Source organism: Ursus arctos, unplaced genomic scaffold (genome assembly GCF_023065955.2).
Source record: "Ursus arctos isolate Adak ecotype North America unplaced genomic scaffold, UrsArc2.0 scaffold_16, whole genome shotgun sequence".
NCBI classification, from domain to species: Eukaryota; Metazoa; Chordata; class Mammalia; order Carnivora; family Ursidae; genus Ursus; species Ursus arctos.
Genome location: NW_026622830.1, coordinates 63,622,643 through 63,691,397, shown reverse-complemented (window position 1 = coordinate 63,691,397; position 68,755 = coordinate 63,622,643).

Below are 68,755 nucleotides of genomic sequence, written 5' to 3'. Positions count from 1 at the left end.
GAACATGGCTGGGCACTGTGGTTTCTTGCAGAGAAGTGGAGGGCATTTGCATTACCTTGCCACAACCACTTGGGATAGGGTCTGCACCTCAGGAAAACTGTCTCCGTGGGAAGCCGGCTTTTTGCAAAGGGGTCTCAGGGCCGTGGGCCTCGGCTGTCCCTCCGGCTCCCCAAAGCACAGGGACGAGGTGAGGGGCTTAGACCATGCCTGGGCAATGTTGTTTCTTACACCTGGCTGTGTGGCATTTTGTTGAGCTGGCTACCCCCACTTGGGATAGGAGTTCCACAGCAAGCACCTACTGTTCGTCGGAAGCCGTTTTTGACCCAGGGGTCTCCGGGCTGTGTTCGTTGGGGTTGAACTCCTGCTAGCAAAACCGCCGGGTTGAGGGAAGGGCTCAGACTGTGCCTGGGCCCTGTGGTCTCTTCCAGGTCAGTGTATGGCATTTCCTTCCCCTTGCCACAGGCACCTGGGAGCATGTCTGCACGTGGAGAAAGACTTTCCCGTGGGAAGCCGGGTTTTGTCAAACGGGTCCCAGTGCTCTGCTCCTCTCTTTTCACTCCTGCTGCCAGAAGCCCAGGGAGGATGGGAGGGCTTAGAACATGGCTGGGCACTGTGGTTTCTTCCAGAGAAGTGGAGGGCATTTGCTTTACCTTGCCACAACCACTTTGGATAGGGTCTGCACCTCAGGAAAACTGTCTCCGTGGGAAGCCGGCTTTTTGCAAAGGGGTCTCAGGGCCGTGGGCCTCGGCTGTCCCTCCGGCTCCCCAAAGCACAGGGACGAGGTGAGGGGCTTAGACCATGCCTGGGCAATGCTGTTTCTTACATCTGGGTGTGTGGCATTTTGTTGAGCTGGCTACCCCCTCTTGGGATTGGTGTTCCACAGCAAGCGCCTATTGTTCGTCGGAAGCCGTTTTTGCCTCAGGGCTATCCGGGCTGTGTTCGTTGGGGTTGAACTCCTGCTAGCAAAACCGCCGGGTTGAGGGAAGGGTTCAGACTGTGCCTGGGCCCTGTGGTCTCTTCCAGGTCAGTGTATGGCATTTCCTTCCCCTTGCCACAGGCACCTGGGAGCATGTCTGCACGTGGAGAAAGACTTTCCCGTGGGAAGCCGGGTTTTGTCAAACGGGTCCCAGTGCTCTGCTCCTCTCTTTTCACTCCTGCTTTCAGAAGCCCAGGGAGGATGGGAGGGCTTAGAACATGGCTGGGCACTGTGGTTTCTTCCAGAGAAGTGGAGGGCATTTGCTTTACCTTGCCACAACCACTTGAGATAGGGTCTTCACCTCAGGAAAACTGTCTCCGTGGGAAGCCGGCTTTTTGCAAAGGGGTCTCAGGGCCGTGGGCCTCGGGTGTCCCTCCGGCTCACCAAAGCACAGGGACGAGGTGAGGGGCTTAGACCATGCCTGGGCAATGTTGTTTCTTACACCTGGGTGTGTGGCATTTTGTTGAGCTGGCTACCCCCACTTGGGATAGGAGTTCCACAGCAAGCACCTATTGTTCGTCGGAAACCGTTTTTGCCCCTGGGGTCTCCGGGCTGTGTTCGTTGGGGTTGAACTCCTGCTAGCAAAACCGCCGGGTTGAGGGAAGGGTTCAGACTGTGCCTGGGCCCTGTGGTCTCTTCCAGGTCAGTGTATGGCATTTCCTTCCCCTTGCCCCAGGCACCTGGCAGCATGTCTGCACGTGGAGAAAGACTTTCCCGTGGGAAGCCGGTTTTTGTCAAACGGGTCCCAGTGCTCTGCTCCTCTCTTTTCACTCCTGCTGCCAGAAGCCCAGGGAGGATGGGAGGGCTTAGAACATGGCTGGGCACTGTGGTTTCTTCCAGAGAAGTGGAGGGCATTTGCTTTACCTTGCCACAACCACTTGGGATAGGGTCTGCACCTCAGGAAAACTGTTTCCGTGGGAAGCCGGCTTTTTGCAAAGGGGTCTCAGGGCCGTGGGCCTCGGGTGTCCCTCCGGCTCCCCAAAGCACAGGGACGAGGTGAGGGGCTTAGACCATGCCTGGGCAATGTTGTTTCTTACACCTGGGTGTGTGGCATTTTGTTGAGCTGCCTACCCCCTCTTGGGATTGGTGTTCCACAGCAAGCGCCTATTATTCGTCGGAAGCCGTTTTTGCCTCAGGGGTCTCCGGGCTGTGTTCGTTGGGGTTGAACTCCTGCTAGCAAAACCGCCGGGTTGAGGGAAGGGTTCAGACTGTGCCTGGGCCCTGTGGTCTCTTCCAGGTCAGTGTATGGCATTTCCTTCCCCTTGCCACAGGCACCTGGGAGCATGTCTGCACGTGGAGAAAGACTTTCCCGTGGGAAGCCGGGTTTTGTCAAACGGGTCCCAGTGCTCTGCTCCTCTCTTTTCACTCCTGCTGCCAGAAGCCCAGGGAGGATGGGAGGGCTTAGAACATGGCTGGGCACTGTGGTTTCTTGCAGAGAAGTGGAGGGCATTTGCATTACCTTGCCACAACCACTTGGGATAGGGTCTGCACCTCAGGAAAACTGTCTCCGTGGGAAGCCGGCTTTTTGCAAAGGGGTCTCAGGGCCGTGGGCCTCGGCTGTCCCTCCGGCTCCCCAAAGCACAGGGACGAGGTGAGGGGCTTAGACCATGCCTGGGCAATGTTGTTTCTTACACCTGGCTGTGTGGCATTTTGTTGAGCTGGCTACCCCCACTTGGGATAGGAGTTCCACAGCAAGCACCTATTGTTCGTCGGAAGCCGTTTTTGACCCAGGGGTCTCCGGGCTGTGTTCGTTGGGGTTGAACTCCTGCTAGCAAAACCGCCGGGTTGAGGGAAGGGCTCAGACTGTGCCTGGGCCCTGTGGTCTCTTCCAGGTCAGTGTATGGCATTTCCTTCCCCTTGCCACAGGCACCTGGGAGCATGTCTGCACGTGGAGAAAGACTTTCCCGTGGGAAGCCGGGTTTTGTCAAACGGGTCCCAGTGCTCTGCTCCTCTCTTTTCACTCCTGCTGCCAGAAGCCCAGGGAGGATGGGAGGGCTTAGAACATGGCTGGGCACTGTTGTTTCTTCCAGAGAAGTGGAGGGCATTTGCTTTACCTTGCCACAACCACTTGGGATAGGGTCTGCACCTCAGGAAAACTGTCTCCGTGGGAAGCCGGCTTTTTGCAAAGGGGTCTCAGGGCCGTGGGCCTCGGGTGTCCCTCCGGCTCCCCAAATCACAGGGACGAGGTGAGGGGCTGAGACCATGCCTGGGCAATGTTGTTTCTTACTCCTTTTTGTGTGGCATTTTGTTGAGCTGGCTACCCCCTCTTGGGATTGGTTTTCCACAGCAAGCGCCTATTGTTCGTCGGAAGTCGTTTTTGCCTCAGGGGTCTCCGGGCTGTGTTCGTTGGGGTTGAACTCCTGTTAGGAAAACCGCCGGGTTGAGGGAAGGGTTCAGACTGTGCCTGGGCCCTGTGGTCTCTTCCAGGTCAGTGTATGGCATTTCCTTCCCCTTGCCACAGGCACATGGGAGCATGTCTGCACGTGGAGAAAGACTTTCCCGTGGGAAGCCGGGTTTTGTCAAACGGGTCCCAGTGCTCTGCTCCTCTCTTTTCACTCCTGCTGTCAGAAGCCCAGGGAGGATGGGAGGGCTTAGAACATGGCTGGGCACTGTGGTTTCTTCCAGAGAAGTGGAGGGCATTTGCTTTACCTTGCCACAACCACTTGGGATAGGGTCTGCACCTCAGGAAAACTGTTTCCGTGGGAAGCCGGCTTTTTGCAAAGGGGTCTCAGGGCCGAGGGCCTCGGGTGTCCCTCCGGCTCCCCAAAGCACAGGGACGAGGTGAGGGGCTTAGACCATGCCTGGGCAATGTTGTTTCTTACACCTGGGTGTGTGGCATTATATTGAGCTGGCTACCCCCTCTTGGGATTGGTGTACCACAGCAAGCGCCTATTGTTCGTCGGAAGAAGTTTTTGCCTCAGGGGTCTCCGGGCTGTGTTCGTTGGGGTTGAACTCCTGCTAGCAAAACCGCCGGGTTGAGGGAAGGGTTCAGACTGTGCCTGGGCCCTGTGGTCTCTTCCAGGTCAGTGTATGGCATTTCCTTCCCCTTGCCACAGGCACCTGGGAGCATGTCTGCACGTGGAGAAAGACTTTCCCGTGGGAAGCCGGGTTTTGTCAAACGGGTCCCAGTGCTCTGCTCCTCTCTTTTCACTCCTGCTGTCAGAAGCCCAGGGAGGATGGGAGGGCTTAGAACATGGCTGGGCACTGTGGTTTCTTCCAGAGAAGTGGAGGGCATTTGCTTTACCTTGCCACAACCAGTTGGGATAGGGTCTGCACCTCAGGAAAACTGTCTCCGTGGGAAGCCGGCTTTTTGCAAAGGGGTCTCAGGGCCGTGGGCCTCGGCTGTCCCTCCGGCTCCCCAAAGCACAGGGACGAGGTGAGGGGCTTAGACCATGCCTGCGCAATGTTGTTTCTTACACCTGCGTGTGTGGCATTTTGTTGAGCTGGCTAACCCCACTTGGGATAGGAGTTCCACAGCAAGCACCTATTGTTCGTCGGAAGCCGTTTTTGCCCCAGGGGTCTCCGGGCTGTGTTCGTTGGGGTTGAACTCCTGCTAGCAAAACCGCCGGGTTGAGGGAAGGGTTCAGACTGTGCCTGGGCCCTGTGGTCTCTTCCAGGTCAGTGTATGGCATTTCCTTCCCCTTGCCCCAGGCACCTGGGAGCATGTCTGCACGTGGAGAAAGACTTTCCCGTGGGAAGCCGGGTTTTGTCAAACGGGTCCCAGTGCTCTGCTCCTCTCTTTTCAGTCCTGCTGCCAGAAGCCCAGGGAGGATGGGAGGGCTTAGAACATGGCTGGGCACTGTGGTTTCTTGCAGAGAAGTGGAGGGCATTTGCATTACCTTGCCACAACCACTTGGGATAGGGTCTGCACCTCAGGAAAACTGTCTCCGTGGGAAGCCGGCTTTTTGCAAAGGGGTCTCAGGGCCGTGGGCCTCGGCTGTCCCTCCGGCTCCCCAAAGCACAGGGACGAGGTGAGGGGCTTAGACCATGCCTGGGCAATGTTGTTTCTTACACCTGGCTGTGTGGCATTTTGTTGAGCTGGCTACCCCCACTTGGGATAGGAGTTCCACAGCAAGCACCTATTGTTCGTCGGAAGCCGTTTTTGACCCAGGGGTCTCCGGGCTGTGTTCGTTGGGGTTGAACTCCTGCTAGCAAAACCGCCGGGTTGAGGGAAGGGCTCAGACTGTGCCTGGGCCCTGTGGTCTCTTCCAGGTCAGTGTATGGCATTTCCTTCCCCTTGCCACAGGCACCTGGGAGCATGTCTGCACGTGGAGAAAGACTTTCCCGTGGGAAGCCGTTTTTTGTCAAACGGGTCCTAGTGCTCTGCTCCTCTCTTTTCACTCCTGCTGCCAGAAGCCCAGGGAGGATGGGAGGGCTTAGAACATGGCTGGGCACTGTGGTTTCTTGCAGAGAAGTGGAGGGCATTTGCATTACCTTGCCACAACCACTTGGGATAGGGTCTGCACCTCAGGAAAACTGTCTCCGTGGGAAGCCGGCTTTTTGCAAAGGGGTCTCAGGGCCGTGGGCCTCGGCTGTCCCTCCGGCTCCCCAAAGCACAGGGACGAGGTGAGGGGCTTAGACCATGCCTGGGCAATGTTGTTTCTTACACCTGGCTGTGTGGCATTTTGTTGAGCTGGCTACCCCCACTTGGGATAGGAGTTCCACAGCAAGCACCTATTGTTCGTCGGAAGCCGTTTTTGACCCAGGGGTCTCCGGGCTGTGTTCGTTGGGGTTGAACTCCTGCTAGCAAAACCGCCGGGTTGAGGGAAGGGTTCAGACGGTGCCTGGGCCCTGTGGTCTCTTCCAGGTCAGTGTATGGCATTTCCTTCCCCTTGCCCCAGGCACCTGGGAGCATGTCTGCACGTGGAGAAAGACTTTCCCGTGGGAAGCCGGGTTTTCTCAAACGGGTCCCAGTGCTCTGCTCCTCTCTTTTCATTCCTGCTGCCAGAAGCCCAGGGAGGATGGGAGGACTTAGAACACGGCTGGGCACTGTGGTTTCTTCCAGAGAAGTGGAGGGCATTTGCTTTACCTGGCCACAACCACTTGGGATAGGGTGTGCACCTCAGGAAAACTGTCTCCGTGGGAAGCCGGCTTTTTGCAAAGAGGTCTCAGGGCCGTGGGCCTCGGGTGTCCCTCCGGCTCCCCAAAGCACAGGGACGAGGTGAGGGGCTGAGACCATGCCTGGGCAATGTTGTTTCTTACTCCTTTTTGTGTGGCATTTTGTTGAGCTGGCTACCCCCTCTTGGGATTGGTTTTCCACAGCAAGCGCCTATTGTTCGTCGGAAGCCGTTTTTGCCTCAGGGGTCTCCGGGCTGTGTTCGTTGGGGTTGAACTCCTGCTAGCAAAACCGCCGGGTTGAGGGAAGGGTTCAGACTGTGCCTGGGCCCTGTGGTCTCTTCCAGGTCAGTGTATGGCATTTCCTTCCCCTTGCCACAGGCACCTGGGAGCATGTCTGCACGTGGAGAAAGACTTTCCCGTGGGAAGCCGGGTTTTGTCAAACGGGTCCCAGTGCTCTGCTCCTCTCTTTTCACTCCTGCTGTCAGAAGCCCAGGGAGGATGGGAGGGCTTAGAACATGGCTGGGCACTGTGGTTTCTTCCAGAGAAGTGGAGGGCATTTGCTTTACCTTGCCACAACCAGTTGGGATAGGGTCTGCACCTCAGGAAAACTGTCTCCGTGGGAAGCCGGCTTTTTGCAAAGGGGTCTCAGGGCCGTGGGCCTCGGCTGTCCCTCCGGCTCCCCAAAGCACAGGGACGAGGTGAGGGGCTTAGACCATGCCTGCGCAATGTTGTTTCTTACACCTGGGTGTGTGGCATTTTGTTGAGCTGGCTAACGCCACTTGGGATAGGAGTTCCACAGCAAGCACCTATTGTTCGTCGGAAGCCGTTTTTGCCCCAGGGGTCTCCGGGCTGTGTTCGTTGGGGTTGAACTCCTGCTAGCAAAACCGCCGGGTTGAGGGAAGGGTTCAGACTGTGCCTGGGCCCTGTGGTCTCTTCCAGGTCAGTGTATGGCATTTCCTTCCCCTTGCCCCAGGCACCTGGGAGCATGTCTGCACGTGGAGAAAGACTTTCCCGTGGGAAGCCGGGTTTTGTCAAACGGGTCCCAGTGCTCTGCTCCTCTCTTTTCACTCCTGCTGCCAGAAGCCCAGGGAGGATGGGAGGGCTTAGAACATGGCTGGGCACTGTGGTTTCTTCCAGAGAAGTGGAGGGCATTTGCTTTACCTTGCCACAACCACTTGGGATAGGGTCTGCACCTCAGGAAAACTGTCTCCGTGGGAAGCCGGCTTTTTGCAAAGGGGTCTCAGGGCCGTGGGCCTCGGGTGTCCCTCCGGCTCCCCAAAGCACAGGGACGAGGTGAGGGGCTTAGACCATGCCTGGGCAATGTTGTTTCTTACACCTGGGTGTGTGGCATTTTGTTGAGCTGGCTACCCCCTCTTGGGATTGGTTTTCCACAGCAAGCGCCTATTGTTCGTCGGAAGCCGTTTTTGCCTCAGGGGTCTCCGGGCTGTGTTCGTTGGGGTTGAACTCCTGCTAGCAAAACCGCCGGGTTGAGGGAAGGGTTCAGACTGTGCCTGGGCCCTGTGGTCTCTTCCAGGTCAGTGTATGGCATTTCCTTCCCCTTGCCACAGGCACCTGGGAGCATGTCTGCACGTGGAGAAAGACTTTCCCGTGGGAAGCCGGGTTTTGTCAAACGGGTCCCAGTGCTCTACTCCTCTCTTTTCACTCCTGCTGTCAGAAGCCCAGGGAGGATGGGAGGGCTTAGAACATGGCTGGGCACTGTGGTTTCTTCCAGAGAAGTGGAGGGCATTTGCTTTACCTTGCCACAACCACTTGGGAGAGGGTCTGCACCTCAGGAAAACTGTCTCCGTGGGAAGCCGGCTTTTTGCAAAGGGGTCTCAGGGCCGTGGGCCTCGGCTGTCCCTCCGGCTCCCCAAAGCACAGGGACGAGGTGAGGGGCTTAGACCATGCCTGGGCAATGTTGTTTCTTACACCTGGGTGTGTGGCATTTTGTTGAGCTGGCTACCCCCACTTGGGATAGGAGTTCCACAGCAAGCACCTATTGTTCGTCGGAAGCCGTTTTTGCCCCAGGGGTCTCCGGGCTGTGTTCGTTGGGGTTGAACTCCTGCTAGCAAAACCGCCGGGTTGAGGGAAGGGTTCAGACTGTGCCTGGGCCCTGTGGTCTCTTCCAGGTCAGTGTATGGCATTTCCTTCCCCTTGCCCCAGGCACCTGGGAGCATGTCTGCACGTGGAGAAAGACTTTCCCGTGGGAAGCCGGTTTTTGTCAAACGGGTCCCAGTGCTCTGCTCCTCTCTTTTCACTCCTGCTGCCAGAAGCCCAGGGAGGATGGGAGGGCTTAGAACATGGCTGGGCACTGTGGTTTCTTCCAGAGAAGTGGAGGGCATTTGCTTTACCTTGCCACAACCACTTGGGATAGGGTCTGCACCTCAGGAAAACTGTTTCCGTGGGAAGCCGGCTTTTTGCAAAGGGGTCTCAGGGCCGTGGGCCTCGGGTGTCCCTCCGGCTCCCCAAAGCACAGGGACGAGGTGAGGGGCTTAGACCATGCCTGGGCAATGTTGTTTCTTACACCTGGGTGTGTGGCATTTTGTTGAGCTGGCTACCCCCTCTTGGGATTGGTGTTCCACAGCAAGCGCCTATTATTCGTCGGAAGCCGTTTTTGCCTCAGGGGTCTCCGGGCTGTGTTCGTTGGAGTTGAACTCCTGCTAGCAAAACCGCCGGGTTGAGGGAAGGGTTCAGACTGTGCCTGGGCCCTGTGGTCTCTTCCAGGTCAGTGTATGGCATTTCCTTCACCTTGCCCCAGGCACCTGGGAGCATGTCTGCACGTGGAGAAAGACTTTCCCGTGGGAAGCCGGTTTTTGTCAAACAGGTCCCAGTGCTCTGCTCCTCTCTTTTCACTCCTGCTGCCACAAGCCCAGGGAGGATGGGAGGGCTTAGAACATGGCTGGGCACTGTGGTTTCTTCCAGAGAAGTGGAGGGCATTTGCTTTACCTTGCCACAACCACTTGGGATAGGGTCTGCACCTCAGGAAAAATGTTTCCGTGGGAAGCCGGCTTTTTGCAAAGGGGTCTCAGGGCCGTGGGCCTCGGCTGTCCCTCCGGCTCCCCAAAGCACAGGGACGAGGTGAGGGGCTTAGACCATGCCTGCGCAATGTTGTTTCTTACACCTGGGTGTGTGGCATTTTGTTGAGCTGGCTAACCCCACTTGGGATAGGAGTTCCACAGCAAGCACCTATTGTTCGTCGGAAGCCGTTTTTGCCCCAGGGGTCTCCGGGCTGTGTTCGTTGGGGTTGAACTCCTGCTAGCAAAACCGCCTGGTTGAGGGAAGGGTTCAGACTGTGCCTGGGCCCTGTGGTCTCTTCCAGGTCAGTGTATGGCATTTCCTTCCCCTTGCCACAGGCACCTGGGAGCATGTCTGCACGTGGAGAAAGACTTTCCCGTGGGAAGCCGGTTTTTGTCAAACGGGTCCCAGTGCTCTGCTCCTCTCTTTTCACTCCTGCTGCCAGAAGCCCAGGGAGGATGGGAGGGCTTAGAACATGGCTGGGCACTGTGGTTTCTTGCAGAGAAGTGGAGGGCATTTGCATTACCTTGCCACAACCACTTGGGATAGGGTCTGCACCTCAGGAAAACTGTCTCCGTGGGAAGCCGGCTTTTTGCAAAGGGGTCTCAGGGCCGTGGGCCTCGGCTGTCCCTCCGGCTCCCCAAAGCACAGGGACGAGGTGAGGGGCTTAGACCATGCCTGGGCAATGTTGTTTCTTACACCTGGCTGTGTGGCATTTTGTTGAGCTGGCTACCCCCACTTGGGATAGGAGTTCCACAGCAAGCACCTATTGTTCGTCGGAAGCCGTTTTTGACCCAGGGGTCTCCGGGCTGTGTTCGTTGGGGTTGAACTCCTGCTAGCAAAACCGCCGGGTTGAGGGAAGGGTTCAGACAGTGCCTGGGCCCTGTGGTCTCTTCCAGGTCAGTGTATGGCATTTCCTTCCCCTTGCCCCAGGCACCTGGGAGCATGTCTGCACGTGGAGAAAGACTTTCCCGTGGGAAGCCGGGTTTTCTCAAACGGGTCCCAGTGCTCTGCTCCTCTCTTTTCATTCCTGCTGCCAGAAGCCCAGGGAGGATGGGAGGACTTAGAACACGGCTGGGCACTGTGGTTTCTTCCAGAGAAGTGGAGGGCATTTGCTTTACCTGGCCACAACCACTTGGGATAGGGTGTGCACCTCAGGAAAACTGTCTCCGTGGGAAGCCGGCTTTTTGCAAAGGGGTCTCAGGGCCGTGGGCCTCGGGTGTCCCTCCGGCTCCCCAAAGCACAGGGACGAGGTGAGGGGCTGAGACCATGCCTGGGCAATGTTGTTTCTTACTCCTTTTTGTGTGGCATTTTGTTGAGCTGGCTACCCCCTCTTGGGATTGGTTTTCCACAGCAAGCGCCTATTGTTCGTCGGAAGCCGTTTTTGCCTCAGGGGTCTCCGGGCTGTGTTCGTTGGGGTTGAACTCCTGTTAGGAAAACCGCCGGGTTGAGGGAAGGGTTCAGACTGTGCCTGGGCCCTGTGGTCTCTTCCAGGTCAGTGTATGGCATTTCCTTCCCCTTGCCACAGGCACATGGGAGCATGTCTGCACGTGGAGAAAGACTTTCCCGTGGGAAGCCGGGTTTTGTCAAACGGGTCCCAGTGCTCTGCTCCTCTCTTTTCACTCCTGCTGTCAGAAGCCCAGGGAGGATGGGAGGGCTTAGAACATGGCTGGGCACTGTGGTTTCTTCCAGAGAAGTGGAGGGCATTTGCTTTACCTTGCCACAACCACTTGGGATAGGGTCTGCACCTCAGGAAAACTGTCTCCGTGGGAAGCCGGCTTTTTGCAAAGGGGTCTCAGGGCCGTGGGCCTCGGCTGTCCCTCCGGCTCCCCAAAGCACAGGGACGAGGTGAGGGGCTTAGACCATGCCTGCGCAATGTTGTTTCTTACACCTGGGTGTGTGGCATTTTGTTGAGCTGGCTAACGCCACTTGGGATAGGAGTTCCACAGCAAGCACCTATTGTTCGTCGGAAGCCGTTTTTGCCCCAGGGGTCTCCGGGCTGTGTTCGTTGGGGTTGAACTCCTGCTAGCAAAACCGCCGGGTTGAGGGAAGGGTTCAAACTGTGCCTGGGCCCTGTGGTCTCTTCCAGGTCAGTGTATGGCATTTCCTTCCCCTTGCCCCAGGCACCTGGGAGCATGTCTGCACGTGGAGAAAGACTTTCCCGTGGGAAGCCGGGTTTTCTCAAACGGGTCCCAGTGCTCTGCTCCTCTCTTTTCACTCCTGCTGCCAGAAGCCCAGGGAGGATGGGAGGGCTTAGAACATGGCTGGGCACTGTGGTTTCTTCCAGAGAAGTGGAGGGCATTTGCTTTACCTTGCCACAACCAGTTGGGATAGGGTCTGCACCTCAGGAAAACTGTCTCCGTGGGAAGCCGGCTTTTTGCAAAGGGGTCTCAGGGCCGTGGGCCTCGGCTGTCCCTCCGGCTCCCCAAAGCACAGGGACGAGGTGAGGGGCTTAGACCATGCCTGGGCAATGTTGTTTCTTACACCTGGGTGTGTGGCATTTTGTTGAGCTGGCTACCCCCTCTTGGGATTGGTTTTCCACAGCAAGCGCCTATTGTTCGTCGGAAGCCGTTTTTGCCTCAGGGGTCTCCGGGCTGTGTTCGTTGGGGTTGAACTCCTGCTAGCAAAACCGCCGGGTTGAGGGAAGGGTTCAGACTGTGCCTGGGCCCTGTGGTCTCTTCCAGGTCAGTGTATGGCATTTCCTTCCCCTTGCCACAGGCACCTGGGAGCATGTCTGCACGTGGAGAAAGACTTTCCCGTGGGAAGCCGGGTTTTGTCAAACGGGTCCCAGTGCTCTACTCCTCTCTTTTCACTCCTGCTGTCAGAAGCCCAGGGAGGATGGGAGGGCTTAGAACATGGCTGGGCACTGTGGTTTCTTCCAGAGAAGTGGAGGGCATTTGCTTTACCTTGCCACAACCACTTGGGAGAGGGTCTGCACCTCAGGAAAACTGTCTCCGTGGGAAGCCGGCTTTTTGCAAAGGGGTCTCAGGGCCGTGGGCCTCGGCTGTCCCTCCGGCTCCCCAAAGCACAGGGACGAGGTGAGGGGCTTAGACCATGCCTGGGCAATGTTGTTTCTTACACCTGGGTGTGTGGCATTTTGTTGAGCTGGCTACCCCCACTTGGGATAGGAGTTCCACAGCAAGCACCTATTGTTCGTCGGAAGCCGTTTTTGCCCCAGGGGTCTCCGGGCTGTGTTCGTTGGGGTTGAACTCCTGCTAGCAAAACCGCCGGGTTGAGGGAAGGGTTCAGACTGTGCCTGGGCCCTGTGGTCTCTTCCAGGTCAGTGTATGGCATTTCCTTCCCCTTGCCCCAGGCACCTGGGAGCATGTCTGCACGTGGAGAAAGACTTTCCCGTGGGAAGCCGGTTTTTGTCAAACGGGTCCCAGTGCTCTGCTCCTCTCTTTTCACTCCTGCTGCCAGAAACCCAGGGAGGATGGGAGGGCTTAGAACATGGCTGGGCACTGTGGTTTCTTCCAGAGAAGTGGAGGGCATTTGCTTTACCTTGCCACAACCACTTGGGATAGGGTCTGCACCTCAGGAAAACTGTCTCCGTGGGAAGCCGGCTTTTTGCAAAGGGGTCTCAGGGCCGTGGGCCTCGGCTGTCCCTCCGGCTCCCCAAAGCACAGGGACGAGGTGAGGGGCTTAGACCATGCCTGGGCAATGTTGTTTCTTACACCTGGGTGTGTGGCATTTTGTTGAGCTGGCTACCCCCTCTTGGGATTGGTTTTCCACAGCAAGCGCCTATTGTTCGTCGGAAGCCGTTTTTGCCTCAGGGGTCTCCGGGCTGTGTTCGTTGGGGTTGAACTCCTGCTAGCAAAACCGCCGGGTTGAGGGAAGGGTTCAGACTGTGCCTGGGCCCTGTGGTCTCTTCCAGGTCAGTGTATGGCATTTCCTTCCCCTTGCCACAGGCACCTGGGAGCATGTCTGCACGTGGAGAAAGACTTTCCCGTGGGAAGCCGGGTTTTGTCAAACGGGTCCCAGTGCTCTACTCCTCTCTTTTCACTCCTGCTGTCAGAAGCCCAGGGAGGATGGGAGGGCTTAGAACATGGCTGGGCACTGTGGTTTCTTCCAGAGAAGTGGAGGGCATTTGCTTTACCTTGCCACAACCACTTGGGAGAGGGTCTGCACCTCAGGAAAACTGTCTCCGTGGGAAGCCGGCTTTTTGCAAAGGGGTCTCAGGGCCGTGGGCCTCGGCTGTCCCTCCGGCTCCCCAAAGCACAGGGACGAGGTGAGGGGCTTAGACCATGCCTGCGCAATGTTGTTTCTTACACCTGGGTGTGTGGCATTTTGTTGAGCTGGCTACCCCCACTTGGGATAGGAGTTCCACAGCAAGCACCTATTGTTCGTCGGAAGCCGTTTTTGCCCCAGGGGTCTCCGGGCTGTGTTCGTTGGGGTTGAACTCCTGCTAGCAAAACCGCCGGGTTGAGGGAAGGGTTCAGACTGTGCCTGGGCCCTGTGGTCTCTTCCAGGTCAGTGTATGGCATTTCCTTCCCCTTGCCCCAGGCACCTGGGAGCATGTCTGCACGTGGAGAAAGACTTTCCCGTGGGAAGCCGGTTTTTGTCAAACGGGTCCCAGTGCTCTGCTCCTCTCTTTTCACTCCTGCTGCCAGAAACCCAGGGAGGATGGGAGGGCTTAGAACATGGCTGGGCACTGTGGTTTCTTCCAGAGAAGTGGAGGGCATTTGCTTTACCTTGCCACAACCAGTTGGGATAGGGTCTGCACCTCAGGAAAACTGTCTCCGTGGGAAGCCGGCTTTTTGCAAAGGGGTCTCAGGGCCGTGGGCCTCGGCTGTCCCTCCGGCTCCCCAAAGCACAGGGACGAGGTGAGGGGCTTAGACCATGCCTGCGCAATGTTGTTTCTTACACCTGGGTGTGTGGCATTTTGTTGAGCTGGCTAACCCCACTTGGGATAGGAGTTCCACAGCAAGCACCTATTGTTCGTCGGAAGCCGTTTTTGCCCCAGGGGTCTCCGGGCTGTGTTCGTTGGGGTTGAACTCCTGCTAGCAAAACCGCCGGGTTGAGGGAAGGGTTCAGACTGTGCCTGGGCCCTGTGGTCTCTTCCAGGTCAGTGTATGGCATTTCCTTCCCCTTGCCCCAGGCACCTGGGAGCATGTCTGCACGTGGAGAAAGACTTTCCCGTGGGAAGCCGGGTTTTGTCAAACGGGTCCCAGTGCTCTGCTCCTCTCTTTTCACTCCTGCTGCCAGAAGCCCAGGGAGGATGGGAGGGCTTAGAACATGGCTGGGCACTGTGGTTTCTTGCAGAGAAGTGGAGGGCATTTGCATTACCTTGCCACAACCACTTGGGATAGGGTCTGCACCTCAGGAAAACTGTCTCCGTGGGAAGCCGGCTTTTTGCAAAGGGGTCTCAGGGCCGTGGGCCTCGGCTGTCCCTCCGGCTCCCCAAAGCACAGGGACGAGGTGAGGGGCTTAGACCATGCCTGGGCAATGTTGTTTCTTACACCTGGCTGTGTGGCATTTTGTTGAGCTGGCTACCCCCACTTGGGATAGGAGTTCCACAGCAAGCACCTATTGTTCGTCGGAAGCCGTTTTTGACCCAGGGGTCTCCGGGCTGTGTTCGTTGGGGTTGAACTCCTGCTAGCAAAACCGCCGGGTTGAGGGAAGGGCTCAGACTGTGCCTGGGCCCTGTGGTCTCTTCCAGGTCAGTGTATGGCATTTCCTTCCCCTTGCCACAGGCACCTGGGAGCATGTCTGCACGTGGAGAAAGACTTTCCCGTGGGAAGCCGGGTTTTGTCAAACGGGTCCCAGTGCTCTGCTCCTCTCTTTTCACTCCTGCTGCCAGAAGCCCAGGGAGGATGGGAGGGCTTAGAACATGGCTGGGCACTGTGGTTTCTTCCAGAGAAGTGGAGGGCATTTGCTTTACCTTGCCACAACCACTTGGGATAGGGTCTGCACCTCAGGAAAACTGTCTCCGTGGGAAGCCGGCTTTTTGCAAAGGGGTCTCAGGGCCGTGGGCCTCGGCTGTCCCTCCGGCTCCCCAAAGCACAGGGACGAGGTGAGGGGCTTAGACCATGCCTGGGCAATGCTGTTTCTTACATCTGGGTGTGTGGCATTTTGTTGAGCTGGCTACCCCCTCTTGGGATTGGTGTTCCACAGCAAGCGCCTATTGTTCGTCGGAAGCCGTTTTTGCCTCAGGGCTATCCGGGCTGTGTTCGTTGGGGTTGAACTCCTGCTAGCAAAACCGCCGGGTTGAGGGAAGGGTTCAGACTGTGCCTGGGCCCTGTGGTCTCTTCCAGGTCAGTGTATGGCATTTCCTTCCCCTTGCCACAGGCACCTGGGAGCATGTCTGCACGTGGAGAAAGACTTTCCCGTGGGAAGCCGGGTTTTGTCAAACGGGTCCCAGTGCTCTGCTCCTCTCTTTTCACTCCTGCTTTCAGAAGCCCAGGGAGGATGGGAGGGCTTAGAACATGGCTGGGCACTGTGGTTTCTTCCAGAGAAGTGGAGGGCATTTGCTTTACCTTGCCACAACCACTTGAGATAGGGTCTTCACCTCAGGAAAACTGTCTCCGTGGGAAGCCGGCTTTTTGCAAAGGGGTCTCAGGGCCGTGGGCCTCGGGTGTCCCTCCGGCTCACCAAAGCACAGGGACGAGGTGAGGGGCTTAGACCATGCCTGGGCAATGTTGTTTCTTACACCTGGGTGTGTGGCATTTTGTTGAGCTGGCTACCCCCACTTGGGATAGGAGTTCCACAGCAAGCACCTATTGTTCGTCGGAAACCGTTTTTGCCCCTGGGGTCTCCGGGCTGTGTTCGTTGGGGTTGAACTCCTGCTAGCAAAACCGCCGGGTTGAGGGAAGGGTTCAGACTGTGCCTGGGCCCTGTGGTCTCTTCCAGGTCAGTGTATGGCATTTCCTTCCCCTTGCCCCAGGCACCTGGCAGCATGTCTGCATGTGGAGAAAGACTTTCCCGTGGGAAGCCGGGTTTTGTCAAACGGGTCCCAGTGCTCTGCTCCTCTCTTTTCACTCCTGCTGCCAGAAGCCCAGGGAGGATGGGAGGGCTTAGAACATGGCTGGGCACTGTGGTTTCTTGCAGAGAAGTGGAGGGCATTTGCATTACCTTGCCACAACCACTTGGGATAGGGTCTGCACCTCAGGAAAACTGTCTCCGTGGGAAGCCGGCTTTTTGCAAAGGGGTCTCAGGGCCGTGGGCCTCGGCTGTCCCTCCGGCTCCCCAAAGCACAGGGACGAGGTGAGGGGCTTAGACCATGCCTGGGCAATGTTGTTTCTTACACCTGGCTGTGTGGCATTTTGTTGAGCTGGCTACCCCCACTTGGGATAGGAGTTCCACAGCAAGCACCTATTGTTCGTCGGAAGCCGTTTTTGACCCAGGGGTCTCCGGGCTGTGTTCGTTGGGGTTGAACTCCTGCTAGCAAAACCGCCGGGTTGAGGGAAGGGCTCAGACTGTGCCTGGGCCCTGTGGTCTCTTCCAGGTCAGTGTATGGCATTTCCTTCCCCTTGCCACAGGCACCTGGGAGCATGTCTGCACGTGGAGAAAGACTTTCCCGTGGGAAGCCGGGTTTTGTCAAACGGGTCCCAGTGCTCTGCTCCTCTCTTTTCACTCCTGCTGCCAGAAGCCCAGGGAGGATGGGAGGGCTTAGAACATGGCTGGGCACTGTGGTTTCTTCCAGAGAAGTGGAGGGCATTTGCTTTACCTTGCCACAACCACTTGGGATAGGGTCTGCACCTCAGGAAAACTGTCTCCGTGGGAAGCCGGCTTTTTGCAAAGGGGTCTCAGGGCCGTGGGCCTCGGCTGTCCCTCCGGCTCCCCAAAGCACAGGGACGAGGTGAGGGGCTTAGACCATGCCTGGGCAATGCTGTTTCTTACATCTGGGTGTGTGGCATTTTGTTGAGCTGGCTACCCCCTCTTGGGATTGGTGTTCCACAGCAAGCGCCTATTGTTCGTCGGAAGCCGTTTTTGCCTCAGGGCTATCCGGGCTGTGTTCGTTGGGGTTGAACTCCTGCTAGCAAAACCGCCGGGTTGAGGGAAGGGTTCAGACTGTGCCTGGGCCCTGTGGTCTCTTCCAGGTCAGTGTATGGCATTTCCTTCCCCTTGCCACAGGCACCTGGGAGCATGTCTGCACGTGGAGAAAGACTTTCCCGTGGGAAGCCGGGTTTTGTCAAACGGGTCCCAGTGCTCTGCTCCTCTCTTTTCACTCCTGCTTTCAGAAGCCCAGGGAGGATGGGAGGGCTTAGAACATGGCTGGGCACTGTGGTTTCTTCCAGAGAAGTGGAGGGCATTTGCTTTACCTTGCCACAACCACTTGAGATAGGGTCTTCACCTCAGGAAAACTGTCTCCGTGGGAAGCCGGCTTTTTGCAAAGGGGTCTCAGGGCCGTGGGCCTCGGGTGTCCCTCCGGCTCACCAAAGCACAGGGACGAGGTGAGGGGCTTAGACCATGCCTGGGCAATGTTGTTTCTTACACCTGGGTGTGTGGCATTTTGTTGAGCTGGCTACCCCCACTTGGGATAGGAGTTCCACAGCAAGCACCTATTGTTCGTCGGAAACCGTTTTTGCCCCTGGGGTCTCCGGGCTGTGTTCGTTGGGGTTGAACTCCTGCTAGCAAAACCGCCGGGTTGAGGGAAGGGTTCAGACTGTGCCTGGGCCCTGTGGTCTCTTCCAGGTCAGTGTATGGCATTTCCTTCCCCTTGCCCCAGGCACCTGGCAGCATGTCTGCATGTGGAGAAAGACTTTCCCGTGGGAAGCCGGGTTTTGTCAAACGGGTCCCAGTGCTCTGCTCCTCTCTTTTCACTCCTGCTGCCAGAAGCCCAGGGAGGATGGGAGGGCTTAGAACATGGCTGGGCACTGTGGTTTCTTCCAGAGAAGTGGAGGGCATTTGCTTTACCTTGCCACAACCACTTGGGATAGGGTCTGCACCTCAGGAAAACTGTTTCCGTGGGAAGCCGGCTTTTTGCAAAGGGGTCTCAGGGCCGTGGGCCTCGGGTGTCCCTCCGGCTCCCCAAAGCACAGGGACGAGGTGAGGGGCTTAGACCATGCCTGGGCAATGTTGTTTCTTACACCTGGGTGTGTGGCATTTTGTTGAGCTGCCTACACCCTCTTGGGATTGGTGTTCCACAGCAAGCGCCTATTATTCGTCGGAAGCCGTTTTTGCCTCAGGGGTCTCCGGGCTGTGTTCGTTGGGGTTGAACTCCTGCTAGCAAAACCGCCGGGTTGAGGGAAGGGTTCAGACTGTGCCTGGGCCCTGTGGTCTCTTCCAGGTCAGTGTATGGCATTTCCTTCCCCTTGCCACAGGCACCTGGGAGCATGTCTGCACGTGGAGAAAGACTTTCCCGTGGGAAGCCGGGTTTTGTCAAACGGGTCCCAGTGCTCTACTCCTCTCTTTTCACTCCTGCTGTCAGAAGCCCAGGGAGGATGGGAGGGCTTAGAACATGGCTGGGCACTGTGGTTTCTTGCAGAGAAGTGGAGGGCATTTGCATTACCTTGCCACAACCACTTGGGATAGGGTCTGCACCTCAGGAAAACTGTCTCCGTGGGAAGCCGGCTTTTTGCAAAGGGGTCTCAGGGCCGTGGGCCTCGGCTGTCCCTCCGGCTCCCCAAAGCACAGGGACGAGGTGAGGGGCTTAGACCATGCCTGGGCAATGTTGTTTCTTACACCTGGCTGTGTGGCATTTTGTTGAGCTGGCTACCCCCACTTGGGATAGGAGTTCCACAGCAAGCACCTATTGTTCGTCGGAAGCCGTTTTTGCCCCAGGGGTCTCCGGGCTGTGTTCGTTGGGGTTGAACTCCTGCTAGCAAAACCGCCGGGTTGAGGGAAGGGTTCAGACTGTGCCTGGGCCCTGTGGTCTCTTCCAGGTCAGTGTATGGCATTTCCTTCCCCTTGCCCCAGGCACCTGGGAGCATGTCTGCACGTGGAGAAAGACTTTCCCGTGGGAAGCCGGGTTTTGTCAAACGGGTCCCAGTGCTCTGCTCCTCTCTTTTCACTCCTGCTGCCAGAAGCCCAGGGAGGATGGGAGGGCTTAGAACATGGCTGGGCACTGTGGTTTCTTGCAGAGAAGTGGAGGGCATTTGCATTACCTTGCCACAACCACTTGGGATAGGGTCTGCACCTCAGGAAAACTGTCTCCGTGGGAAGCCGGCTTTTTGCAAAGGGGTCTCAGGGCCGTGGGCCTCGGCTGTCCCTCCGGCTCCCCAAAGCACAGGGACGAGGTGAGGGGCTTAGACCATGCCTGGGCAATGTTGTTTCTTACACCTGGCTGTGTGGCATTTTGTTGAGCTGGCTACCCCCACTTGGGATAGGAGTTCCACAGCAAGCACCTATTGTTCGTCGGAAGCCGTTTTTGACCCAGGGGTCTCCGGGCTGTGTTCGTTGGGGTTGAACTCCTGCTAGCAAAACCGCCGGGTTGAGGGAAGGGCTCAGACTGTGCCTGGGCCCTGTGGTCTCTTCCAGGTCAGTGTATGGCATTTCCTTCCCCTTGCCACAGGCACCTGGGAGCATGTCTGCACGTGGAGAAAGACTTTCCCGTGGGAAGCCGGGTTTTGTCAAACGGGTCCCAGTGCTCTGCTCCTCTCTTTTCACTCCTGCTGCCAGAAGCCCAGGGAGGATGGGAGGGCTTAGAACATGGCTGGGCACTGTGGTTTCTTCCAGAGAAGTGGAGGGCATTTGCTTTACCTTGCCACAACCACTTGGGATAGGGTCTGCACCTCAGGAAAACTGTCTCCGTGGGAAGCCGGCTTTTTGCAAAGGGGTCTCAGGGCCGTGGGCCTCGGCTGTCCCTCCGGCTCCCCAAAGCACAGGGACGAGGTGAGGGGCTTAGACCATGCCTGGGCAATGTTGTTTCTTACACCTGGGTGTGTGGCATTTTGTTGAGCTGGCTACCCCCTCTTGGGATTGGTTTTCCACAGCAAGCGCCTATTGTTCGTCGGAAGCCGTTTTTGCCTCAGGGGTCTCCGGGCTGTGTTCGTTGGGGTTGAACTCCTGCTAGCAAAACCGCCGGGTTGAGGGAAGGGTTCAGACTGTGCCTGGGCCCTGTGGTCTCTTCCAGGTCAGTGTATGGCATTTCCTTCCCCTTGCCACAGGCACCTGGGAGCATGTCTGCACGTGGAGAAAGACTTTCCCGTGGGAAGCCGGGTTTTGTCAAACGGGTCCCAGTGCTCTACTCCTCTCTTTTCACTCCTGCTGTCAGAAGCCCAGGGAGGATGGGAGGGCTTAGAACATGGCTGGGCACTGTGGTTTCTTCCAGAGAAGTGGAGGGCATTTGCTTTACCTTGCCACAACCACTTGGGAGAGGGTCTGCACCTCAGGAAAACTGTCTCCGTGGGAAGCCGGCTTTTTGCATAGGGGTCTCAGGGCCGTGGGCCTCGGCTGTCCCTCCGGCTCCCCAAAGCACAGGGACGAGGTGAGGGGCTTAGACCATGCCTGGGCAATGTTGTTTCTTACACCTGGGTGTGTGGCATTTTGTTGAGCTGGCTACCCCCACTTGGGATAGGAGTTCCACAGCAAGCACCTATTGTTCGTCGGAAGCCGTTTTTGCCCCAGGGGTCTCCGGGCTGTGTTCGTTGGGGTTGAACTCCTGCTAGCAAAACCGCCGGGTTGAGGGAAGGGTTCAGACTGTGCCTGGGCCCTGTGGTCTCTTCCAGGTCAGTGTATGGCATTTCCTTCCCCTTGCCACAGGCACCTGGGAGCATGTCTGCACGTGGAGAAAGACTTTCCCGTGGGAAGCCGGGTTTTGTCAAACGGGTCCCAGTGCTCTGCTCCTCTCTTTTCACTCCTGCTGCCAGAAGCCCAGGGAGGATGGGAGGGCTTAGAACATGGCTGGGCACTGTGGTTTCTTCCAGAGAAGTGGAGGGCATTTGCTTTACCTTGCCACAACCACTTGGGATAGGGTCTGCACCTCAGGAAAACTGTCTCCGTGGGAAGCCGGCTTTTTGCAAAGGGGTCTCAGGGCCGTGGGCCTCGGCTGTCCCTCCGGCTCCCCAAAGCACAGGGACGAGGTGAGGGGCTTAGACCATGCCTGGGCAATGTTGTTTCTTACACCTGGGTGTGTGGCATTTTGTTGAGCTGGCTACCCCCTCTTGGGATTGGTTTTCCACAGCAAGCGCCTATTGTTCGTCGGAAGCCGTTTTTGCCTCAGGGGTCTCCGGGCTGTGTTCGTTGGGGTTGAACTCCTGCTAGCAAAACCGCCGGGTTGAGGGAAGGGTTCAGACTGTGCCTGGGCCCTGTGGTCTCTTCCAGGTCAGTGTATGGCATTTCCTTCCCCTTGCCACAGGCACCTGGGAGCATGTCTGCACGTGGAGAAAGACTTTCCCGTGGGAAGCCGGGTTTTGTCAAACGGGTCCCAGTGCTCTACTCCTCTCTTTTCACTCCTGCTGTCAGAAGCCCAGGGAGGATGGGAGGGCTTAGAACATGGCTGGGCACTGTGGTTTCTTCCAGAGAAGTGGAGGGCATTTGCTTTACCTTGCCACAACCACTTGGGAGAGGGTCTGCACCTCAGGAAAACTGTCTCCGTGGGAAGCCGGCTTTTTGCATAGGGGTCTCAGGGCCGTGGGCCTCGGCTGTCCCTCCGGCTCCCCAAAGCACAGGGACGAGGTGAGGGGCTTAGACCATGCCTGGGCAATGTTGTTTCTTACACCTGGGTGTGTGGCATTTTGTTGAGCTGGCTACCCCCACTTGGGATAGGAGTTCCACAGCAAGCACCTATTGTTCGTCGGAAGCCGTTTTTGCCCCAGGGGTCTCCGGGCTGTGTTCGTTGGGGTTGAACTCCTGCTAGCAAAACCGCCGGGTTGAGGGAAGGGTTCAGACTGTGCCTGGGCCCTGTGGTCTCTTCCAGGTCAGTGTATGGCATTTCCTTCCCCTTGCCACAGGCACCTGGGAGCATGTCTGCACGTGGAGAAAGACTTTCCCGTGGGAAGCCGGGTTTTGTCAAACGGGTCCCAGTGCTCTGCTCCTCTCTTTTCACTCCTGCTGCCAGAAACCCAGGGAGGATGGGAGGGCTTAGAACATGGCTGGGCACTGTGGTTTCTTCCAGAGAAGTGGAGGGCATTTGCTTTACCTTGCCACAACCACTTGGGATAGGGTCTGCACCTCAGGAAAACTGTTTCCGTGGGAAGCCGGCTTTTTGCAAAGGGGTCTCAGGGCCGTGGGCCTCGGGTGTCCCTCCGGCTCCCCAAAGCACAGGGACGAGGTGAGGGGCTTAGACCATGCCTGGGCAATGTTGTTTCTTACACCTGGGTGTGTGGCATTATATTGAGCTGGCTACCCCCTCTTGGGATTGGTGTACCACAGCAAGCGCCTATTGTTCGTCGGAAGAAGTTTTTGCCTCAGGGGTCTCCGGGCTGTGTTCGTTGGGGTTGAACTCCTGCTAGCAAAACCGCCGGGTTGAGGGAAGGGTTCAGACTGTGCCTGGGCCCTGTGGTCTCTTCCAGGTCAGTGTATGGCATTTCCTTCCCCTTGCCACAGGCACCTGGGAGCATGTCTGCACGTGGAGAAAGACTTTCCCGTGGGAAGCCGGGTTTTGTCAAACGGGTCCCAGTGCTCTGCTCCTCTCTTTTCACTCCTGCTGTCAGAAGCCCAGGGAGGATGGGAGGGCTTAGAACATGGCTGGGCACTGTGGTTTCTTCCAGAGAAGTGGAGGGCATTTGCTTTACCTTGCCACAACCAGTTGGGATAGGGTCTGCACCTCAGGAAAACTGTCTCCGTGGGAAGCCGGCTTTTTGCAAAGGGGTCTCAGGGCCGTGGGCCTCGGCTGTCCCTCCGGCTCCCCAAAGCACAGGGACGAGGTGAGGGGCTTAGACCATGCCTGCGCAATGTTGTTTCTTACACCTGGGTGTGTGGCATTTTGTTGAGCTGGCTAACCCCACTTGGGATAGGAGTTCCACAGCAAGCACCTATTGTTCGTCGGAAGCCGTTTTTGCCCCAGGGGTCTCCGGGCTGTGTTCGTTGGGGTTGAACTCCTGCTAGCAAAACCGCCGGGTTGAGGGAAGGGTTCAGACTGTGCCTGGGCCCTGTGGTCTCTTCCAGGTCAGTGTATGGCATTTCCTTCCCCTTGCCCCAGGCACCTGGGAGCATGTCTGCACGTGGAGAAAGACTTTCCCGTGGGAAGCCGGGTTTTGTCAAACGGGTCCCAGTGCTCTGCTCCTCTCTTTTCACTCCTGCTGCCAGAAGCCCAGGGAGGATGGGAGGGCTTAGAACATGGCTGGGCACTGTGGTTTCTTGCAGAGAAGTGGAGGGCATTTGCATTACCTTGCCACAACCACTTGGGATAGGGTCTGCACCTCAGGAAAACTGTCTCCGTGGGAAGCCGGCTTTTTGCAAAGGGGTCTCAGGGCCGTGGGCCTCGGCTGTCCCTCCGGCTCCCCAAAGCACAGGGACGAGGTGAGGGGCTTAGACCATGCCTGGGCAATGTTGTTTCTTACACCTGGCTGTGTGGCATTTTGTTGAGCTGGCTACCCCCACTTGGGATAGGAGTTCCACAGCAAGCACCTATTGTTCGTCGGAAGCCGTTTTTGACCCAGGGGTCTCCGGGCTGTGTTCGTTGGGGTTGAACTCCTGCTAGCAAAACCGCCGGGTTGAGGGAAGGGCTCAGACTGTGCCTGGGCCCTGTGGTCTCTTCCAGGTCAGTGTATGGCATTTCCTTCCCCTTGCCACAGGCACCTGGGAGCATGTCTGCACGTGGAGAAAGACTTTCCCGTGGGAAGCCGGGTTTTGTCAAACGGGTCCCAGTGCTCTGCTCCTCTCTTTTCACTCCTGCTGCCAGAAGCCCAGGGAGGATGGGAGGGCTTAGAACATGGCTGGGCACTGTGGTTTCTTCCAGAGAAGTGGAGGGCATTTGCTTTACCTTGCCACAACCACTTTGGATAGGGTCTGCACCTCAGGAAAACTGTCTCCGTGGGAAGCCGGCTTTTTGCAAAGGGGTCTCAGGGCCGTGGGCCTCGGTTGTCCCTCCGGCTCCCCAAAGCACAGGGACGAGGTGAGGGGCTTAGACCATGCCTGGGCAATGCTGTTTCTTACATCTGGGTGTGTGGCATTTTGTTGAGCTGGCTACCCCCTCTTGGGATTGGTGTTCCACAGCAAGCGCCTATTGTTCGTCGGAAGCCGTTTTTGCCTCAGGGCTATCCGGGCTGTGTTCGTTGGGGTTGAACTCCTGCTAGCAAAACCGCCGGGTTGAGGGAAGGGTTCAGACTGTGCCTGGGCCCTGTGGTCTCTTCCAGGTCAGTGTATGGCATTTCCTTCCCCTTGCCACAGGCACCTGGGAGCATGTCTGCACGTGGAGAAAGACTTTCCCGTGGGAAGCCGGGTTTTGTCAAACGGGTCCCAGTGCTCTGCTCCTCTCTTTTCACTCCTGCTTTCAGAAGCCCAGGGAGGATGGGAGGGCTTAGAACATGGCTGGGCACTGTGGTTTCTTCCAGAGAAGTGGAGGGCATTTGCTTTACCTTGCCACAACCACTTGAGATAGGGTCTTCACCTCAGGAAAACTGTCTCCGTGGGAAGCCGGCTTTTTGCAAAGGGGTCTCAGGGCCGTGGGCCTCGGGTGTCCCTCCGGCTCACCAAAGCACAGGGACGAGGTGAGGGGCTTAGACCATGCCTGGGCAATGTTGTTTCTTACACCTGGGTGTGTGGCATTTTGTTGAGCTGGCTACCCCCACTTGGGATAGGAGTTCCACAGCAAGCACCTATTGTTCGTCGGAAACCGTTTTTGCCCCTGGGGTCTCCGGGCTGTGTTCGTTGGGGTTGAACTCCTGCTAGCAAAACCGCCGGGTTGAGGGAAGGGTTCAGACTGTGCCTGGGCCCTGTGGTCTCTTCCAGGTCAGTGTATGGCATTTCCTTCCCCTTGCCCCAGGCACCTGGCAGCATGTCTGCACGTGGAGAAAGACTTTCCCGTGGGAAGCCGGTTTTTGTCAAACGGGTCCCAGTGCTCTGCTCCTCTCTTTTCACTCCTGCTGCCAGAAGCCCAGGGAGGATGGGAGGGCTTAGAACATGGCTGGGCACTGTGGTTTCTTCCAGAGAAGTGGAGGGCATTTGCTTTACCTTGCCACAACCACTTGGGATAGGGTCTGCACCTCAGGAAAACTGTTTCCGTGGGAAGCCGGCTTTTTGCAAAGGGGTCTCAGGGCCGTGGGCCTCGGGTGTCCCTCCGGCTCCCCAAAGCACAGGGACGAGGTGAGGGGCTTAGACCATGCCTGGGCAATGTTGTTTCTTACACCTGGGTGTGTGGCATTTTGTTGAGCTGCCTAACCCCTCTTGGGATTGGTGTTCCACAGCAAGCGCCTATTATTCGTCGGAAGCCGTTTTTGCCTCAGGGGTCTCCGGGCTGTGTTCGTTGGGGTTGAACTCCTGCTAGCAAAACCGCCGGGTTGAGGGAAGGGTTCAGACTGTGCCTGGGCCCTGTGGTCTCTTCCAGGTCAGTGTATGGCATTTCCTTCCCCTTGCCACAGGCACCTGGGAGCATGTCTGCACGTGGAGAAAGACTTTCCCGTGGGAAGCCGGGTTTTGTCAAACGGGTCCCAGTGCTCTGCTCCTCTCTTTTCACTCCTGCTGCCAGAAGCCCAGGGAGGATGGGAGGGCTTAGAACATGGCTGGGCACTGTGGTTTCTTGCAGAGAAGTGGAGGGCATTTGCATTACCTTGCCACAACCACTTGGGATAGGGTCTGCACCTCAGGAAAACTGTCTCCGTGGGAAGCCGGCTTTTTGCAAAGGGGTCTCAGGGCCGTGGGCCTCGGCTGTCCCTCCGGCTCCCCAAAGCACAGGGACGAGGTGAGGGGCTTAGACCATGCCTGGGCAATGTTGTTTCTTACACCTGGCTGTGTGGCATTTTGTTGAGCTGGCTACCCCCACTTGGGATAGGAGTTCCACAGCAAGCACCTATTGTTCGTCGGAAGCCGTTTTTGACCCAGGGGTCTCCGGGCTGTGTTCGTTGGGGTTGAACTCCTGCTAGCAAAACCGCCGGGTTGAGGGAAGGGTTCAAACTGTGCCTGGGCCCTGTGGTCTCTTCCAGGTCAGTGTATGGCATTTCCTTCCCCTTGCCCCAGGCACCTGGGAGCATGTCTGCACGTGGAGAAAGACTTTCCCGTGGGAAGCCGGGTTTTGTCAAACGGGTCCCAGTGCTCTGCTCCTCTCTTTTCACTCCTGCTGCCAGAAGCCCAGGGAGGATCTGAGGGCTTAGAACATGGCTGGGCACTGTGGTTTCTTCCAGAGAAGTGGAGGGCATTTGCTTTACCTTGCCACAACCACTTGGGATAGGGTCTGCACCTCAGGAAAACTGTCTCCGTGGGAAGCCGGCTTTTTGCAAAGGGGTCTCAGGGCCGTGGGCCTCGGCTGTCCCTCCGGCTCCCCAAAGCACAGGGACGAGGTGAGGGGCTTAGACCATGCCTGGGCAATGTTGTTTCTTACACCTGGGTGTGTGGCATTTTGTTGAGCTGGCTACCCCCTCTTGGGATTGGTTTTCCACAGCAAGCGCCTATTGTTCGTCGGAAGCCGTTTTTGCCTCAGGGGTCTCCGGGCTGTGTTCGTTGGGGTTGAACTCCTGCTAGCAAAACCGCCGGGTTGAGGGAAGGGTTCAGACTGTGCCTGGGCCCTGTGGTCTCTTCCAGGTCAGTGTATGGCATTTCCTTCCCCTTGCCACAGGCACCTGGGAGCATGTCTGCACGTGGAGAAAGACTTTCCCGTGGGAAGCCGGGTTTTGTCAAACGGGTCCCAGTGCTCTACTCCTCTCTTTTCACTCCTGCTGTCAGAAGCCCAGGGAGGATGGGAGGGCTTAGAACATGGCTGGGCACTGTGGTTTCTTCCAGAGAAGTGGAGGGCATTTGCTTTACCTTGCCACAACCACTTGGGATAGGGTCTGCACCTCAGGAAAACTGTCTCCGTGGGAAGCCGGCTTTTTGCAAAGGGGTCTCAGGGCCGTGGGCCTCGGCTGTCCCTCCGGCTCCCCAAAGCACAGGGACGAGGTGAGGGGCTTAGACCATGCCTGCGCAATGTTGTTTCTTACACCTGGGTGTGTGGCATTTTGTTGAGCTGGCTAACCCCACTTGGGATAGGAGTTCCACAGCAAGCACCTATTGTTCGTCGGAAGCCGTTTTTGCCCCAGGGGTCTCCGGGCTGTGTTCGTTGGGGTTGAACTCCTGCTAGCAAAACCGCCGGGTTGAGGGAAGGGTTCAGACTGTGCCTGGGCCCTGTGGTCTCTTCCAGGTCAGTGTATGGCATTTCCTTCCCCTTGCCACAGGCACCTGGGAGCATGTCTGCACGTGGAGAAAGACTTTCCCGTGGGAAGCCGGTTTTTGTCAAACGGGTCCCAGTGCTCTGCTCCTCTCTTTTCACTCCTGCTGCCAGAAGCCCAGGGAGGATGGGAGGGCTTAGAACATGGCTGGGCACTGTGGTTTCTTCCAGAGAAGTGGAGGGCATTTGCTTTACCTTGCCACAACCACTTGGGATAGGGTCTGCACCTCAGGAAAACTGTCTCCGTGGGAAGCCGGCTTTTTGCAAAGGGGTCTCAGGGCCGTGGGCCTCGGGTGTCCCTCCGGCTCCCCAAAGCACAGGGACGAGGTGAGGGGCTTAGACCATGCCTGGGCAATGTTGTTTCTTACACCTGGGTGTGTGGCATTTTGTTGAGCTGGCTACCCCCTCTTGGGATTGGTTTTCCACAGCAAGCGCCTATTGTTCGTCGGAAGCCGTTTTTGCCTCAGGGGTCTCCGGGCTGTGTTCGTTGGGGTTGAACTCCTGCTAGCAAAACCGCCGGGTTGAGGGAAGGGTTCAGACTGTGCCTGGGCCCTGTGGTCTCTTCCAGGTCAGTGTATGGCATTTCCTTCCCCTTGCCACAGGCACCTGGGAGCATGTCTGCACGTGGAGAAAGACTTTCCCGTGGGAAGCCGGTTTTTGTCAAACGGGTCCCAGTGCTCTGCTCCTCTCTTTTCACTCCTGCTGCCAGAAACCCAGGGAGGATGGGAGGGCTTAGAACATGGCTGGGCACTGTGGTTTCTTCCAGAGAAGTGGAGGGCATTTGCTTTACCTTGCCACAACCACTTGGGATAGGGTCTGCACCTCAGGAAAACTGTTTCCGTGGGAAGCCGGCTTTTTGCAAAGGGGTCTCAGGGCCGTGGGCCTCGGGTGTCCCTCAGGCTCCCCAAAGCACAGGGACGAGGTGAGGGGCTTAGACCATGCCTGGGCAATGTTGTTTCTTACACCTGGGTGTGTGGCATTTTGTTGAGCTGGCTACCTCCACTTGGGATAGGAGTTCCACAGCAAGCACCTATTGTTCGTCTGAAGACGTTTTTGCCCCAGGGGTCTCCGGGCTGTGTTCGTTGGGGTTGAACTCCTGCTAGCAAAACCGCCGGGTTGAGGGAAGGGTTCAGACTGTGCCTGGGCCCTGTGGTCTCTTCCAGGTCAGTGTATGGCATTTCCTTCCCCTTGCCCCAGGCACCTGGGGGCATGTCTGCACGTGGAGAAAGACTTTCCCGTGGGAAGCCGGGTTTTCTCAAACGGGTCCCAGTGCTCTGCTCCTCTCTTTTCACTCCTGCTGTCAGAAGCCCAGGGAGGATGGGAGGGCTTAGAACATGGCTGGGCACTGTGGTTTCTTCCAGAGAAGTGGAGGGCATTTGCTTTACCTTGCCACAACCAGTTGGGATAGGGTCTGCACCTCAGGAAAACTGTCTCCGTGGGAAGCCGGCTTTTTGCAAAGGGGTCTCAGGGCCGTGGGCCTCGGCTGTCCCTCCGGCTCCCCAAAGCACAGGGACGAGGTGAGGGGCTTAGACCATGCCTGCGCAATGTTGGTTCTTACACCTGGGTGTGTGGCATTTTGTTGAGCTGGCTAACCCCACTTGGGATAGGAGTTCCACAGCAAGCACCTATTGTTTGTCGGAAGCCGTTTTTGCCCCAGGGGTCTCCGGGCTGTGTTCGTTGGGGTTGAACTCCTGCTAGCAAAACCGCCGGGTTGAGGGAAGGGTTCAGACTGTGCCTGGGCCCTGTGGTCTCTTCCAGGTCAGTGTATGGCATTTCCTTCCCCTTGCCACAGGCACCTGGGAGCATGTCTGCACGTGGAGAAAGACTTTCCCGTGGGAAGCCGGGTTTTGTCAAACGGGTCCCAGTGCTCTGCTCCTCTCTTTTCACTCCTGCTGCCAGAAGCCCAGGGAGGATGGGAGGGCTTAGAACATGGCTGGGCACTGTGGTTTCTTGCAGAGAAGTGGAGGGCATTTGCATTACCTTGCCACAACCACTTGGGATAGGGTCTGCACCTCAGGAAAACTGTCTCCGTGGGAAGCCGGCTTTTTGCAAAGGGGTCTCAGGGCCGTGGGCCTCGGCTGTCCCTCCGGCTCCCCAAAGCACAGGGACGAGGTGAGGGGCTTAGACCATGCCTGGGCAATGCTGTTTCTTACACCTGGCTGTGTGGCATTTTGTTGAGCTGGCTACCCCCACTTGGGATAGGAGTTCCACAGCAAGCACCTATTGTTCGTCGGAAGCCGTTTTTGACCCAGGGGTCTCCGGGCTGTGTTCGTTGGGGTTGAACTCCTGCTAGCAAAACCGCCGGGTTGAGGGAAGGGCTCAGACTGTGCCTGGGCCCTGTGGTCTCTTCCAGGTCAGTGTATGGCATTTCCTTCCCCTTGCCACAGGCACCTGGGAGCATGTCTGCACGTGGAGAAAGACTTTCCCGTGGGAAGCCGGGTTTTGTCAAACGGGTCCCAGTGCTCTGCTCCTCTCTTTTCACTCCTGCTGCCAGAAGCCCAGGGAGGATGGGAGGGCTTAGAACATGGCTGGGCACTGTGGTTTCTTCCAGAGAAGTGGAGGGCATTTGCTTTACCTTGCCACAACCACTTGGGATAGGGTCTGCACCTCAGGAAAACTGTCTCCGTGGGAAGCCGGCTTTTTGCAAAGGGGTCTCAGGGCCGTGGGCCTCGGGTGTCCCTCCGGCTCCCCAAAGCACAGGGACGAGGTGAGGAGCTTAGACCATGCCTGGGCAATGCTGTTTCTTACATCTGGGTGTGTGGCATTTTGTTGAGCTGGCTACCCCCTCTTGGGATTGGTGTTCCACAGCAAGCGCCTATTGTTCGTCGGAAGCCGTTTTTGCCTCAGGGCTATCCGGGCTGTGTTCGTTGGGGTTGAACTCCTGCTAGCAAAACCGCCGGGTTGAGGGAAGGGTTCAGACTGTGCCTGGGCCCTGTGGTCTCTTCCAGGTCAGTGTATGGCATTTCCTTCCCCTTGCCACAGGCACCTGGGAACATGTCTGCACGTGGAGAAAGACTTTCCCGTGGGAAGCCGGGTTTTGTCAAACGGGTCCCAGTGCTCTGCTCCTCTCTTTTCACTCCTGCTTTCAGAAGCCCAGGGAGGATGGGAGGGCTTAGAACATGGCTGGGCACTGTGGTTTCTTCCAGAGAAGTGGAGGGCATTTGCTTTACCTTGCCACAACCACTTGGGATAGGGTCTGCACCTCAGGAAAACTGTCTCCGCGGGAAGCCGGCTTGTTGCAAAGGGGTCTCAGGGCCGTGGGCCTCGGGTGTCCCTCCGGCTCACCAAAGCACAGGGACGAGGTGAGGGGCTTAGACCATGCCTGCGCAATGTTGTTTCTTACACCTGGGTGTGTGGCATTTTGTTGAGCTGGCTACCCCCACTTGGGATAGGAGTTCCACAGCAAGCACCTATTGTTCGTCGGAAGCCGTTTTTGCCCCTGGGGTCTCCGGGCTGTGTTCGTTGGGGTTGAACTCCTGCTAGCAAAACCGCCGGGTTGAGGGAAGGGTTCAGACTGTGCCTGGGCCCTGTGGTCTCTTCCAGGTCAGTGTATGGCATTTCCTTCCCCTTGCCCCAGGCACCTGGGAGCATGTCTGCACGTGGAGAAAGACTTTCCCGTGGGAAGCCGGTTTTTGTCAAACGGGTCCCAGTGCTCTGCTCCTCTCTTTTCACTCCTGCTGCCAGAAGCCCAGGGAGGATGGGAGGGCTTAGAACATGGCTGGGCACTGTGGTTTCTTCCAGAGAAGTGGAGGGCATTTGCTTTACCTTGCCACAACCACTTGGGATAGGGTCTGCACCTCAGGAAAACTGTTTCCGTGGGAAGCCGGCTTTTTGCAAAGGGGTCTCAGGGCCGTGGGCCTCGGGTGTCCCTCCGGCTCCCCAAAGCACAGGGACGAGGTGAGGGGCTTAGACCATGCCTGGGCAATGTTGTTTCTTACACCTGGGTGTGTGGCATTTTGTTGAGCTGGCTACCCCCTCTTGGGATTGGTGTTCCACAGCAAGCGCCTATTATTCGTCGGAAGCCGTTTTTGCCTCAGGGGTCTCCGGGCTGTGTTCGTTGGAGTTGAACTCCTGCTAGCAAAACCGCCGGGTTGAGGGAAGGGTTCAGACTGTGCCTGGGCCCTGTGGTCTCTTCCAGGTCAGTGTATGGCATTTCCTTCACCTTGCCCCAGGCACCTGGGAGCATGTCTGCACGTGGAGAAAGACTTTCCCGTGGGAAGCCGGTTTTTGTCAAACAGGTCCCAGTGCTCTGCTCCTCTCTTTTCACTCCTGCTGCCACAAGCCCAGGGATGATGGGAGGGCTTAGAACATGGCTGGGCACTGTGGTTTCTTCCAGAGAAGTGGAGGGCATTGGCTTTACCTTGCCACAACCACTTGGGATAGGGTCTGCACCTCAGGAAAACTGTTTCCGTGGGAAGCCGGCTTTTTGCAAAGGGGTCTCAGGGCCGTGGGCCTCGGGTGTCCCTCCGGCTCCCCAAAGCACAGGGACGAGGTGAGGGGCTTAGACCATGCCTGCGCAATGTTGTTTCTTACACCTGGGTGTGTGGAATTTTGTTGAGCTGGCTAACCCCACTTGGGATAGGAGTTCCACAGCAAGCACCTATTGTTCGTCGGAAGCCGTTTTTGCCCCAGGGGTCTCCGGGCTGTGTTCGTTGGGGTTGAACTCCTGCTAGCAAAACCGCCGGGTTGAGGGAAGGGTTCAGACTGTGCCTGGGCCCTGTGGTCTCTTCCAGGTCAGTGTATGGCATTTCCTTCCCCTTGCCACAGGCACCTGGGAGCATGTCTGCACGTGGAGAAAGACTTTCCCGTGGGAAGCCGGTTTTTGTCAAACGGGTCCCAGTGCTCTGCTCCTCTCTTTTCACTCCTGCTGCCAGAAGCCCAGGGAGGATGGGAGGGCTTAGAACATGGCTGGGCACTGTGGTTTCTTGCAGAGAAGTGGAGGGCATTTGCATTACCTTGCCACAACCACTTGGGATAGGGTCTGCACCTCAGGAAAACTGTCTCCGTGGGAAGCCGGCTTTTTGCAAAGGGGTCTCAGGGCCGTGGGCCTCGGCTGTCCCTCCGGCTCCCCAAAGCACAGGGACGAGGTGAGGGGCTTAGACCATGCCTGGGCAATGTTGTTTCTTACACCTGGCTGTGTGGCATTTTGTTGAGCTGGCTACCCCCACTTGGGATAGGAGTTCCACAGCAAGCACCTATTGTTCGTCGGAAGCCGTTTTTGACCCAGGGGTCTCCGGGCTGTGTTCGTTGGGGTTGAACTCCTGCTAGCAAAACCGCCGGGTTGAGGGAAGGGTTCAGACAGTGCCTGGGCCCTGTGGTCTCTTCCAGGTCAGTGTATGGCATTTCCTTCCCCTTGCCCCAGGCACCTGGGAGCATGTCTGCACGTGGAGAAAGACTTTCCCGTGGGAAGCCGGGTTTTCTCAAACGGGTCCCAGTGCTCTGCTCCTCTCTTTTCATTCCTGCTGCCAGAAGCCCAGGGAGGATGGGAGGACTTAGAACACGGCTGGGCACTGTGGTTTCTTCCAGAGAAGTGGAGGGCATTTGCTTTACCTTGCCACAACCACTTGGGATAGGGTGTGCACCTCAGGAAAACTGTCTCCGTGGGAAGCCGGCTTTTTGCAAAGGGGTCTCAGGGCCGTGGGCCTCGGGTGTCCCTCCGGCTCCCCAAAGCACAGGGACGAGGTGAGGGGCTGAGACCATGCCTGGGCAATGTTGTTTCTTACTCCTTTTTGTGTGGCATTTTGTTGAGCTGGCTACCCCCTCTTGGGATTGGTTTTCCACAGCAAGCGCCTATTGTTCGTCGGAAGCCGTTTTTGCCTCAGGGGTCTCCGGGCTGTGTTCGTTGGGGTTGAACTCCTGTTAGGAAAACCGCCGGGTTGAGGGAAGGGTTCAGACTGTGCCTGGGCCCTGTGGTCTCTTCCAGGTCAGTGTATGGCATTTCCTTCCCCTTGCCACAGGCACATGGGAGCATGTCTGCACGTGGAGAAAGACTTTCCCGTGGGAAGCCGGGTTTTGTCAAACGGGTCCCAGTGCTCTGCTCCTCTCTTTTCACTCCTGCTGTCAGAAGCCCAGGGAGGATGGGAGGGCTTAGAACATGGCTGGGCACTGTGGTTTCTTCCAGAGAAGTGGAGGGCATTTGCTTTACCTTGCCACAACCACTTGGGATAGGGTCTGCACCTCAGGAAAACTGTCTCCGTGGGAAGCCGGCTTTTTGCAAAGGGGTCTCAGGGCCGTGGGCCTCGGCTGTCCCTCCGGCTCCCCAAAGCACAGGGACGAGGTGAGGGGCTTAGACCATGCCTGCGCAATGTTGTTTCTTACACCTGGGTGTGTGGCATTTTGTTGAGCTGGCTAACGCCACTTGGGATAGGAGTTCCACAGCAAGCACCTATTGTTCGTCGGAAGCCGTTTTTGCCCCAGGGGTCTCCGGGCTGTGTTCGTTGGGGTTGAACTCCTGCTAGCAAAACCGCCGGGTTGAGGGAAGGGTTCAGACTGTGCCTGGGCCCTGTGGTCTCTTCCAGGTCAGTGTATGGCATTTCCTTCCCCTTGCCCCAGGCACCTGGGAGCATGTCTGCACGTGGAGAAAGACTTTCCCGTGGGAAGCCGGGTTTTCTCAAACGGGTCCCAGTGCTCTGCTCCTCTCTTTTCACTCCTGCTGCCAGAAGCCCAGGGAGGATGGGAGGGCTTAGAACATGGCTGGGCACTGTGGTTTCTTCCAGAGAAGTGGAGGGCATTTGCTTTACCTTGCCACAACCACTTGGGATAGGGTCTGCACCTCAGGAAAACTGTCTCCGTGGGAAGCCGGCTTTTTGCAAAGGGGTCTCAGGGCCGTGGGCCTCGGCTGTCCCTCCGGCTCCCCAAAGCACAGGGACGAGGTGAGGGGCTTAGACCATGCCTGGGCAATGTTGTTTCTTACACCTGGCTGTGTGGCATTTTGTTGAGCTGGCTACCCCCTCTTGGGATTGGTTTTCCACATCAAGCGCCTATTGTTCGTCGGAAGCCGTTTTTGCCTCAGGGGTCTCCGGGCTGTGTTCGTTGGGGTTGAACTCCTGCTAGCAAAACCGCCGGGTTGAGGGAAGGGTTCAGACTGTGCCTGGGCCCTGTGGTCTCTTCCAGGTCAGTGTATGGCATTTCCTTCCCCTTGCCACAGGCACCTGGGAGCATGTCTGCACGTGGAGAAAGACTTTCCCGTGGGAAGCCGGGTTTTGTCAAACGGGTCCCAGTGCTCTACTCCTCTCTTTTCACTCCTGCTGTCAGAAGCCCAGGGAGGATGGGAGGGCTTAGAACATGGCTGGGCACTGTGGTTTCTTCCAGAGAAGTGGAGGGCATTTGCTTTACCTTGCCACAACCACTTGGGAGAGGGTCTGCACCTCAGGAAAACTGTCTCCGTGGGAAGCCGGCTTTTTGCAAAGGGGTCTCAGGGCCGTGGGCCTCGGCTGTCCCTCCGGCTCCCCAAAGCACAGGGACGAGGTGAGGGGCTTAGACCATGCCTGGGCAATGTTGTTTCTTACACCTGGGTGTGTGGCATTTTGTTGAGCTGGCTACCCCCACTTGGGATAGGAGTTCCACAGCAAGCACCTATTGTTCGTCGGAAGCCGTTTTTGCCCCAGGGGTCTCCGGGCTGTGTTCGTTGGGGTTGAACTCCTGCTAGCAAAACCGCCGGGTTGAGGGAAGGGTTCAGACTGTGCCTGGGCCCTGTGGTCTCTTCCAGGTCAGTGTATGGCATTTCCTTCCCCTTGCCCCAGGCACCTGGGAGCATGTCTGCACGTGGAGAAAGACTTTCCCGTGGGAAGCCGGGTTTTGTCAAACGGGTCCCAGTGCTCTGCTCCTCTCTTTTCACTCCTGCTGCCAGAAGCCCAGGGAGGATGGGAGGGCTTAGAACATGGCTGGGCACTGTGGTTTCTTCCAGAGAAGTGGAGGGCATTTGCTTTACCTTGCCACAACCACTTGGGATAGGGTCTGCACCTCAGGAAAACTGTTTCCGTGGGAAGCCGGCTTTTTGCAAAGGGGTCTCAGGGCCGTGGGCCTCGGGTGTCCCTCCGGCTCCCCAAAGCACAGGGACGAGGTGAGGGGCTTAGACCATGCCTGGGCAATGTTGTTTCTTACACCTGGGTGTGTGGCATTTTGTTGAGCTGGCTACCCCCTCTTGGGATTGGTGTTCCACAGCAAGCGCCTATTATTCGTCGGAAGCCGTTTTTGCCTCAGGGGTCTCCGGGCTGTGTTCGTTGGAGTTGAACTCCTGCTAGCAAAACCGCCGGGTTGTGGGAAGGGTTCAGACTGTGCCTGGGCCCTGTGGTCTCTTCCAGGTCAGTGTATGGCATTTCCTTCACCTTGCCCCAGGCACCTGGGAGCATGTCTGCACGTGGAGAAAGACTTTCCCGTGGGAAGCCGGTTTTTGTCAAACAGGTCCCAGTGCTCTGCTCCTCTCTTTTCACTCCTGCTGCCACAAGCCCAGGGAGGATGGGAGGGCTTAGAACATGGCTGGGCACTGTGGTTTCTTCCAGAGAAGTGGAGGGCATTTGCTTTACCTTGCCACAACCACTTGGGATAGGGTCTGCACCTCAGGAAAAATGTTTCCGTGGGAAGCCGGCTTTTTGCAAAGGGGTCTCAGGGCCGTGGGCCTCGGCTGTCCCTCCGGCTCCCCAAAGCACAGGGACGAGGTGAGGGGCTTAGACCATGCCTGCGCAATGTTGTTTCTTACACCTGGGTGTGTGGCATTTTGTTGAGCTGGCTAACCCCACTTGGGATAGGAGTTCCACAGCAAGCACCTATTGTTCGTCGGAAGCCGTTTTTGCCCCAGGGGTCTCCGGGCTGTGTTCGTTGGGGTTGAACTCCTGCTAGCAAAACCGCCGGGTTGAGGGAAGGGTTCAGACTGTGCCTGGGCCCTGTGGTCTCTTCCAGGTCAGTGTATGGCATTTCCTTCCCCTTGCCACAGGCACCTGGGAGCATGTCTGCACGTGGAGAAAGACTTTCCCGTGGGAAGCCGGTTTTTGTCAAACGGGTCCCAGTGCTCTGCTCCTCTCTTTTCACTCCTGCTGCCAGAAGCCCAGGGAGGATGGGAGGGCTTAGAACATGGCTGGGCACTGTGGTTTCTTGCAGAGAAGTGGAGGGCATTTGCATTACCTTGCCACAACCACTTGGGATAGGGTCTGCACCTCAGGAAAACTGTCTCCGTGGGAAGCCGGCTTTTTGCAAAGGGGTCTCAGGGCCGTGGGCCTCGGCTGTCCCTCCGGCTCCCCAAAGCACAGGGACGAGGTGAGGGGCTTAGACCATGCCTGGGCAATGTTGTTTCTTACACCTGGCTGTGTGGCATTTTGTTGAGCTGGCTACCCCCACTTGGGATAGGAGTTCCACAGCAAGCACCTATTGTTCGTCGGAAGCCGTTTTTGACCCAGGGGTCTCCGGGCTGTGTTCGTTGGGGTTGAACTCCTGCTAGCAAAACCGCCGGGTTGAGGGAAGGGTTCAGACAGTGCCTGGGCCCTGTGGTCTCTTCCAGGTCAGTGTATGGCATTTCCTTCCCCTTGCCCCAGGCACCTGGGAGCATGTCTGCACGTGGAGAAAGACTTTCCCGTGGGAAGCCGGGTTTTCTCAAACGGGTCCCAGTGCTCTGCTCCTCTCTTTTCATTCCTGCTGCCAGAAGCTCAGGGAGGATGGGAGGACTTAGAACACGGCTGGGCACTGTGGTTTCTTCCAGAGAAGTGGAGGGCATTTGCTTTACCTGGCCACAACCACTTGGGATAGGGTGTGCACCTCAGGAAAACTGTCTCCGTGGGAAGCCGGCTTTTTGCAAAGGGGTCTCAGGGCCGTGGGCCTCGGGTGTCCCTCCGGCTCCCCAAAGCACAGGGACGAGGTGAGGGGCTGAGACCATGCCTGGGCAATGTTGTTTCTTACTCCTTTTTGTGTGGCATTTTGTTGAGCTGGCTACCCCCACTTGGAATTGGTTTTCCACAGCAAGCGCCTATTGTTCGTCGGAAGCCGTTTTTGCCTCAGGGGTCTCCGGGCTGTGTTCGTTGGTGTTGAACTCCTGTTAGGAAAACCGCCGGGTTGAGGGAAGGGTTCAGACTGTGCCTGGGCCCTGTGGTCTCTTCCAGGTCAGTGTATGGCATTTCCTTCCCCTTGCCACAGGCACATGGGAGCATGTCTGCACGTGGAGAAAGACTTTCCCGTGGGAAGCCGGGTTTTGTCAAACGGGTCCCAGTGCTCTGCTCCTCTCTTTTCACTCCTGCTGCCAGAAGCCCAGGGAGGATGGGAGGGCTTAGAACATGGCTGGGCACTGTGGTTTCTTCCAGAGAAGTGGAGGGCATTTGCTTTACCTTGCCACAACCACTTGGGATAGGGTCTGCACCTCAGGAAAACTGTCTCCGTGGGAAGCCGGCTTTTTGCAAAGGGGTCTCAGGGCCGTGGGCCTCGGCTGTCCCTCCGGCTCCCCAAAGCACAGGGACGAGGTGAGGGGCTTAGACCATGCCTGCGCAATGTTGTTTCTTACACCTGGGTGTGTGGCATTTTGTTGAGCTGGCTAACGCCACTTGGGATAGGAGTTCCACAGCAAGCACCTATTGTTCGTCGGAAGCCGTTTTTGCCCCAGGGGTCTCCGGGCTGTGTTCGTTGGGGTTGAACTCCTGCTAGCAAAACCGCCGGGTTGAGGGAAGGGTTCAAACTGTGCCTGGGCCCTGTGGTCTCTTCCAGGTCAGTGTATGGCATTTCCTTCCCCTTGCCCCAGGCACCTGGGAGCATGTCTGCACGTGGAGAAAGACTTTCCCGTGGGAAGCCGGGTTTTCTCAAACGGGTCCCAGTGCTCTGCTCCTCTCTTTTCACTCCTGCTGCCAGAAGCCCAGGGAGGATGGGAGGGCTTAGAACATGGCTGGGCACTGTGGTTTCTTCCAGAGAAGTGGAGGGCATTTGCTTTACCTTGCCACAACCACTTGGGAGAGGGTCTGCACCTCAGGAAAACTGTCTCCGTGGGAAGCCGGCTTTTTGCAAAGGGGTCTCAGGGCCGTGGGCGTCGGCTGTCCCTCCGGCTCCCCAAAGCACAGGGACGAGGTGAGGGGCTTAGACCATGCCTGGGCAATGTTGTTTCTTACACCTGGGTGTGTGGCATTTTGTTGAGCTGGCTACCCCCTCTTGGGATTGGTTTTCCACAGCAAGCGCCTATTGTTCGTCGGAAGCCGTTTTTGCCTCAGGGGTCTCCGGGCTGTGTTCGTTGGGGTTGAACTCCTGCTAGCAAAACCGCCGGGTTGAGGGAAGGGTTCAGACTGTGCCTGGGCCCTGTGGTCTCTTCCAGGTCAGTGTATGGCATTTCCTTCCCCTTGCCCCAGGCACCTGGCAGCATGTCTGCATGTGGAGAAAGACTTTCCCGTGGGAAGCCGGTTTTTGTCAAACGGGTCCCAGTGCTCTGCTCCTCTCTTTTCACTCCTGCTGCCAGAAGCCCAGGGAGGATGGGAGGGCTTAGAACATGGCTGGGCACTGTGGTTTCTTCCAGAGAAGTGGAGGGCATTTGCTTTACCTTGCCACAACCACTTGGGATAGGGTCTGCACCTCAGGAAAACTGTTTCCGTGGGAAGCCGGCTTTTTGCAAAGGGGTCTCAGGGCCGTGGGCCTCGGGTGTCCCTCCGGCTCCCCAAAGCACAGGGACGAGGTGAGGGGCTTAGACCATGCCTGGGCAATGTTGTTTCTTACACCTGGGTGTGTGGCATTTTGTTGAGCTGCCTATCCCCTCTTGGGATTGGTGTTCCACAGCAAGCGCCTATTATTCGTCGGAAGCCGTTTTTGCCTCAGGGGTCTCCGGGCTGTGTTCGTTGGGGTTGAACTCCTGCTAGCAAAACCGCCGGGTTGAGGGAAGGGTTCAGACTGTGCCTGGGCCCTGTGGTCTCTTCCAGGTCAGTGTATGGCATTTCCTTCCCCTTGCCACAGGCACCTGGGAGCATGTCTGCACGTGGAGAAAGACTTTCCCGTGGGAAGCCGGGTTTTGTCAAACGGGTCCCAGTGCTCTACTCCTCTCTTTTCACTCCTGCTGTCAGAAGCCCAGGGAGGATGGGAGGGCTTAGAACATGGCTGGGCACTGTGGTTTCTTGCAGAGAAGTGGAGGGCATTTGCATTACCTTGCCACAACCACTTGGGATAGGGTCTGCACCTCAGGAAAACTGTCTCCGTGGGAAGCCGGCTTTTTGCAAAGGGGTCTCAGGGCCGTGGGCCTCGGCTGTCCCTCCGGCTCCCCAAAGCACAGGGACGAGGTGAGGGGCTTAGACCATGCCTGGGCAATGTTGTTTCTTACACCTGGCTGTGTGGCATTTTGTTGAGCTGGCTACCCCCACTTGGGATAGGAGTTCCACAGCAAGCACCTATTGTTCGTCGGAAGCCGTTTTTGCCCCAGGGGTCTCCGGGCTGTGTTCGTTGGGGTTGAACTCCTGCTAGCAAAACCGCCGGGTTGAGGGAAGGGTTCAGACTGTGCCTGGGCCCTGTGGTCTCTTCCAGGTCAGTGTATGGCATTTCCTTCCCCTTGCCCCAGGCACCTGGGAGCATGTCTGCACGTGGAGAAAGACTTTCCCGTGGGAAGCCGGTTTTTGTCAAACGGGTCCCAGTGCTCTGCTCCTCTCTTTTCACTCCTGCTGCCAGAAACCCAGGGAGGATGGGAGGGCTTAGAACATGGCTGGGCACTGTGGTTTCTTCCAGAGAAGTGGAGGGCATTTGCTTTACCTTGCCACAACCACTTGGGATAGGGTCTGCACCTCAGGAAAACTGTCTCCGTGGGAAGCCGGCTTTTTGCAAAGGGGTCTCAGGGCCGTGGGCCTCGGCTGTCCCTCCGGCTCCCCAAAGCACAGGGACGAGGTGAGGGGCTTAGACCATGCCTGCGCAATGTTGTTTCTTACACCTGGGTGTGTGGCATTTTGTTGAGCTGGCTAACCCCACTTGGGATAGGAGTTCCACAGCAAGCACCTATTGTTCGTCGGAAGCCGTTTTTGCCCCAGGGGTCTCCGGGCTGTGTTCGTTGGGGTTGAACTCCTGCTAGCAAAACCGCCGGGTTGAGGGAAGGGTTCAGACTGTGCCTGGGCCCTGTGGTCTCTTCCAGGTCAGTGTATGGCATTTCCTTCCCCTTGCCCCAGGCACCTGGGAGCATGTCTGCACGTGGAGAAAGACTTTCCCGTGGGAAGCCGGGTTTTGTCAAACGGGTACCAGTGCTCTGCTCCTCTCTTTTCACTCCTGCTGCCAGAAGCCCAGGGAGGATGGGAGGGCTTAGAACATGGCTGGGCACTGTGGTTTCTTGCAGAGAAGTGGAGGGCATTTGCATTACCTTGCCACAACCACTTGGGATAGGGTCTGCACCTCAGGAAAACTGTCTCCGTGGGAAGCCGGCTTTTTGCAAAGGGGTCTCAGGGCCGTGGGCCTCGGCTGTCCCTCCGGCTCCCCAAAGCACAGGGACGAGGTGAGGGGCTTAGACCATGCCTGGGCAATGTTGTTTCTTACACCTGGCTGTGTGGCATTTTGTTGAGCTGGCTACCCCCACTTGGGATAGGAGTTCCACAGCAAGCACCTATTGTTCGTCGGAAGCCGTTTTTGACCCAGGGGTCTCCGGGCTGTGTTCGTTGGGGTTGAACTCCTGCTAGCAAAACCGCCGGGTTGAGGGAAGGGCTCAGACTGTGCCTGGGCCCTGTGGTCTCTTCCAGGTCAGTGTATGGCATTTCCTTCCCCTTGCCCCAGGCACCTGGGAGCATGTCTGCACGTGGAGAAAGACTTTCCCGTGGGAAGCCGGGTTTTGTCAAACGGGTCCCAGTGCTCTGCTCCTCTCTTTTCACTCCTGCTGCCAGAAGCCCAGGGAGGATGGGAGGGCTTAGAACATGGCTGGGCACTGTGGCTTCTTCCAGAGAAGTGGAGGGCATTTGCTTTACCTTGCCACAACCACTTGGGATAGGGTCTGCACCTCAGGAAAACTGTCTCCGTGGGAAGCCGGCTTTTTGCAAAGGGGTCTCAGGGCCGTGGGCCTCGGCTGTCCCTCCGGCTCCCCAAAGCACAGGGACGAGGTGAGGGGCTTAGACCATGCCTGGGCAATGTTGTTTCTTACACCTGGGTGTGTGGCATTTTGTTGAGCTGGCTACCCCCTCTTGGGATTGGTTTTCCACAGCAAGCGCCTATTGTTCGTCGGAAGCCGTTTTTGCCTCAGGGGTCTCCGGGCTGTGTTCGTTGGGGTTGAACTCCTGCTAGCAAAACCGCCGGGTTGAGGGAAGGGTTCAGACTGTGCCTGGGCCCTGTGGTCTCTTCCAGGTCAGTGTATGGCATTTCCTTCCCCTTGCCACAGGCACCTGGGAGCATGTCTGCACGTGGAGAAAGACTTTCCCGTGGGAAGCCGGGTTTTGTCAAACGGGTCCCAGTGCTCTACTCCTCTCTTTTCACTCCTGCTGTCAGAAGCCCAGGGAGGATGGGAGGGCTTAGAACATGGCTGGGCACTGTGGTTTCTTCCAGAGAAGTGGAGGGCATTTGCTTTACCTTGCCACAACCACTTGGGAGAGGGTCTGCACCTCAGGAAAACTGTCTCCGTGGGAAGCCGGCTTTTTGCATAGGGGTCTCAGGGCCGTGGGCCTCGGCTGTCCCTCCGGCTCCCCAAAGCACAGGGACGAGGTGAGGGGCTTAGACCATGCCTGGGCAATGTTGTTTCTTACACCTGGCTGTGTGGCATTTTGTTGAGCTGGCTACCCCCACTTGGGATAGGAGTTCCACAGCAAGCACCTATTGTTCGTCGGAAGCCGTTTTTGCCCCAGGGGTCTCCGGGCTGTGTTCGTTGGGGTTGAACTCCTGCTAGCAAAACCGCCGGGTTGAGGGAAGGGTTCAGACTGTGCCTGGGCCCTGTGGTCTCTTCCAGGTCAGTGTATGGCATTTCCTTCCCCTTGCCCCAGGCACCTGGGAGCATGTCTGCACGTGGAGAAAGACTTTCCCGTGGGAAGCCGGTTTTTGTCAAACGGGTCCCAGTGCTCTGCTCCTCTCTTTTCACTCCTGCTGCCAGAAACCCAGGGAGGATGGGAGGGCTTAGAACATGGCTGGGCACTGTGGTTTCTTCCAGAGAAGTGGAGGGCATTTGCTTTACCTTGCCACAACCACTTGGGATAGGGTCTGCACCTCAGGAAAACTGTCTCCGTGGGAAGCCGGCTTTTTGCAAAGGGGTCTCAGGGCCGTGGGCCTCGGCTGTCCCTCCGGCTCCCCAAAGCACAGGGACGAGGTGAGGGGCTTAGACCATGCCTGGGCAATGTTGTTTCTTACACCTGGGTGTGTGGCATTTTGTTGAGCTGGCTACCCCCTCTTGGGATTGGTTTTCCACAGCAAGCGCCTATTGTTCGTCGGAAGCCGTTTTTGCCTCAGGGGTCTCCGGGCTGTGTTCGTTGGGGTTGAACTCCTGCTAGCAAAACCGCCGGGTTGAGGGAAGGGTTCAGACTGTGCCTGGGCCCTGTGGTCTCTTCCAGGTCAGTGTATGGCATTTCCTTCCCCTTGCCACAGGCACCTGGGAGCATGTCTGCACGTGGAGAAAGACTTTCCCGTGGGAAGCCGGGTTTTGTCAAACGGGTCCCAGTGCTCTACTCCTCTCTTTTCACTCCTGCTGTCAGAAGCCCAGGGAGGATGGGAGGGCTTAGAACATGGCTGGGCACTGTGGTTTCTTCCAGAGAAGTGGAGGGCATTTGCTTTACCTTGCCACAACCACTTGGGAGAGGGTCTGCACCTCAGGAAAACTGTCTCCGTGGGAAGCCGGCTTTTTGCATAGGGGTCTCAGGGCCGTGGGCCTCGGCTGTCCCTCCGGCTCCCCAAAGCACAGGGACGAGGTGAGGGGCTTAGACCATGCCTGGGCAATGTTGTTTCTTACACCTGGGTGTGTGGCATTTTGTTGAGCTGGCTACCCCCACTTGGGATAGGAGTTCCACAGCAAGCACCTATTGTTCGTCGGAAGCCGTTTTTGCCCCAGGGGTCTCCGGGCTGTGTTCGTTGGGGTTGAACTCCTGCTAGCAAAACCGCCGGGTTGAGGGAAGGGTTCAGACTGTGCCTGGGCCCTGTGGTCTCTTCCAGGTCAGTGTATGGCATTTCCTTCCCCTTGCCCCAGGCACCTGGGAGCATGTCTGCACGTGGAGAAAGACTTTCCCGTGGGAAGCCGGTTTTTGTCAAACGGGTCCCAGTGCTCTGCTCCTCTCTTTTCACTCCTGCTGCCAGAAACCCAGGGAGGATGGGAGGGCTTAGAACATGGCTGGGCACTGTGGTTTCTTCCAGAGAAGTGGAGGGCATTTGCTTTACCTTGCCACAACCACTTGGGATAGGGTCTGCACCTCAGGAAAACTGTTTCCGTGGGAAGCCGGCTTTTTGCAAAGGGGTCTCAGGGCCGTGGGCCTCGGGTGTCCCTCCGGCTCCCCAAAGCACAGGGACGAGGTGAGGGGCTTAGACCATGCCTGGGCAATGTTGTTTCTTACACCTGGGTGTGTGGCATTATATTGAGCTGGCTACCCCCTCTTGGGATTGGTGTACCACAGCAAGCGCCTATTGTTCGTCGGAAGAAGTTTTTGCCTCAGGGGTCTCCGGGCTGTGTTCGTTGGGGTTGAACTCCTGCTAGCAAAACCGCCGGGTTGAGGGAAGGGTTCAGACTGTGCCTGGGCCCTGTGGTCTCTTCCAGGTCAGTGTATGGCATTTCCTTCCCCTTGCCACAGGCACCTGGGAGCATGTCTGCACGTGGAGAAAGACTTTCCCGTGGGAAGCCGGGTTTTGTCAAACGGGTCCCAGTGCTCTGCTCCTCTCTTTTCACTCCTGCTGTCAGAAGCCCAGGGAGGATGGGAGGGCTTAGAACATGGCTGGGCACTGTGGTTTCTTGCAGAGAAGTGGAGGGCATTTGCATTACCTTGCCACAACCACTTGGGATAGGGTCTGCACCTCAGGAAAACTGTCTCCGTGGGAAGCCGGCTTTTTGCAAAGGGGTCTCAGGGCCGTGGGCCTCGGCTGTCCCTCCGGCTCCCCAAAGCACAGGGACGAGGTGAGGGGCTTAGACCATGCCTGGGCAATGTTGTTTCTTACACCTGGCTGTGTGGCATTTTGTTGAGCTGGCTACCCCCACTTGGGATAGGAGTTCCACAGCAAGCACCTATTGTTCGTCGGAAGCCGTTTTTGACCCAGGGGTCTCCGGGCTGTGTTCGTTGGGGTTGAACTCCTGCTAGCAAAACCGCCGGGTTGAGGGAAGGGCTCAGACTGTGCCTGGGCCCTGTGGTCTCTTCCAGGTCAGTGTATGGCATTTCCTTCCCCTTGCCACAGGCACCTGGGAGCATGTCTGCACGTGGAGAAAGACTTTCCCGTGGGAAGCCGGGTTTTGTCAAACGGGTCCCAGTGCTCTGCTCCTCTCTTTTCACTCCTGCTGCCAGAAGCCCAGGGAGGATGGGAGGGCTTAGAACATGGCTGGGCACTGTGGTTTCTTCCAGAGAAGTGGAGGGCATTTGCTTTACCTTGCCACAACCACTTTGGATAGGGTCTGCACCTCAGGAAAACTGTCTCCGTGGGAAGCCGGCTTTTTGCAAAGGGGTCTCAGGGCCGTGGGCCTCGGCTGTCCCTCCGGCTCCCCAAAGCACAGGGACGAGGTGAGGGGCTTAGACCATGCCTGGGCAATGCTGTTTCTTACATCTGGGTGTGTGGCATTTTGTTGAGCTGGCTACCCCCTCTTGGGATTGGTGTTCCACAGCAAGCGCCTATTGTTCGTCGGAAGCCGTTTTTGCCTCAGGGCTATCCGGGCTGTGTTCGTTGGGGTTGAACTCCTGCTAGCAAAACCGCCGGGTTGAGGGAAGGGTTCAGACTGTGCCTGGGCCCTGTGGTCTCTTCCAGGTCAGTGTATGGCATTTCCTTCCCCTTGCCACAGGCACCTGGGAGCATGTCTGCACGTGGAGAAAGACTTTCCCGTGGGAAGCCGGGTTTTGTCAAACGGGTCCCAGTGCTCTGCTCCTCTCTTTTCACTCCTGCTTTCAGAAGCCCAGGGAGGATGGGAGGGCTTAGAACATGGCTGGGCACTGTGGTTTCTTCCAGAGAAGTGGAGGGCATTTGCTTTACCTTGCCACAACCACTTGAGATAGGGTCTTCACCTCAGGAAAACTGTCTCCGTGGGAAGCCGGCTTTTTGCAAAGGGGTCTCAGGGCCGTGGGCCTCGGGTGTCCCTCCGGCTCACCAAAGCACAGGGACGAGGTGAGGGGCTTAGACCATGCCTGGGCAATGTTGTTTCTTACACCTGGGTGTGTGGCATTTTGTTGAGCTGGCTACCCCCACTTGGGATAGGAGTTCCACAGCAAGCACCTATTGTTCGTCGGAAACCGTTTTAGCCCCTGGGGTCTCCGGGCTGTGTTCGTTGGGGTTGAACTCCTGCTAGCAAAACCGCCGGGTTGAGGGAAGGGTTCAGACTGTGCCTGGGCCCTGTGGTCTCTTCCAGGTCAGTGTATGGCATTTCCTTCCCCTTGCCCCAGGCACCTGGCAGCATGTCTGCACGTGGAGAAAGACTTTCCCGTGGGAAGCCGGTTTTTGTCAAACGGGTCCCAGTGCTCTGCTCCTCTCTTTTCACTCCTGCTGCCAGAAGCCCAGGGAGGATGGGAGGGCTTAGAACATGGCTGGGCACTGTGGTTTCTTCCAGAGAAGTGGAGGGCATTTGCTTTACCTTGCCACAACCACTTGGGATAGGGTCTGCACCTCAGGAAAACTGTTTCCGTGGGAAGCCGGCTTTTTGCAAAGGGGTCTCAGGGCCGTGGGCCTCGGGTGTCCCTCCGGCTCCCCAAAGCACAGGGACGAGGTGAGGGGCTTAGACCATGCCTGGGCAATGTTGTTTCTTACACCTGGGTGTGTGGCATTTTGTTGAGCTGCCTAACCCCTCTTGGGATTGGTGTTCCACAGCAAGCGCCTATTATTCGTCGGAAGCCGTTTTTGCCTCAGGGGTCTCCGGGCTGTGTTCGTTGGGGTTGAACTCCTGCTAGCAAAACCGCCGGGTTGAGGGAAGGGTTCAGACTGTGCCTGGGCCCTGTGGTCTCTTCCAGGTCAGTGTATGGCATTTCCTTCCCCTTGCCACAGGCACCTGGGAGCATGTCTGCACGTGGAGAAAGACTTTCCCGTGGGAAGCCGGGTTTTGTCAAACGGGTCCCAGTGCTCTGCTCCTCTCTTTTCACTCCTGCTGCCAGAAGCCCAGGGAGGATGGGAGGGCTTAGAACATGGCTGGGCACTGTGGTTTCTTGCAGAGAAGTGGAGGGCATTTGCATTACCTTGCCACAACCACTTGGGATAGGGTCTGCACCTCAGGAAAACTGTCTCCGTGGGAAGCCGGCTTTTTGCAAAGGGGTCTCAGGGCCGTGGGCCTCGGCTGTCCCTCCGGCTCCCCAAAGCACAGGGACGAGGTGAGGGGCTTAGACCATGCCTGGGCAATGTTGTTTCTTACACCTGGCTGTGTGGCATTTTGTTGAGCTGGCTACCCCCACTTGGGATAGGAGTTCCACAGCAAGCACCTATTGTTCGTCGGAAGCCGTTTTTGACCCAGGGGTCTCCGGGCTGTGTTCGTTGGGGTTGAACTCCTGCTAGCAAAACCGCCGGGTTGAGGGAAGGGCTCAGACTGTGCCTGGGCCCTGTGGTCTCTTCCAGGTCAGTGTATGGCATTTCCTTCCCCTTGCCACAGGCACCTGGGAGCATGTCTGCACGTGGAGAAAGACTTTCCCGTGGGAAGCCGGGTTTTGTCAAACGGGTCCCAGTGCTCTGCTCCTCTCTTTTCACTCCTGCTGCCAGAAGCCCAGGGAGGATGGGAGGGCTTAGAACATGGCTGGGCACTGTGGTTTCTTCCAGAGAAGTGGAGGGCATTTGCTTTACCTTGCCACAACCACTTGGGATAGGGTCTGCACCTCAGGAAAACTGTCTCCGTGGGAAGCCGGCTTTTTGCAAAGGGGTCTCAGGGCCGTGGGCCTCGGCTGTCCCTCCGGCTCCCCAAAGCACAGGGACGAGGTGAGGGGCTTAGACCATGCCTGGGCAATGCTGTTTCTTACATCTGGGTGTGTGGCATTTTGTTGAGCTGGCTACCCCCTCTTGGGATTGTTGTTCCACAGCAAGCGCCTATTGTTCGTCGGAAGCCGTTTTTGCCTCAGGGGTCTCCGGGCTGTGTTCGTTGGGGTGGAACTCCTGCTAGCAAAACCGCCGGGTTGAGGGAAGGGTTCAGACTGTGCCTGGGCCCTGTGGTCTCTTCCAGGTCAGTGTATGGCATTTCCTTCCCCTTGCCCCAGGCACCAGGGAGCATGTCTGCACGTGGAGAAAGACTTTCCCGTGGGAAGCCGGGTTTTGTCAAACGGGTCCCAGTGCTCTGCTCCTCTCTTTTCACTCCTGCTGCCAGAAGCCCAGGGAGGATGGGAGGGCTTAGAACATGGCTGGGCACTGTGGTTTCTTCCAGAGAAGTGGAGGGCATTTGCTTTACCTTGCCACAACCACTTGGGATAGGGTCTGCACCTCAGGAAAACTGTCTCCGTGGGAAGCCGGCTTTTTGCAAAGGGGTCTCAGGGCCGTGGGCCTCGGCTGTCCCTCCGGCTCCCCAAAGCACAGGGACGAGGTGAGGGGCTTAGACCATGCCTGCGCAATGTTGTTTCTTACACCTGGGTGTGTGGCATTTTGTTGAGCTGGCTAACGCCACTTGGGATAGGAGTTCCACAGCAAGCACCTATTGTTCGTCGGAAGCCGTATTTGCCCCAGGGGTCTCCGGGCTGTGTTCGTTGGGGTTGAACTCCTGCTAGCAAAACCGCCGGGTTGAGGGAAGGGTTCAAACTGTGCCTGGGCCCTGTGGTCTCTTCCAGGTCAGTGTATGGCATTTCCTTCCCCTTGCCCCAGGCACCTGGGAGCATGTCTGCACGTGGAGAAAGACTTTCCCGTGGGAAGCCGGGTTTTGTCAAACGGGTCCCAGTGCTCTGCTCCTCTCTTTTCACTCCTGCTGCCAGAAGCCCAGGGAGGATGGGAGGGCTTAGAACATGGCTGGGCACTGTGGTTTCTTCCAGAGAAGTGGAGGGCATTTGCTTTACCTTGCCACAACCACTTGGGATAGGGTCTGCACCTCAGGAAAACTGTCTCCGTGGGAAGCCGGCTTTTTGCAAAGGGGTCTCAGGGCCGTGGGCCTCGGCTGTCCCTCCGGCTCCCCAAAGCACAGGGACGAGGTGAGGGGCTTAGACCATGCCTGGGCAATGTTGTTTCTTACACCTGGGTGTGTGGCATTTTGTTGAGCTGGCTACCCCCTCTTGGGATTGGTTTTCCACAGCAAGCGCCTATTGTTCGTCGGAAGCCGTTTTTGCCTCAGGGGTCTCCGGGCTGTGTTCGTTGGGGTTGAACTCCTGCTAGCAAAACCGCCGGGTTGAGGGAAGGGTTCAGACTGTGCCTGGGCCCTGTGGTCTCTTCCAGGTCAGTGTATGGCATTTCCTTCCCCTTGCCCCAGGCACCTGGGAGCATGTCTGCACGTGGAGAAAGACTTTCCCGTGGGAAGCCGGGTTTTGTCAAACGGGTCCCAGTGCTCTACTCCTCTCTTTTCACTCCTGCTGTCAGAAGCCCAGGGAGGATGGGAGGGCTTAGAACATGGCTGGGCACTGTGGTTTCTTCCAGAGAAGTGGAGGGCATTTGCTTTACCTTGCCACAACCACTTGGGAGAGGGTCTGCACCTCAGGAAAACTGTCTCCGTGGGAAGCCGGCTTTTTGCAAAGGGGTCTCAGGGCCGTGGGCCTCGGCTGTCCCTCCGGCTCCCCAAAGCACAGGGACGAGGTGAGGGGCTTAGACCATGCCTGCGCAATGTTGTTTCTTACACCTGGGTGTGTGGCATTTTGTTGAGCTGGCTAACCCCACTTGGGATAGGAGTTCCACAGCAAGCACCTATTGTTCGTCGGAAGCCGTTTTTGCCCCAGGGGTCTCCGGGCTGTGTTCGTTGGGGTTGAACTCCTGCTAGCAAAACCGCCGGGTTGAGGGAAGGGTTCAGACTGTGCCTGGGCCCTGTGGTCTCTTCCAGGTCAGTGTATGGCATTTCCTTCCCCTTGCCACAGGCACCTGGGACCATGTCTGCACGTGGAGAAAGACTTTCCCGTGGGAAGCCGGTTTTTGTCAAACGGGTCCCAGTGCTCTGCTCCTCTCTTTTCACTCCTGCTGCCAGAAGCCCAGGGAGGATGGGAGGGCTTAGAACATGGCTGGGCACTGTGGTTTCTTCCAGAGAAGTGGAGGGCATTTGCTTTACCTTGCCACAACCACTTGGGATAGGGTCTGCACCTCAGGAAAACTGTCTCCGTGGGAAGCCGGCTTTTTGCAAAGGGGTCTCAGGGCCGTGGGCCTCGGCTGTCCCTCCGGCTCCCCAAAGCACAGGGACGAGGTGAGGGGCTTAGACCATGCCTGGGCAATGTTGTTTCTTACACCTGGCTGTGTGGCATTTTGTTGAGCTGGCTACGCCCACTTGGGATAGGAGTTCCACAGCAAGCACCTATTGTTCGTCGGAAGCCGTTTTTGACCCAGGGGTCTCCGGGCTGTGTTCGTTGGGGTTGAACTCCTGCTAGCAAAACCGCCGGGTTGAGGGAAGGGCTCAGACTGTGCCTGGGCCCTGTGGTCTCTTCCAGGTCAGTGTATGGCATTTCCTTCCCCTTGCCACAGGCACCTGGGAGCATGTCTGCACGTGGAGAAAGACTTTCCCGTGGGAAGCCGGGTTTTGTCAAACGGGTCCCAGTGCTCTGCTCCTCTCTTTTCACTCCTGCTGCCAGAAGCCCAGGGAGGATGGGAGGGCTTAGAACATGGCTGGGCACTGTGGTTTCTTCCAGAGAAGTGGAGGGCATTTGCTTTACCTTGCCACAACCACTTGGGATAGGGTCTGCACCTCAGGAAAACTGTCTCCGTGGGAAGCCGGCTTTTTGCAAAGGGGTCTCAGGGCCGTGGGCCTCGGCTGTCCCTCCGGCTCCCCAAAGCACAGGGACGAGGTGAGGGGCTTAGACCATGCCTGGGCAATGCTGTTTCTTACATCTGGGTGTGTGGCATTTTGTTGAGCTGGCTACCCCCTCTTGGGATTGTTGTTCCACAGCAAGCGCCTATTGTTCGTCGGAAGCCGTTTTTGCCTCAGGGGTCTCCGGGCTGTGTTCGTTGGGGTGGAACTCCTGCTAGCAAAACCGCCGGGTTGAGGGAAGGGTTCAGACTGTGCCTGGGCCCTGTGGTCTCTTCCAGGTCAGTGTATGGCATTTCCTTCCCCTTGCCCCAGGCACCAGGGAGCATGTCTGCACGTGGAGAAAGACTTTCCCGTGGGAAGCCGGGTTTTGTCAAACGGGTCCCAGTGCTCTGCTCCTCTCTTTTCACTCCTGCTGCCAGAAGCCCAGGGAGGATGGGAGGGCTTAGAACATGGCTGGGCACTGTGGTTTCTTCCAGAGAAGTGGAGGGCATTTGCTTTACCTTGCCACAACCACTTGGGATAGGGTCTGCACCTCAGGAAAACTGTCTCCGTGGGAAGCCGGCTTTTTGCAAAGGGGTCTCAGGGCCGTGGGCCTCGGCTGTCCCTCCGGCTCCCCAAAGCACAGGGACGAGGTGAGGGGCTTAGACCATGCCTGCGCAATGTTGTTTCTTACACCTGGGTGTGTGGCATTTTGTTGAGCTGGCTACCCCCTCTTGGGATTGGTTTTCCACAGCAAGCGCCTATTGTTCGTCGGAAGCCGTTTTTGCCTCAGGGGTCTCCGGGCTGTGTTCGTTGGGGTTGAACTCCTGCTAGCAAAACCGCCGGGTTGAGGGAAGGGTTCAGAGTGTGCCTGGGCCCTGTGGTCTCTTCCAGGTCAGTGTATGGCATTTCCTTCCCCTTGCCACAGGCACCTGGGAGCATGTCTGCACGTGGAGAAAGACTTTCCCGTGGGAAGCCGGGTTTTGTCAAACGGGTCCCAGTGCTCTACTCCTCTCTTTTCACTCCTGCTGTCAGAAGCCCAGGGAGGATGGGAGGGCTTAGAACATGGCTGGGCACTGTGGTTTCTTCCAGAGAAGTGGAGGGCATTTGCTTTACCTTGCCACAACCACTTGGGAGAGGGTCTGCACCTCAGGAAAACTGTCTCCGTGGGAAGCCGGCTTTTTGCAAAGGGGTCTCAGGGCCGTGGGCCTCGGCTGTCCCTCCGGCTCCCCAAAGCACAGGGACGAGGTGAGGGGCTTAGACCATGCCTGCGCAATGTTGTTTCTTACACCTGGGTGTGTGGCATTTTGTTGAGCTGGCTAACCCCACTTGGGATAGGAGTTCCACAGCAAGCACCTATTGTTCGTCGGAAGCCGTTTTTGCCCCAGGGGTCTCCGGGCTGTGTTCGTTGGGGTTGAACTCCTGCTAGCAAAACCGCCGGGTTGAGGGAAGGGTTCAGACTGTGCCTGGGCCCTGTGGTCTCTTCCAGGTCAGTGTATGGCATTTCCTTCCCCTTGCCACAGGCACCTGGGAGCATGTCTGCACGTGGAGAAAGACTTTCCCGTGGGAAGCCGGTTTTTGTCAAACGGGTCCCAGTGCTCTGCTCCTCTCTTTTCACTCCTGCTGCCAGAAGCCCAGGGAGGATGGGAGGGCTTAGAACATGGCTGGGCACTGTGGTTTCTTCCAGAGAAGTGGAGGGCATTTGCTTTACCTTGCCACAACCACTTGGGATAGGGTCTGCACCTCAGGAAAACTGTCTCCGTGGGAAGCCGGCTTTTTGCAAAGGGGTCTCAGGGCCGTGGGCCTCGGGTGTCCCTCCGGCTCCCCAAAGCACAGGGACGAGGTGAGGGGCTTAGACCATGCCTGGGCAATGTTGTTTCTTACACCTGGGTGTGTGGCATTTTGTTGAGCTGGCTACCCCCTCTTGGGATTGGTTTTCCACAGCAAGCGCCTATTGTTCGTCGGAAGCCGTTTTTGCCTCAGGGGTCTCCGGGCTGTGTTCGTTGGGGTTGAACTCCTGCTAGCAAAACCGCCGGGTTGAGGGAAGGGTTCAGACTGTGCCTGGGCCCTGTGGTCTCTTCCAGGTCAGTGTATGGCATTTCCTTCCCCTTGCCACAGGCACCTGGGAGCATGTCTGCACGTGGAGAAAGACTTTCCCGTGGGAAGCCGGTTTTTGTCAAACGGGTCCCAGTGCTCTGCTCCTCTCTTTTCACTCCTGCTGCCAGAAACCCAGGGAGGATGGGAGGGCTTAGAACATGGCTGGGCACTGTGGTTTCTTCCAGAGAAGTGGAGGGCATTTGCTTTACCTTGCCACAACCACTTGGGATAGGGTCTGCACCTCAGGAAAACTGTTTCCGTGGGAAGCCGGCTTTTTGCAAAGGGGTCTCAGGGCCGTGGGCCTCGGGTGTCCCTCAGGCTCCCCAAAGCACAGGGACGAGGTGAGGGGCTTAGACCATGCCTGGGCAATGTTGTTTCTTACACCTGGGTGTGTGGCATTATATTGAGCTGGCTACCCCCTCTTGGGATTGGTGTACCAAAGCAAGCGCCTATTGTTCGTCGGAAGCCGTTTTTGCCTCAGGGGTCTCCGGGCTGTGTTCGTTGGGGTTGAACTCCTGCTAGCAAAACCGCCGGGTTGAGGGAAGGGTTCAGACTGTGCCTGGGCCCTGTGGTCTCTTCCAGGTCAGTGTATGGCATTTCCTTCCCCTTGCCACAGGCACCTGGGAGCATGTCTGCACGTGGAGAAAGACTTTCCCGTGGGAAGCCGGGTTTTGTCAAACGGGTCCCAGTGCTCTGCTCCTCTCTTTTCACTCCTGCTGTCAGAAGCCCAGGGAGGATGGGAGGGCTTAGAACATGGCTGGGCACTGTGGTTTCTTCCAGAGAAGTGGAGGGCATTTGCTTTACCTTGCCACAACCACTTGGGATAGGGTGTGCACCTCAGGAAAACTGTCTCCGTGGGAAGCCGGCTTTTTGCAAAGGGGTCTCAGGGCCGTGGGCCTCGGCTGTCCCTCCGGCTCCCCAAAGCACAGGGACGAGGTGAGGGGCTTAGACCATGCCTGGGCAATGTTGTTTCTTACACCTGGGTGTGTGGCATTTTGTTGAGCTGGCTACCTCCACTTGGGATAGGAGTTCCACAGCAAGCACCTATTGTTCGTCTGAAGACGTTTTTGCCCCAGGGGTCTCCGGGCTGTGTTCGTTGGGGTTGAACTCCTGCTAGCAAAACCGCCGGGTTGAGGGAAGGGTTCAGACTGTGCCTGGGCCCTGTGGTCTCTTCCAGGTCAGTGTATGGCATTTCCTTCCCCTTGCCCCAGGCACCTGGGGGCATGTCTGCACGTGGAGAAAGACTTTCCCGTGGGAAGCCGGGTTTTCTCAAACGGGTCCCAGTGCTCTGCTCCTCTCTTTTCACTCCTGCTGTCAGAAGCCCAGGGAGGATGGGAGGGCTTAGAACATGGCTGGGCACTGTGGTTTCTTCCAGAGAAGTGGAGGGCATTTGCTTTACCTTGCCACAACCAGTTGGGATAGGGTCTGCACCTCAGGAAAACTGTCTCCGTGGGAAGCCGGCTTTTTGCAAAGGGGTCTCAGGGCCGTGGGCCTCGGCTGTCCCTCCGGCTCCCCAAAGCACAGGGACGAGGTGAGGGGCTTAGACCATGCCTGCGCAATGTTGGTTCTTACACCTGGGTGTGTGGCATTTTGTTGAGCTGGCTAACCCCACTTGGGATAGGAGTTCCACAGCAAGCACCTATTGTTTGTCGGAAGCCGTTTTTGCCCCAGGGGTCTCCGGGCTGTGTTCGTTGGGGTTGAACTCCTGCTAGCAAAACCGCCGGGTTGAGGGAAGGGTTCAGACTGTGCCTGGGCCCTGTGGTCTCTTCCAGGTCAGTGTATGGCATTTCCTTCCCCTTGCCACAGGCACCTGGGAGCATGTCTGCACGTGGAGAAAGACTTTCCCGTGGGAAGCCGGGTTTTGTCAAACGGGTCCCAGTGCTCTGCTCCTCTCTTTTCACTCCTGCTGCCAGAAGCCCAGGGAGGATGGGAGGGCTTAGAACATGGCTGGGCACTGTGGTTTCTTGCAGAGAAGTGGAGGGCATTTGCATTACCTTGCCACAACCACTTGGGATAGGGTCTGCACCTCAGGAAAACTGTCTCCGTGGGAAGCCGGCTTTTTGCAAAGGGGTCTCAGGGCCGTGGGCCTCGGCTGTCCCTCCGGCTCCCCAAAGCACAGGGACGAGGTGAGGAGCTTAGACCATGCCTGGGCAATGCTGTTTCTTACATCTGGGTGTGTGGCATTTTGTTGAGCTGGCTACCCCCTCTTGGGATTGGTGTTCCACAGCAAGCGCCTATTGTTCGTCGGAAGCCGTTTTTGCCTCAGGGCTATCCGGGCTGTGTTCGTTGGGGTTGAACTCCTGCTAGCAAAACCGCCGGGTTGAGGGAAGGGTTCAGACTGTGCCTGGGCCCTGTGGTCTCTTCCAGGTCAGTGTATGGCATTTCCTTCCCCTTGCCACAGGCACCTGGGAACATGTCTGCACGTGGAGAAAGACTTTCCCGTGGGAAGCCGGGTTTTGTCAAACGGGTCCCAGTGCTCTGCTCCTCTCTTTTCACTCCTGCTTTCAGAAGCCCAGGGAGGATGGGAGGGCTTAGAACATGGCTGGGCACTGTGGTTTCTTCCAGAGAAGTGGAGGGCATTTGCTTTACCTTGCCACAACCACTTGGGATAGGGTCTGCACCTCAGGAAAACTGTCTCCGCGGGAAGCCGGCTTTTTGCAAAGGGGTCTCAGGGCCGTGGGCCTCGGGTGTCCCTCCGGCTCACCAAAGCACAGGGACGAGGTGAGGGGCTTAGACCATGCCTGCGCAATGTTGTTTCTTACACCTGGGTGTGTGGCATTTTGTTGAGCTGGCTACCCCCACTTGGGATAGGAGTTCCACAGCAAGCACCTATTGTTCGTCGGAAGCCGTTTTTGCCCCTGGGGTCTCCGGGCTGTGTTCGTTGGGGTTGAACTCCTGCTAGCAAAACCGCCGGGTTGAGGGAAGGGTTCAGACTGTGCCTGGGCCCTGTGGTCTCTTCCAGGTCAGTGTATGGCATTTCCTTCCCCTTGCCCCAGGCACCTGGGAGCATGTCTGCACGTGGAGAAAGACTTTCCCGTGGGAAGCCGGTTTTTGTCAAACGGGTCCCAGTGCTCTGCTCCTCTCTTTTCACTCCTGCTGCCAGAAGCCCAGGGAGGATGGGAGGGCTTAGAACATGGCTGGGCACTGTGGTTTCTTCCAGAGAAGTGGAGGGCATTTGCTTTACCTTGCCACAACCACTTGGGATAGGGTCTGCACCTCAGGAAAACTGTTTCCGTGGGAAGCCGGCTTTTTGCAAAGGGGTCTCAGGGCCGTGGGCCTCGGGTGTCCCTCCGGCTCCCCAAAGCACAGGGACGAGGTGAGGGGCTTAGACCATGCCTGGGCAATGTTGTTTCTTACACCTGGGTGTGTGGCATTTTGTTGAGCTGGCTACCCCCTCTTGGGATTGGTTTTCCACAGCAAGCGCCTATTGTTCGTCGGAAGCCGTTTTTGCCTCAGGGGTCTCCGGGCTGTGTTCGTTGGGGTTGAACTCCTGCTAGCAAAACCGCCGGGTTGAGGGAAGGGTTCAGACTGTGCCTGGGCCCTGTGGTCTCTTCCAGGTCAGTGTATGGCATTTCCTTCCCCTTGCCACAGGCACCTGGGAGCATGTCTGCACGTGGAGAAAGACTTTCCCGTGGGAAGCCGGTTTTTGTCAAACGGGTCCCAGTGCTCTGCTCCTCTCTTTTCACTCCTGCTGCCAGAAACCCAGGGAGGATGGGAGGGCTTAGAACATGGCTGGGCACTGTGGTTTCTTCCAGAGAAGTGGAGGGCATTTGCTTTACCTTGCCACAACCACTTGGGATAGGGTCTGCACCTCAGGAAAACTGTTTCCGTGGGAAGCCGGCTTTTTGCAAAGGGGTCTCAGGGCCGTGGGCCTCGGGTGTCCCTCAGGCTCCCCAAAGCACAGGGACGAGGTGAGGGGCTTAGACCATGCCTGGGCAATGTTGTTTCTTACACCTGGGTGTGTGGCATTATATTGAGCTGGCTACCCCCTCTTGGGATTGGTGTACCAAAGCAAGCGCCTATTGTTCGTCGGAAGCCGTTTTTGCCTCAGGGGTCTCCGGGCTGTGTTCGTTGGGGTTGAACTCCTGCTAGCAAAACCGCCGGGTTGAGGGAAGGGTTCAGACTGTGCCTGGGCCCTGTGGTCTCTTCCAGGTCAGTGTATGGCATTTCCTTCCCCTTGCCACAGGCACCTGGGAGCATGTCTGCACGTGGAGAAAGACTTTCCCGTGGGAAGCCGGGTTTTGTCAAACGGGTCCCAGTGCTCTGCTCCTCTCTTTTCACTCCTGCTGTCAGAAGCCCAGGGAGGATGGGAGGGCTTAGAACATGGCTGGGCACTGTGGTTTCTTCCAGAGAAGTGGAGGGCATTTGCTTTACCTTGCCACAACCACTTGGGATAGGGTGTGCACCTCAGGAAAACTGTCTCCGTGGGAAGCCGGCTTTTTGCAAAGGGGTCTCAGGGCCGTGGGCCTCGGCTGTCCCTCCGGCTCCCCAAAGCACAGGGACGAGGTGAGGGGCTTAGACCATGCCTGGGCAATGTTGTTTCTTACACCTGGGTGTGTGGCATTTTGTTGAGCTGGCTACCTCCACTTGGGATAGGAGTTCCACAGCAAGCACCTATTGTTCGTCTGAAGACGTTTTTGCCCCAGGGGTCTCCGGGCTGTGTTCGTTGGGGTTGAACTCCTGCTAGCAAAACCGCCGGGTTGAGGGAAGGGTTCAGACTGTGCCTGGGCCCTGTGGTCTCTTCCAGGTCAGTGTATGGCATTTCCTTCCCCTTGCCCCAGGCACCTGGGGGCATGTCTGCACGTGGAGAAAGACTTTCCCGTGGGAAGCCGGGTTTTCTCAAACGGGTCCCAGTGCTCTGCTCCTCTCTTTTCACTCCTGCTGTCAGAAGCCCAGGGAGGATGGGAGGGCTTAGAACATGGCTGGGCACTGTGGTTTCTTCCAGAGAAGTGGAGGGCATTTGCTTTACCTTGCCACAACCAGTTGGGATAGGGTCTGCACCTCAGGAAAACTGTCTCCGTGGGAAGCCGGCTTTTTGCAAAGGGGTCTCAGGGCCGTGGGCCTCGGCTGTCCCTCCGGCTCCCCAAAGCACAGGGACGAGGTGAGGGGCTTAGACCATGCCTGCGCAATGTTGGTTCTTACACCTGGGTGTGTGGCATTTTGTTGAGCTGGCTAACCCCACTTGGGATAGGAGTTCCACAGCAAGCACCTATTGTTTGTCGGAAGCCGTTTTTGCCCCAGGGGTCTCCGGGCTGTGTTCGTTGGGGTTGAACTCCTGCTAGCAAAACCGCCGGGTTGAGGGAAGGGTTCAGACTGTGCCTGGGCCCTGTGGTCTCTTCCAGGTCAGTGTATGGCATTTCCTTCCCCTTGCCACAGGCACCTGGGAGCATGTCTGCACGTGGAGAAAGACTTTCCCGTGGGAAGCCGGGTTTTGTCAAACGGGTCCCAGTGCTCTGCTCCTCTCTTTTCACTCCTGCTGCCAGAAGCCCAGGGAGGATGGGAGGGCTTAGAACATGGCTGGGCACTGTGGTTTCTTGCAGAGAAGTGGAGGGCATTTGCATTACCTTGCCACAACCACTTGGGATAGGGTCTGCACCTCAGGAAAACTGTCTCCGTGGGAAGCCGGCTTTTTGCAAAGGGGTCTCAGGGCCGTGGGCCTCGGCTGTCCCTCCGGCTCCCCAAAGCACAGGGACGAGGTGAGGAGCTTAGACCATGCCTGGGCAATGCTGTTTCTTACATCTGGGTGTGTGGCATTTTGTTGAGCTGGCTACCCCCTCTTGGGATTGGTGTTCCACAGCAAGCGCCTATTGTTCGTCGGAAGCCGTTTTTGCCTCAGGGCTATCCGGGCTGTGTTCGTTGGGGTTGAACTCCTGCTAGCAAAACCGCCGGGTTGAGGGAAGGGTTCAGACTGTGCCTGGGCCCTGTGGTCTCTTCCAGGTCAGTGTATGGCATTTCCTTCCCCTTGCCACAGGCACCTGGGAACATGTCTGCACGTGGAGAAAGACTTTCCCGTGGGAAGCCGGGTTTTGTCAAACGGGTCCCAGTGCTCTGCTCCTCTCTTTTCACTCCTGCTTTCAGAAGCCCAGGGAGGATGGGAGGGCTTAGAACATGGCTGGGCACTGTGGTTTCTTCCAGAGAAGTGGAGGGCATTTGCTTTACCTTGCCACAACCACTTGGGATAGGGTCTGCACCTCAGGAAAACTGTCTCCGCGGGAAGCCGGCTTTTTGCAAAGGGGTCTCAGGGCCGTGGGCCTCGGGTGTCCCTCCGGCTCACCAAAGCACAGGGACGAGGTGAGGGGCTTAGACCATGCCTGCGCAATGTTGTTTCTTACACCTGGGTGTGTGGCATTTTGTTGAGCTGGCTACCCCCACTTGGGATAGGAGTTCCACAGCAAGCACCTATTGTTCGTCGGAAGCCGTTTTTGCCCCTGGGGTCTCCGGGCTGTGTTCGTTGGGGTTGAACTCCTGCTAGCAAAACCGCCGGGTTGAGGGAAGGGTTCAGACTGTGCCTGGGCCCTGTGGTCTCTTCCAGGTCAGTGTATGGCATTTCCTTCCCCTTGCCCCAGGCACCTGGGAGCATGTCTGCACGTGGAGAAAGACTTTCCCGTGGGAAGCCGGTTTTTGTCAAACGGGTCCCAGTGCTCTGCTCCTCTCTTTTCACTCCTGCTGCCAGAAGCCCAGGGAGGATGGGAGGGCTTAGAACATGGCTGGGCACTGTGGTTTCTTCCAGAGAAGTGGAGGGCATTTGCTTTACCTTGCCACAACCACTTGGGATAGGGTCTGCACCTCAGGAAAACTGTTTCCGTGGGAAGCCGGCTTTTTGCAAAGGGGTCTCAGGGCCGTGGGCCTCGGGTGTCCCTCCGGCTCCCCAAAGCACAGGGACGAGGTGAGGGGCTTAGACCATGCCTGGGCAATGTTGTTTCTTACACCTGGGTGTGTGGCATTTTGTTGAGCTGGCTACCCCCTCTTGGGATTGGTGTTCCACAGCAAGCGCCTATTATTCGTCGGAAGCCGTTTTTGCCTCAGGGGTCTCCGGGCTGTGTTCGTTGGAGTTGAACTCCTGCTAGCAAAACCGCCGGGTTGAGGGAAGGGTTCAGACTGTGCCTGGGCCCTGTGGTCTCTTCCAGGTCAGTGTATGGCATTTCCTTCACCTTGCCCCAGGCACCTGGGAGCATGTCTGCACGTGGAGAAAGACTTTCCCGTGGGAAGCCGGTTTTTGTCAAACAGGTCCCAGTGCTCTGCTCCTCTCTTTTCACTCCTGCTGCCACAAGCCCAGGGATGATGGGAGGGCTTAGAACATGGCTGGGCACTGTGGTTTCTTCCAGAGAAGTGGAGGGCATTGGCTTTACCTTGCCACAACCACTTGGGATAGGGTCTGCACCTCAGGAAAAATGTTTCCGTGGGAAGCCGGCTTTTTGCAAAGGGGTCTCAGGGCCGTGGGCCTCGGCTGTCCCTCCGGCTCCCCAAAGCACAGGGACGAGGTGAGGGGCTTAGACCATGCCTGCGCAATGTTGTTTCTTACACCTGGGTGTGTGGCATTTTGTTGAGCTGGCTAACCCCACTTGGGATAGGAGTTCCACAGCAAGCACCTATTGTTCGTCGGAAGCCGTTTTTGCCCCAGGGGTCTCCGGGCTGTGTTCGTTGGGGTTGAACTCCTGCTAGCAAAACCGCCGGGTTGAGGGAAGGGTTCAGACTGTGCCTGGGCCCTGTGGTCTCTTCCAGGTCAGTGTATGGCATTTCCTTCCCCTTGCCACAGGCACCTGGGAGCATGTCTGCACGTGGAGAAAGACTTTCCCGTGGGAAGCCGGTTTTTGTCAAACGGGTCCCAGTGCTCTGCTCCTCTCTTTTCACTCCTGCTGCCAGAAGCCCAGGGAGGATGGGAGGGCTTAGAACATGGCTGGGCACTGTGGTTTCTTGCAGAGAAGTGGAGGGCATTTGCATTACCTTGCCACAACCACTTGGGATAGGGTCTGCACCTCAGGAAAACTGTCTCCGTGGGAAGCCGGCTTTTTGCAAAGGGGTCTCAGGGCCGTGGGCCTCGGCTGTCCCTCCGGCTCCCCAAAGCACAGGGACGAGGTGAGGGGCTTAGACCATGCCTGGGCAATGTTGTTTCTTACACCTGGCTGTGTGGCATTTTGTTGAGCTGGCTACCCCCACTTGGGATAGGAGTTCCACAGCAAGCACCTATTGTTCGTCGGAAGCCGTTTTTGACCCAGGGGTCTCCGGGCTGTGTTCGTTGGGGTTGAACTCCTGCTAGCAAAACCGCCGGGTTGAGGGAAGGGTTCAGACAGTGCCTGGGCCCTGTGGTCTCTTCCAGGTCAGTGTATGGCATTTCCTTCCCCTTGCCCCAGGCACCTGGGAGCATGTCTGCACGTGGAGAAAGACTTTCCCGTGGGAAGCCGGGTTTTCTCAAACGGGTCCCAGTGCTCTGCTCCTCTCTTTTCATTCCTGCTGCCAGAAGCCCAGGGAGGATGGGAGGACTTAGAACACGGCTGGGCACTGTGGTTTCTTCCAGAGAAGTGGAGGGCATTTGCTTTACCTTGCCACAACCACTTGGGATAGGGTGTGCACCTCAGGAAAACTGTCTCCGTGGGAAGCCGGCTTTTTGCAAAGGGGTCTCAGGGCCGTGGGCCTCGGGTGTCCCTCCGGCTCCCCAAAGCACAGGGACGAGGTGAGGGGCTGAGACCATGCCTGGGCAATGTTGTTTCTTACTCCTTTTTGTGTGGCATTTTGTTGAGCTGGCTACCCCCTCTTGGGATTGGTTTTCCACAGCAAGCGCCTATTGTTCGTCGGAAGCCGTTTTTGCCTCAGGGGTCTCCGGGCTGTGTTCGTTGGGGTTGAACTCCTGTTAGGAAAACCGCCGGGTTGAGGGAAGGGTTCAGACTGTGCCTGGGCCCTGTGGTCTCTTCCAGGTCAGTGTATGGCGTTTCCTTCCCCTTGCCACAGGCACATGGGAGCATGTCTGCACGTGGAGAAAGACTTTCCCGTGGGAAGCCGGGTTTTGTCAAACGGGTCCCAGTGCTCTGCTCCTCTCTTTTCACTCCTGCTGTCAGAAGCCCAGGGAGGATGGGAGGGCTTAGAACATGGCTGGGCACTGTGGTTTCTTCCAGAGAAGTGGAGGGCATTTGCTTTACCTTGCCACAACCACTTGGGATAGGGTCTGCACCTCAGGAAAACTGTCTCCGTGGGAAGCCGGCTTTTTGCAAAGGGGTCTCAGGGCCGTGGGCCTCGGCTGTCCCTCCGGCTCCCCAAAGCACAGGGACGAGGTGAGGGGCTTAGACCATGCCTGCGCAATGTTGTTTCTTACACCTGGGTGTGTGGCATTTTGTTGAGCTGGCTAACGCCACTTGGGATAGGAGTTCCACAGCAAGCACCTATTGTTCGTCGGAAGCCGTTTTTGCCCCAGGGGTCTCCGGGCTGTGTTCGTTGGGGTTGAACTCCTGCTAGCAAAACCGCCGGGTTGAGGGAAGGGTTCAAACTGTGCCTGGGCCCTGTGGTCTCTTCCAGGTCAGTGTATGGCATTTCCTTCCCCTTGCCCCAGGCACCTGGGAGCATGTCTGCACGTGGAGAAAGACTTTCCCGTGGGAAGCCGGGTTTTCTCAAACGGGTCCCAGTGCTCTGCTCCTCTCTTTTCACTCCTGCTGCCAGAAGCCCAGGGAGGATGGGAGGGCTTAGAACATGGCTGGGCACTGTGGTTTCTTCCAGAGAAGTGGAGGGCATTTGCTTTACCTTGCCACAACCACTTGGGATAGGGTCTGCACCTCAGGAAAACTGTCTCCGTGGGAAGCCGGCTTTTTGCAAAGGGGTCTCAGGGCCGTGGGCCTCGGCTGTCCCTCCGGCTCCCCAAAGCACAGGGACGAGGTGAGGGGCTTAGACCATGCCTGGGCAATGTTGTTTCTTACACCTGGCTGTGTGGCATTTTGTTGAGCTGGCTACCCCCTCTTGGGATTGGTTTTCCACAGCAAGCGCCTATTGTTCGTCGGAAGCCGTTTTTGCCTCAGGGGTCTCCGGACTGTGTTCGTTGGGGTTGAACTCCTGCTAGCAAAACCGCCGGGTTGAGGGAAGGGTTCAGACTGTGCCTGGGCCCTGTGGTCTCTTCCAGGTCAGTGTATGGCATTTCCTTCCCCTTGCCACAGGCACCTGGGAGCATGTCTGCACGTGGAGAAAGACTTTCCCGTGGGAAGCCGGGTTTTGTCAAACGGGTCCCAGTGCTCTACTCCTCTCTTTTCACTCCTGCTGTCAGAAGCCCAGGGAGGATGGGAGGGCTTAGAACATGGCTGGGCACTGTGGTTTCTTCCAGAGAAGTGGAGGGCATTTGCTTTACCTTGCCACAACCACTTGGGAGAGGGTCTGCACCTCAGGAAAACTGTCTCCGTGGGAAGCCGGCTTTTTGCAAAGGGGTCTCAGGGCCGTGGGCCTCGGCTGTCCCTCCGGCTCCCCAAAGCACAGGGACGAGGTGAGGGGCTTAGACCATGCCTGGGCAATGTTGTTTCTTACACCTGGGTGTGTGGCATTTTGTTGAGCTGGCTACCCCCACTTGGGATAGGAGTTGCACAGCAAGCACCTATTGTTCGTCGGAAGCCGTTTTTGCCCCAGGGGTCTCCGGGCTGTGTTCGTTGGGGTTGAACTCCTGCTAGCAAAACCGCCGGGTTGAGGGAAGGGTTCAGACTGTGCCTGGGCCCTGTGGTCTCTTCCAGGTCAGTGTATGGCATTTCCTTCCCCTTGCCCCAGGCACCTGGGAGCATGTCTGCACGTGGAGAAAGACTTTCCCGTGGGAAGCCGGTTTTTGTCAAACGGGTCCCAGTGCTCTGCTCCTCTCTTTTCACTCCTGCTGCCAGAAGCCCAGGGAGGATGGGAGGGCTTAGAACATGGCTGGGCACTGTGGTTTCTTCCAGAGAAGTGGAGGGCATTTGCTTTACCTTGCCACAACCACTTGGGATAGGGTCTGCACCTCAGGAAAACTGTTTCCGTGGGAAGCCGGCTTTTTGCAAAGGGGTCTCAGGGCCGTGGGCCTCGGGTGTCCCTCCGGCTCCCCAAAGCACAGGGACGAGGTGAGGGGCTTAGACCATGCCTGGGCAATGTTGTTTCTTACACCTGGGTGTGTGGCATTTTGTTGAGCTGGCTACCCCCTCTTGGGATTGGTGTTCCACAGCAAGCGCCTATTATTCGTCGGAAGCCGTTTTTGCCTCAGGGGTCTCCGGGCTGTGTTCGTTGGAGTTGAACTCCTGCTAGCAAAACCGCCGGGTTGAGGGAAGGGTTCAGACTGTGCCTGGGCCCTGTGGTCTCTTCCAGGTCAGTGTATGGCATTTCCTTCACCTTGCCCCAGGCACCTGGGAGCATGTCTGCACGTGGAGAAAGACTTTCCCGTGGGAAGCCGGTTTTTGTCAAACAGGTCCCAGTGCTCTGCTCCTCTCTTTTCACTCCTGCTGTCAGAAGCCCAGGGAGGATGGGAGGGCTTAGAACATGGCTGGGCACTGTGGTTTCTTCCAGAGAAGTGGAGGGCATTTGCTTTACCTTGCCACAACCACTTGGGATAGGGTCTGCACCTCAGGAAAAATGTTTCCGTGGGAAGCCGGCTTTTTGCAAAGGGGTCTCAGGGCCGTGGGCCTCGGCTGTCCCTCCGGCTCCCCAAAGCACAGGGACGAGGTGAGGGGCTTAGACCATGCCTGCGCAATGTTGGTTCTTACACCTGGGTGTGTGGCATTTTGTTGAGCTGGCTAACCCCACTTGGGATAGGAGTTCCACAGCAAGCACCTATTGTTCGTCGGAAGCCGTTTTTGCCCCAGGGGTCTCCGGGCTGTGTTCGTTGGGGTTGAACTCCTGCTAGCAAAACCGCCGGGTTGAGGGAAGGGTTCAGACTGTGCCTGGGCCCTGTGGTCTCTTCCAGGTCAGTGTATGGCATTTCCTTCCCCTTGCCACAGGCACCTGGGAGCATGTCTGCACGTGGAGAAAGACTTTCCCGTGGGAAGCCGGTTTTTGTCAAACGGGTCCCAGTGCTCTGCTCCTCTCTTTTCACTCCTGCTGCCAGAAGCCCAGGGAGGATGGGAGGGCTTAGAACATGGCTGGGCACTGTGGTTTCTTGCAGAGAAGTGGAGGGCATTTGCATTACCTTGCCACAACCACTTGGGATAGGGTCTGCACCTCAGGAAAACTGTCTCCGTGGGAAGCCGGCTTTTTGCAAAGGGGTCTCAGGGCCGTGGGCCTCGGCTGTCCCTCCGGCTCCCCAAAGCACAGGGACGAGGTGAGGGGCTTAGACCATGCCTGGGCAATGTTGTTTCTTACACCTGGCTGTGTGGCATTTTGTTGAGCTGGCTACCCCCACTTGGGATAGGAGTTCCACAGCAAGCACCTATTGTTCGTCGGAAGCCGTTTTTGACCCAGGGGTCTCCGGGCTGTGTTCGTTGGGGTTGAACTCCTGCTAGCAAAACCGCCGGGTTGAGGGAAGGGTTCAGACAGTGCCTGGGCCCTGTGGTCTCTTCCAGGTCAGTGTATGGCATTTCCTTCCCCTTGCCCCAGGCACCTGGGAGCATGTCTGCACGTGGAGAAAGACTTTCCCGTGGGAAGCCGGGTTTTCTCAAACGGGTCCCAGTGCTCTGCTCCTCTCTTTTCATTCCTGCTGCCAGAAGCTCAGGGAGGATGGGAGGACTTAGAACACGGCTGGGCACTGTGGTTTCTTCCAGAGAAGTGGAGGGCATTTGCTTTACCTGGCCACAACCACTTGGGATAGGGTGTGCACCTCAGGAAAACTGTCTCCGTGGGAAGCCGGCTTTTTGCAAAGGGGTCTCAGGGCCGTGGGCCTCGGGTGTCCCTCCGGCTCCCCAAAGCACAGGGACGAGGTGAGGGGCTGAGACCATGCCTGGGCAATGTTGTTTCTTACTCCTTTTTGTGTGGCATTTTGTTGAGCTGGCTACCCCCACTTGGAATTGGTTTTCCACAGCAAGCGCCTATTGTTCGTCGGAAGCCGTTTTTGCCTCAGGGGTCTCCGGGCTGTGTTCGTTGGGGTTGAACTCCTGTTAGGAAAACCGCCGGGTTGAGGGAAGGGTTCAGACTGTGCCTGGGCCCTGTGGTCTCTTCCAGGTCAGTGTATGGCATTTCCTTCCCCTTGCCACAGGCACATGGGAGCATGTCTGCACGTGGAGAAAGACTTTCCCGTGGGAAGCCGGGTTTTGTCAAACGGGTCCCAGTGCTCTGCTCCTCTCTTTTCACTCCTGCTGCCAGAAGCCCAGGGAGGATGGGAGGGCTTAGAACATGGCTGGGCACTGTGGTTTCTTCCAGAGAAGTGGAGGGCATTTGCTTTACCTTGCCACAACCACTTGGGATAGGGTCTGCACCTCAGGAAAACTGTCTCCGTGGGAAGCCGGCTTTTTGCAAAGGGGTCTCAGGGCCGTGGGCCTCGGCTGTCCCTCCGGCTCCCCAAAGCACAGGGACGAGGTGAGGGGCTTAGACCATGCCTGCGCAATGTTGTTTCTTACACCTGGGTGTGTGGCATTTTGTTGAGCTGGCTAACGCCACTTGGGATAGGAGTTCCACAGCAAGCACCTATTGTTCGTCGGAAGCCGTTTTTGCCCCAGGGGTCTCCGGGCTGTGTTCGTTGGGGTTGAACTCCTGCTAGCAAAACCGCCGGGTTGAGGGAAGGGTTCAAACTGTGCCTGGGCCCTGTGGTCTCTTCCAGGTCAGTGTATGGCATTTCCTTCCCCTTGCCCCAGGCACCTGGGAGCATGTCTGCACGTGGAGAAAGACTTTCCCGTGGGAAGCCGGGTTTTCTCAAACGGGTCCCAGTGCTCTGCTCCTCTCTTTTCACTCCTGCTGCCAGAAGCCCAGGGAGGATGGGAGGGCTTAGAACATGGCTGGGCACTGTGGTTTCTTCCAGAGAAGTGGAGGGCATTTGCTTTACCTTGCCACAACCACTTGGGAGAGGGTCTGCACCTCAGGAAAACTGTCTCCGTGGGAAGCCGGCTTTTTGCAAAGGGGTCTCAGGGCCGTGGGCGTCGGCTGTCCCTCCGGCTCCCCAAAGCACAGGGACGAGGTGAGGGGCTTAGACCATGCCTGGGCAATGTTGTTTCTTACACCTGGGTGTGTGGCATTTTGTTGAGCTGGCTACCCCCTCTTGGGATTGGTTTTCCACAGCAAGCGCCTATTGTTCGTCGGAAGCCGTTTTTGCCTCAGGGGTCTCCGGGCTGTGTTCGTTGGGGTTGAACTCCTGCTAGCAAAACCGCCGGGTTGAGGGAAGGGTTCAGACTGTGCCTGGGCCCTGTGGTCTCTTCCAGGTCAGTGTATGGCATTTCCTTCCCCTTGCCCCAGGCACCTGGGAGCATGTCTGCACGTGGAGAAAGACTTTCCCGTGGGAAGCCGGTTTTTGTCAAACGGGTCCCAGTGCTCTGCTCCTCTCTTTTCACTCCTGCTGCCAGAAACCCAGGGAGGATGGGAGGGCTTAGAACATGGCTGGGCACTGTGGTTTCTTCCAGAGAAGTGGAGGGCATTTGCTTTACCTTGCCACAACCACTTGGGATAGGGTCTGCACCTCAGGAAAACTGTTTCCGTGGGAAGCCGGCTTTTTGCAAAGGGGTCTCAGGGCCGTGGGCCTCGGGTGTCCCTCCGGCTCCCCAAAGCACAGGGACGAGGTGAGGGGCTTAGACCATGCCTGGGCAATGTTGTTTCTTACACCTGGGTGTGTGGCATTATATTGAGCTGGCTACCCCCTCTTGGGATTGGTGTACCACAGCAAGCGCCTATTGTTCGTCGGAAGAAGTTTTTGCCTCAGGGGTCTCCGGGCTGTGTTCGTTGGAGTTGAACTCCTGCTAGCAAAACCGCCGGGTTGAGGGAAGGGTTCAGACTGTGCCTGGGCCCTGTGGTCTCTTCCAGGTCAGTGTATGGCATTTCCTTCCCCTTGCCACAGGCACCTGGGAGCATGTCTGCACGTGGAGAAAGACTTTCCCGTGGGAAGCCGGGTTTTGTCAAACGGGTCCCAGTGCTCTGCTCCTCTCTTTTCACTCCTGCTGTCAGAAGCCCAGGGAGGATGGGAGGGCTTAGAACATGGCTGGGCACTGTGGTTTCTTCCAGAGAAGTGGAGGGCATTTGCTTTACCTTGCCACAACCAGTTGGGATAGGGTCTGCACCTCAGGAAAACTGTCTCCGTGGGAAGCCGGCTTTTTGCAAAGGGGTCTCAGGGCCGTGGGCCTCGGCTGTCCCTCCGGCTCCCCAAAGCACAGGGACGAGGTGAGGGGCTTAGACCATGCCTGCGCAATGTTGTTTCTTACACCTGGGTGTGTGGCATTTTGTTGAGCTGGCTAACCCCACTTGGGATAGGAGTTCCACAGCAAGCACCTATTGTTCGTCGGAAGCCGTTTTTGCCCCAGGGGTCTCCGGGCTGTGTTCGTTGGGGTTGAACTCCTGCTAGCAAAACCGCCGGGTTGGGGCGCCTGGGTGGCACAGCGGTTAAAGCGTCTGCCTTCGGCTCAGGGCGTGATCCCGGCGTTCCGGGTTCGAGCCCCACGTCAGGCTCCTCCTCTATGAGCCTGCTTCTTCCTCTCCCACTCCCCCTGCTTGTGTTCCCTCTCTCACTGGCTGTCTCTGTCTCTGTCGAATAAATAAATAAAAAAATCTTTAAAAAAAAAAAAAAAAAAAAAAAAAAAAAAAAACCGCCGGGTTGAGGGAAGGGTTCAGACTGTGCCTGGGCCCTGTGGTCTCTTCCAGGTCAGTGTATGGCATTTCCTTCCCCTTGCCCCAGGCACCTGGGAGCATGTCTGCACGTGGAGAAAGACTTTCCCGTGGGAAGCCGGGTTTTGTCAAACGGGTCCCAGTGCTCTGCTCCTCTCTTTTCACTCCTGCTGCCAGAAGCCCAGGGAGGATGGGAGGGCTTAGAACATGGCTGGGCACTGTGGTTTCTTCAAGAGAAGTGGAGGGCATTTGCTTTACCTTGCCACAACCACTTTGGATAGGGTCTGCACCTCAGGAAAACTGTCTCCGTGGGAAGCCGGCTTTTTGCAAAGGGGTCTCAGGGCCGTGGGCCTCGGCTGTCCCTCCGGCTCCCCAAAGCACAGGGACGAGGTGAGGGGCTTAGACCATGCCTGGGCAATGTTGTTTCTTACACCTGGCTGTGTGGCATTTTGTTGAGCTGGCTACCCCCACTTGGGATAGGAGTTCCACAGCAAGCACCTATTGTTCGTCGGAAGCCGTTTTTGACCCAGGGGTCTCCGGGCTGTGTTCGTTGGGGTTGAACTCCTGCTAGCAAAACCGCCGGGTTGAGGGAAGGGCTCAGACTGTGCCTGGGCCCTGTGGTCTCTTCCAGGTCAGTGTATGGCATTTCCTTCCCCTTGCCACAGGCACCTGGGAGCATGTCTGCACGTGGAGAAAGACTTTCCCGTGGGAAGCCGGGTTTTGTCAAACGGGTCCCAGTGCTCTGCTCCTCTCTTTTCACTCCTGCTGCCAGAAGCCCAGGGAGGATGGGAGGGCTTAGAACATGGCTGGGCACTGTGGTTTCTTCCAGAGAAGTGGAGGGCATTTGCTTTACCTTGCCACAACCACTTGGGATAGGGTCTGCACCTCAGGA